Raw genomic sequence first — 71,721 nt, 5'->3', positions numbered from 1 at the left:
GGGGGAAGTGTTGACGCTCCACTCCGCTCATATACTCAGATTCAGATCCTCTGTACAGTGTGTAACCTGCATGTGTGACCACTTGGTGTCAGTATGATCCAGTTATTACTTTGACATTGTATACTACTAAAGTGCATAGTTATTTATTTATTCATTTAATTGATCATGCAAATATGACTTCTGCATTAAAAGTTACCTTTATGATTATTGTTTAATTAAATTTGCATGTCATCTCTTCACGTGGAATTTATTGGAAAAAGCAAGACAATGTTATTCCATAGTGTACATATGCATGTACCTTTACTTATAGGCCTACAAACATGCTTGTATAGGGTGTGCACTCAAAAATATAGGTGCTTCAAAAGGTTCTCCAAGCGATGCCTTAGAAGAACCATTTTTGGTTCCACAAAGAACCATTCAGTCATTTACATAATTATTGGAATTTATAACAATTATTTAAAGATCCATCTCTTTCTCAACTCTTTATAAATTGAAGAACCTTCTTTCGCCACAAAGAAGCTTTTGTGAAACAGAAAGGTTCTTTATGGAACCATTAAGACAAAAAGGTTCTTCTGTGGCATCATGAGTGTAGGGGTGAGTCTATTTTAAAACCATCATTTTCATTTATGGAAAAAATGAGATTAAAAGACCAAACTCTGTGCAAAAGAAACGTGGATGAACATCAACTCAGTATTGCCTCAAACAGCAGTCATCAGGGTCCAATCTCCAATGGCTGTAGATGAGGCGATAATTGGCATATATCTTTCTAAAAACAATGGCATACTTTCACACAGCAGTCATCGAAATGTTTGGAAATTTTAAATGTTCAGCGCTAAGAGTCGATGATGTCTGTGAATCCATGAAGCAGTGTTTGTGGTTTTTATCTGATCTTATATCAATTTTATACATGCATATACATTTGAATGGCACATTTGTATAATGAAAAGTAAGATTAGCAGTTAATAGTCTCTGACTGTCTGTTTAGCCAAGCCCCAGCAAACCAATAAAAGTGCACATATTATTAATCTCACATTTAACAGTATTACATGATTTGTTAATTACATTTAATAGATTTCACTTGGTTTTAAAGGTGTTTTTTATGTCAGTTTTCATTGCATTTACACCATTTTGATCAGCAGGCATCACTTCAAAACATTGAATCATTTTGCATAGCAATTACTTCAACTGATTCAAAATCTCAAAAAAGTTCATTTCTCCAATCACTATGGTTACATTCACAAACAATTGAGTTATTTACGGAACTGATAACCTGACAGTAGGTATTTGCTTTCTTCACTTATTGATTTCTTCTCAATGTACTTGGTTTGGTTCATTGTTCTACAAGACTCGAAGTCCTAAAAGTCCATCAGATTCAGATATATAGGCAAACAGTTCAACTGTTAATCAACCTGGTGTCCACGAACCTTCACAGTCTTTACTTTCACAGCCCATACTTTGAAATATGACGGTGGAATAGTCAAGAGTATTATAAGAGTCATGTTCATCAAATAGAGGAAGGCCCAAACTGTAGCCATGGTTATCTGTGCAAACAATCTCTTCATAATTACAGACAATATGAGTGGCCTGAAATAAGAGAAGAAAGACAATCACCAGAGTAAAAACACACTTGAGATAAGCAACAATATGGTCAGCAGTAGGGATCGACCGATATGCATTTTTCAGGGCCGATGCCGATACCGATTATTACAGATCAAGGAGACCGATAACCGATATTTTGAACCGATATGTGTCTAGTGTAAAAATGAAAATTAATGTCAAAATTAAGAATAAAAAGGCCTCTGACAAAGACTCTCTTTAAATTATTTTAACACATCTTTAATTCTGAGAACTGTTCATAATAACAACATTAATATTAATAATAACAACAAACATAAAAAGTGCTGGGAGCATCCATCAGCAGCATTCTGTAAACTAAGTAAAACTTGCATCCATCAGCAGCATCCTATAAACAAAGTAAAACTTAAAGCAAATTTAAACAGCAACAAATAATGGAAAATAAATGTAATCTCTCTCTCTCTCTCTCTCTCTCTCTCTCTCTCTATATATATATATATATATGTGTGTGTGTGTGTGTGTGTGTGTGTTATATTTAGCCTTTTATTTGCAACCCAGAATTGCATTAAAATCACACACAACCCATATTGTAATAGTGTTTTTTTTTTATTTTTGATGTGTAAAATGTTTGTTTGACTGTTTATCACGGCGATACAAACTAGGAAGTATACAGGACAGCGTCATCCAGAAATGTGCAATGTGAGATTATTGACAATTTACGTTATTAGCATAGGGTTATTTAGTCAAATGAGAGAGCGCGGCCGCGGAGATAACTAAATCAGGAATAGGGAGCTCGCGTCGCGTCAGGGCGTCAGAGCTCGCGCTTGATGCCCTTTCAGCTCTTCAAAATTGCATAATGGTAATTCTGAATCTGTATGATAAATTATTTTGCAAACATGTTAGAATAAAGCATATTTCTCCAAATATGCTCGATTTTTTTGACTAAGAGCCCTAACGGAATGGACGCTGTTCAGTGAAGCTATGTGAACAACAAAAAAAAAAAAAAAAAAAAAAACCGCAGCAGACGTGAGTGAATTCATTCGTGTTGATAATCTATTCACAATATAACGTTAAGTTGTCCGAATGGTGAGAGAAGTAGGTTTTAGTTTCACTATCTCAGCACTGATGTGATGATCCGTTAAAGCATATCACTGCAATGACGGACATTGACCGGGAATTCACAGTATAATAACTGAACGGGGCTTGTCATCATAAATCGATTATATTTAGGTGTTTTGCAACTTCAATGTAGTGATTTATTGCAACTTCAGGAACGTTTACTGCATTCTTACCTTCGAGAGATAACTTATTGATGTGTGATGATGATCACTGAAGCAAGCAGCTCCTGACTGTGCTTTCGGTGTGAGAGCGGAACATTTTCCAGCCGCATTGATTGGCCAGGCTCGTGACTCCCAACAAATCAGACGGACGATGGGCGGGGCTTAGTCTAGGCCACAGAGCGGTGCACTCTGACTGAGGTGGCTGTTTCAGTGCCAGATCGCGCATTTCAAAATAAAATGGTTTTATCGGCAAATCGGTTTTGAAAATGGCCGATGCCGATAACAATAAAAATGCTTAATATCGGCGCCGATAATCGGCCACGCCGATAATCGGTCGACCCCTAGTCAGCAGTGGTAAAGATGATAAGAATCCACAAATAATTGATTAGAGAGAGCGCTAGAGATTGAGATCTACCTCAAACGGACACATGATGAAACTCACTTCTTTAGTGGACAGATTTTCAGCCAAGACAAGAACATCTCCTTTCAGCCGCACTGCTGTTTTGTGATACCAGATTGAGATTAAATGTATTATAGGCCTTTAATTTGACAAGATGTCCAGTTATGAAAATGCCATAGTGTGGCAAATGAAAACTGATAGTCTATCCTTCAATATGTTATATGATGTGTGTGTCTGAGAGAGTGAAAGACCGTGTTACCTTCTTTCTTTCGTCTGAATCTGTAGTAAATTAACAATAGGAATCCAAACACCATCAATATGCCCATAACTGACAGTATAACGATTGAGGTGAAATCTTGAAAAATTGACAAAAACATCTAATAAATGTCTCTAAATGTCCTATTTTTAATGAAATTTGAGAAACAGATGTCTCTGCACATGTAATCAGACACTTTGAGCAACAGAACGTATCACACCTGGTTGTGGTTTTGGTGACACTGCATTAGCAGTCGATGAGAAAAACATTAACACTGCAGGTGATGGTGATGATGATGAAGATGATGATGATGATGTGATGGTTTTGTCAGATGCAGTATCTGCTGTCGCTGGTTGGCTGGTGTGATATCAAGCCATTGTTGTTGTTGGTTTAGGTGACATCCTCTCTGTTTTTGCAGATATTGTTGGAATAAAAAATACTTCAGACCTTAAAACCAATGCTTTTGTATATTTCAATAGAAATAAATATATGCAGTTTTATTTTACAGTGGCACAAGCTCATTTGATTTATATTTCTTATCTGAAATTAAATTGTTTTGTATTTTTTTATAGAGGCATAAGTGATGTCTGGGGTGTGGTGGAAATATAGTGGTCTATGTGTGACCAGCAGTGTTTGTTAAAACAAATTGTCATTTACCTGATTTAACAACGAGATTCTGCTTTAAATAAAACATAAAACTTTTACTACCTGTACTTTTCAAATGCTAAATGTCGACAGATAAAGTGACTCACTTACATGTAGCTGGATTTAACTCTGACATTTCTTTATAGGCTACATGTGGCAGGAAGTGATGTGGGTCAGTATTTTTGTTGTGTGTGGTGTGAACACTCGCTCATCACCATCTGCAGAGGATACTGTGGTTTCTGTTATCTCGCCTCTCTACATCTTTGAGCACATACAATACTGACACACATGCAAACAGAATAAACAAAAATTATATTTCTTTTGTGTATATATTAGTTGTATTATGTTTTACACCATATACTGTATTTATGCACACATACAATATATTCTGACTTACCATGTTTAATTTCCAGGTAAATCTCTCTGTTATAATCATGATTAAACAATCCCGTATTTACACCACACCAGTACTGGCCTTGATCCTCTGTTCTCAGATCAGTTGTGACGGTGAAGATGTGGGCTGTTTTATTGTCAGTCAGAGAGAATCTCTCGTCTTTTGCTGCTGATTCAGATTCAACAGGCTTGTCTTTAATCACTATTGGACATTCTCCTCTGCAGAGATACTTCTTATGTTCTTCATATTTAGGCTCATATGGACACCGTATCTCAACTTTCCCTCCTTCATGTGCAGTGAAAGTCAAGATCTCACTCGTCTCACATGCCAAGACTATGAGAACATGAAGAGAGAGAAACAGCTCAGTGCAAACATGGACCTGATTGAGAACAGACAGACTGTTAGATAGACACAGAATAACTCTCACCTGACATGAGGAGCAGCAGCTGAAATATGAGGAGTTTATTATCACAGATCTGCATCGTTCTGCTTGATCTGTGTGGAGCTGCTGGTCTCAAGCTCTCTCTCTCTCTCTCTCTCTCTCTCTCTCTCCCCTTCTCTGTGTCTCTCTCTCTCTCTCTCTCTCTCTCTCTCTCACCGTCTGTTTGTCTGTCTCTCTCTCTCACCGTCTGTCTGTCTGTCTCTCTCTCTCTCTCTCTCTCTCTCTCTCTGTCTGTCTGTCTGTCTGTCTGTCTCTCTCTCTCTCTCTCTCTCTCAATTTCAATTCACTTTCAATTTAGGTGAGCTTTATTGGTATGACAAAAACTACATTTGTATTGCCGAAGCAGCTGCAGCTGGGCTGCTTACAAATAGTGCACATGTATTAACAGAAAGAAAAAGAATAATAGTAATAATAAAAATATATAAAAAGTATTAAACATGTAGTGCAAAATGAATTAGTGTAAGTGTATAAGTTAGAAATAAGATATAGAATTAGAGTTACAGAGGCAAAATATACATCAAAGTAATATAATAGAGTAATATGGCATAACATAATCTACATGTGCTGGAAACATCAGATCAGGGCAGGTTGAGTGTTTTCTCTTATATCATGGCAGGCAGACACATATTGAGCAGCAAACACACAACAGCTCTTGTGTTCTAACAGATACGACAGTTTCTCCTGGTTTGAAAGAGTTTTAAATGTCTGATGGATCTGCTGTATTTTATCATAGAACACTGTCCGTATGTCTGTGTATTACGAGCATTCTGTTAGGAAGTGCAGTTCTGTTTCCATCTGATTCAGATCACAGTGTGAACACAATCTCTGTCCGTCTCTATCATCAGCTTGTGTCCGCTGAGTCTGTATCTGGTCAGCGTGCTTCTCAGTTTCTTATCTGACACTGTGTACAGATACTCTGCCATAGTGTACTCTCTCTTTAGAGCCAAATAGCATTGCATTTTACTCTGTTGTTGTGTTTGGGTTTGTAATTCTGTTTGATTTGTGCAGTAATCTGATTGATTCTCAGAGCATCAGTAAATGTTAGTGAAGCATCAGTACTGAAGCTCTGGATCAGCTGAGGGAGGGGACTGCTGTCTTTGCTCATCTCTTGGTGTTGCAGGGCTTTATAATGATATGATTGGGGGTCACTGAGTTTAAGATGTTTCCAGAATTTAATTGCCCTTTTTTGTATTTTTATGATTAGAGGATATTTGCCTAATTATGCCCTGCATGCGTTATTTGTTGTGTGCCGGTGCACTGGTAATATATTTTTACAGAGTTCTGCATGAAGGGACTCAATTGGATGTTTTTCCCATTTGGTGAAATCTTGATTTGGATTTGTCAGTGGACCCCACACCTCACTGCCACAGAGGGCAATGGGCTCAATTACTGATTCAAATATTTTCAACCAAATTGTAATAGGGATTTCTATAGGACATTGCCGTTTTATGGCATAGAAGGCCTTGCGTGCTTTATCTCTCAGTTCATTCACAGCATGGTTAAAGTTTCCTGTGGATGTGATTTTCAAACCCAGGTAGTTGTAGTGTGGTGTGTGTGTTATCGGGTTAGTGCCTAATGTCCATGTGTGTTGTGTTCCCTGGGATCTGGATCTTTTCTCAAAGATCATGATTTTGGTTTTCTTCAGGTTGACTGTCAGGGCCCAGGTCTGGGAGTATTGTTCTAGCAGGTCCAGGTTCTGCTGTAAACCATGTTGTGTGGTTTAAAGGGTTTCCAGATTGCCTGCATACAGCAGGCATTTAATCTGTGAGTTGTGTAGGGTGAGACCAGGGGCTGCAGATCGCTCAAGACTGCTCTCCAGTTCATTGATGTAAATGTTAAATAATATTGGGCTTAAGCAGTAGCCCTGACTCATGCCACGCTCCTGGGAAAGATACCTCGTATGTTTGGTGCAGATTTTTACGCCACATTTACTTTCAGTGTACATTGATTTGATAAGGTCATAGGTTTTACCTCCTATTGCGCATTCAATAAGTTTGTAAAATAGTCCTTGGTGCCAAATTAAGTCAACAGCTTTTTTAAAGTCAATAAACCATGTATATATTTTCTTGGTTAACCTGTTTTTCAATTAGAGTATATAATGTATAGATGTGGTCAGATGTATGGTAATTTGGTAAAAATCCAGTTTGACTTCTGCTCAGTACATTGTGTGTGGTGATGAAGTCTAATAGTCAAGCATTTATTATGCTACAGAATAACTTTCCCATGTTCCTGCTCACACAGATGCCTCTGTAGTTGTTAGGATCAAATTTATCTCCATTTTTTAAAGATTGGTGTGATCAAGCCTTGATTCCAGATTTCAGGGAAGTAACCTACACTCAGAATCACAATGAATGGTTTTAGAATGGCCAATTGAAATTTACTGTTTGTGTGTTTTATCATAATATCCCATCAGGTCCAGATGCTTTTTTGAGTTGGAGGTTTTTGATTTTTTTCAACTTCTTTATCTTTTATTGGGAAATCTAATGGGTTTTGGTTATCTTTGCTTGCTAATTCTAGTTTTCCCAAGTGGCTGATTGTTTGGTTTTGTTTATAGTTTGTGTCTGTTTGTACTTTATTAAACACTGTTTGGAAATGTCTTTCCTATATTTCTCCATTTTGGATTGCCAATTCTTCATGATCAGTTTTTTTTTCAGGTTGTTCCAATTATTCCAAAATTGGTTTGTTTACTGACTTCTCAATTATTGTGAGTTGTTTTTGGGTGTATTGTGCTTTTTTGGTTCTGAGTGCATGTTTGTATTGTTTTAGTGTTTCACAGTAAAGAAGACAGATCTCTGCATTATTTGGATCTCTGTGTTTCTGATTTGACAGTGTTCTCAGTTTTTCACGAATAGTTTGGCAGTCCTGATTAAACCAATTTTTGTCATTTTTGGGGATTTGATTTTTTCCATTTTTTTTGTTTTCAATTTGGATAGTTTTGCTGATTTTTCAAATATGTAATTTAAATCTTTGACCACAAGATTGACACCTTCATTAGTGTGAGCATAGGTCTTATTTACAAAGTTATCTATCAGTGCTTGTATTTTTTTGGCTGCTAAGTGCTTTCTGGTATTCTTCAGCGCTGTTTTCAGACCATCTCTATGGTTTTCTGATGTTGTACAGTTTACTGGGCTTTGTGTTAATGTGATTTTTGTCTTTTTGAGATACACAGTGATTTGACTGTGATCAGACAGAGGGGTTAGTTCTATAACAGTGAATGATCTGAGAGATGAAGGATCTGTGTCTGTTATCATATAGTCAACTGTGCTATTCCCCAGAGGTGAGCAAAATGTGAATCCCCATAAAGTGTCTCCTCGTAACCTACCATTGATGATATACAGACCCAGGCTTCGACAGAGCTGCAGGAGGTCTTTCCCATTCTTATTTACTATATGATCATGGTTATTTCTGTGGATATGAGAGAATGTGTTATTAATAACAGTCAGTTTGTTGTTGATGTATTTGCTCCCTTTTGTGCTGGTGAAGTCTGGCTGTAGTCATGTTCTTGCGTGAGCGGGTGGAAGGCTGGTTGCTGCTGCTGCTGGTGGGCTCTTCCTAGTGTTGCTCCTCTGTCTGGAGTGATGTTTTTGTGGTCGGGGGTTTGTTGGATGGTGATCTGGTGCAGACTGGGGTTTCTGCTGATGGACTGGAGTAGGTCTGTGGTGGTGTGGTGCTGGTGCATGGGGTGTTCTGATGTGGATCTTAGCATGGCGTGGGGGTCCCTGGTATTGTGCAGACAGTGATGGTCTTTCTCTGTGATGGGACTGTAGGTTTCTGCTGGGTGTCTGGATTTGTGTTCTGTAGGTTGGCAGCTGTGTTGTTTTCAGGTGGTTTGTCTGCCCCACTCTGTGTCTTTCAGTGTTTTTGCAAACACATTGACTTTGTCCTTCTTAATGTTTACATGGTTGTACAGGTCTCTGATTGTGATGGAGGGGTGATGAGCCAGGTGCACATCCTTTGGAGATGTCAGCGTTGACTCTCTGAATGGTGTCTGGGTAGATGTCTCTGCGGGGTAGGAGGGTAGAGATGGTGATCTTTGTGTTGGGGTAGGTCTCTGTAGCCTTCTCTGCAACTCTGCAGATCAGCTGCCCCTCTCTCCTGTTCCCTTCTCAGGTCATTGGTGCCTGTGTGTATGATGATATGTGATGGTGTGCCAAAGCTGGAGTCAGAAAGTATTCTGAGGGCATCACCTGTTTTGGGCACCAGAGTTTTGTTGTTTTACAGCCTGGAAACAGTCTTTCTCCTTGTAGGAACTTCCCATTGGAGTCCATGAGAATGTCAATGTCAGCCTCTGTTTTCACTGGCTGTTTCTCAGCTGGGGTTGTAGCTGTAGTGTTTTTCTGAGGGGTCTCTGGGTTTCTGGGGGCTGCAGGTGTTTCTGCTTCCCTTTGGCTGTTGCTGGGATGTGATGTTTGATGGGTGCCGGAGATGTGCTGCTGGACTTTGGATTTGTAGGTGTGGGGGAGGGAGGGGGACTTTGGGGGCATTTGCAGGGGTAAAGATACACCTCATCTGTGTTGTTAAGGTCTCCATCTGTTTGTCACTTTGTTGTAGCTCAACTTTGAAGCTCCCTCCCAGTGTAATCTTTCATTTCTGAAAGTTCCTTCCCCATGATCTGTTGAAGTTCTTTGAGGTCTTTTTGAGTGTTTCCCTGTCCTGGTACAGAGTGTCCATTTCCCTCTTAAGTTCTTTTGAAGTATTTTCAGCTGGTTTCTTATCTGGTCCAGCTGTTCTCTGAGTTGTTCAGTTCTTTAGTGGTCAGGGTGTGGACTTGCTCACTCAGTCCCACTATTTCCACTTCTAGCAGTGCTAAGCTGTGCTGTACCTGAACAACTGTGTTGTGTAGTCCTGTGTTTGGGGGGGAGACTGATGTTCTCTGTGGTTTCTGGAGTGGTCCTGTTCTCTGTGTTGTTATGGGTTGAGGACTCATTTTGATCAGTGTCTTCTGGTGTGTCTGTATGGATTTGCTTGCAGGGGTTTGCTTTATCTCTTTCCATCATATCTTTTAAGCAGTGGCAGGTCTGCTCGAAGTTTGTGAGGGCAGCATTGTTTCCCTGTACCATTATCCATTTTGATAGAAGTTTATTGTCAGGTGTCTGTTCTCTGGGTCTTTTTCTGAGTCTTCATAAATGCGCAGTTGTCTGCCTTTACAGATTCCATGTTTGGTGTGATACTGGAGCAGTGTGCAGGAGGCTGTGTGCCATGCAGTCGGGTGTTCTGTGTAGAAGAGTAGGTTTTTATGGTGATGGTTTGCCCCTACTGTTTAAAGTATTTTTAAACAGTGTCTCTGGGTTTTCCTTCTGTGTTTTGAGCTTGTGTTGCTGTCTGCTCTTCTCAGACTTGGTGTCTGGGGGTAAGAAAAGGTGTGAGCTCCAGTCCTCATTGCTGGTGTTTCCGTGGTGAGGCTGTTTACAGGTCTTTGGTATTGATAATGATGGCTCAGTTAAACCAATCAGAAGGTGTGAATTACAATGGCCCTCTTTTGTTATTTTAAGTTGCTATACCGTTCTACAGCTGTAGTATGCCAGGGAACTTTTGGTCAAGTTTGTTTGCAAAGTTTTTAAAAGAGTTTATAAAAATAATTAATCCTGACAAATTGCTTATAAAACTTATTTTAGTTGAATTAGAGCTCTTGTTGTCTTACCTCCATCAAATGGAAAGTTGGGGGCCTGTTGTTTTGGTTTGTCCTTTTGCAATGTTTTGGTCCTTGATGTGTGTAGATGGAAAGGTTATTTCAAAAAGGTTATTGTAATTAAATCCTTTTTACGATGGAATAATCCTTTCCTACGATGGAAAGTTTGTAAGTGGCTCTTTTTCAGTATTTTTTTTGTGTTTGTTCCCTTCTGAAGGCTTGTTGTAGGGTCCACTCCAGTGTCCTTTTGTTTAGGCTCCACAAACTTTTCTTGTTTTCAAGAGATTTTCTCCTAATTTTCTCCTGTCTGTCTGTCTGTCTGTCTCTCTCTCGCTCTCTCTCTCTCTATGAAATACATGGTGTTTGCAGCAGGAGCTCCCTTTGTTTTCTAAATCTTCATTTAATAAATGCAATCTTGATCTTAGAACAGAATATGTGCTGCTTAGCACACAGGATAAACATGATTGAACGGCTCTCTAATGAGAAGGACTACAATGTAGTCATAGCCGAGAGACAGCAGGCATCATTCATATTGGACTGTGTGTAACCTGCATGTGACCACTTGGTGTCTGTATGATCTAATAATGACATTACAGCCCATAATGAGAGGATGAGCCTTTTTCAGTTACTTTAACATAAAACCAAAATGCATATTCATTCATTCATTCAGCTGTTCTGGTAAATATGCGTCAAAAAAGGAAACAAAAACGCAGGTATTTTTTTCCCCTAAACAGTCTTTTTTTTTTTATCAATCCAAGCTAAGATCTTCAATGAATGAAATGAAGTTTCAAAACTAATTTATTTAAAATAATTTTAATTCTGTACTCTTTAAAGAGCCATTAAACTGACATTTGGACAATTTGATCTTACTGTGTAGATTTTCATACACATGTGACAGTGGAGCACTATTGATTACTTTATTGAACCAAACAGAGCATACGAAATTACAAAAAAAAGGCAAAATAGTTACAAATAGTTTTCATATAAAGTCATATTTTGGGCTGTTCAGCCAATGTGTAGAAATCACTGTCAGAGGGGTTTGTGGGTAAATGTGCCGTGTCATAAACTGTGTTTAATGTGATAGGTTTCTGAGCAGATGGGTGTAATGATGTGTTTCCAGAGTCTGGAATCGTTGCATAATAAGCAGATGAAACAACCTGAAAGGGACAGATTTATTATTTTAATCAAATAACATCTGTGTTAAGTTATATTATATATTTTTTTTTTTATCTTTGTGAATTACTTCTGTAATTGAACACCAATATTGTTTTACACAGTTTAGGAAATACTGTAATCATGCTCTTTTACCTCATCATAATCTCCTGTGCTCCTCTGATCTGATGAGCCTGAGCCTGTGGATGGTCAAAATGATGAAAGTGAACACAGAAATACAGAAGTTAAAAACATTTTAGCATCCCGTTTGGATTCAGAGCATTTGTTGTTGTACCTTGTGTTTTTTTACACCTCCGCTTGAGCAACAACACACTCAGTCCTCCGGCTAACAACAGAACCAAACACACACACACTGTAATGATGACGTGGAGATCTGGAAAACACACACCACATTAAAAATGACATTCAAGCAGTCTGATATACAGCGTTATCATGGCCAGCGGGACATATCTGACCACTGAATGCCATGACTGACAAATCAGAATCAAGTATTACACAGAGCCATGTAATAAGATGCATTATACAATACTTTCCCAAGCAGAATGTAAATTTTCATTTGTTATTTTTTATTTTTTTTTTCAGCACAAAGCTTTTTTGAAATCTGCTTATTTTTTTTTATTTTTTTTCAGCAAAACAACTTTTTTGAAATCTGCTTGCCTGTACGAATAATGTTTGTATACTAAATTTGGTTGTCTAATTTCACTATCTTTTGTGTTTTAATTTTGGTATACTGTTTTTATTTTCATTTTGGATTTCTATTTTTATCATTTTTGGTTATATTTATCTTTATTTATTCATATTCCGGGCTCACTTGTATATGGTTTGCATCATCAATGAAGTGTATACTGAATTTGGTGTTTTAATATCAGTCTTACTACATTAGTGCTATTATATATTTGTGTGTATGTATGTATGTATGTTTGTGAGTGAGTGCTATTAAAGAACTCACCAGACAGGGTTGAAGCATCTGTTTTCTCTTGATTTTCCATTGTTGTCCGTAGATGATATAGACATTTAAATTCCGTTGTTTATCTGACATTATGTGTGCATGCTATATTTAATTTGTTGTTAACTGTTTCTCACCTGTAACATGAAGCTGAATCTCTGTGAAAAGTGGACTGTAGCTGCTCTTTGTAAGATGGTTGTTTGTGACGTGTGCTCCACAGAAATACACCCCAGCATCATGTCTGCTAACGTTCACGATAGTCACAGTAAAGACTTGCTCCTGTTTGTTCTCATACAGAGAAAATCTAGGATCGATTGCACCTCCAAGTGTAAAAAAAGGTTGTAGTGATCCATTCTGGAGTTTAAACAGCTGCATTATACTACTGTTATATTTCTCTGGATATTTACAGCGGATGACAGCAGTTCCTCTTAAATAAGCAGTCTGTTCTTCTGATGTCCCACAACACGACCCTGAATCGTGTAACATTGTGTTGGTGTAATATTAAGTCTCAGGATAAAGATGTAAAACGTAAAGGTGTGACAGAGAAAATAATGTGAATATTCATTCTTACCTTCTTCTACGTCTAATTTCTTCTCCTGAATCAATTTACTGTCAGCTTTACATCTGTACGTCCCGCTGTCGTTCATGGTCAGGTTTCTAATGAGCACACTAATAAAACCCAGAGTTTTATCATCAGTCAGAGAGAATCTCTCTTCTGGGATCCATAAATCATTCTTTACTTCTGTCATGGTTGTACATTCACTGCCTGATACTTTGCAAAAGCTTTTTACACTTTCTTTAGTTGTTTCAGGTTTATATACACAGTGGATGATGACACTTCCTCCTGTGATGCCAGTCACAGCGTCAGGAGCATCTCCCATGTGACCTGTCAATCAAAATCCACTTCCTCTTTTAATAAGGGCCTTATGATCAGATACTGACAGCAAACTTAAACATGCACAGATAAAGACAAAAGACCTACACATAAATACATCGCTCTTACACACACACAGACTTGATTTGATCTCAGCTGAGTAAATAGTATAAAACGGCTGTCACACACAGGCTAATAGTGTAAAGACAACAGCATCTTACCTTTAATCAGGCAGATCGTGAAGAAGAGAAGGGTCTTCATCATCACTGATGATAAAACTCTCGCTCCTGTGAATCTATAACTTCTTCAGCAGTCAGAGACGCAGTGAGATCTTCTGTCGTGTCTGATTTTGTGTCTCTATCTTGTGCTCTTAAAGAGTTTTTTATAAGACAAACAGCTCCACCTCTTCCTTTTCCTCTTTGCTAAACTCTTGTGACTCACAGTGATGAAATACAGTCCTGCTGTCACTGACTCACATTGGAGTTAAACCAAAGAGAGTGACCATGAGCAACTTCCTGTCTGTTAGCACAAATTAGCACACACATTTACAGAGAGAAGGGAAAAAAAACATAGTCTGTAGTCTGTACATCTGATGCTTGCATCTATTTGTGGCCTGAAATCAGTTACTGAAATCATGATGCCACAATCACTGACTGTTACCTAATAAATAATCAAGTCAAACCACTGATGCTTTAAACTGCACATATAAAGCTTGAACAGCAGAGGGTGGCAAACTCAAACAGAACATATGAAGTATATATAGAAAATAATCAGTCAAACATTGACAAGTTAAAGGTTACGCTGTAGATTAGTGTTTCCTGTAAGATCACTGAATATAAACCTAAAACCTAGTTGTGCTGTTGATATCTGCGCAGGTAGTAGAGGGGGGAGTTGAATCAAGCATTACTGGTAGAAATGTATTGAGCCCTTACAGTGATAAGGTGGTGAAAAAAATCGGGGTAAGTGGAAAAAATTTGGAGTGGGAGAAAGAAAAAAATGTTTTCTTAATTTTCTTTCTTTCTTTCTTTCTTTCTTTCTTTCTTTCTTTCTTTCTTTCTTTCTTTCTTTCTTTCTTTCTTTCTTTCTTTCTTTCTTTCTTTCTTTTTTATGCCTTCTCTTGCAAAACTTGCGTGTTCCCTCAAGAAACTCTAAATTCCCTTGCAAAGACATATGCATTCCCTCATAAAACTTTTGCTTCTCTTTCGAAAATTTGCGTTCTCTCATAAAGATATTTGCATTCCCTCGCAAAACCAGATGAGTTCACACAAACACTTCCTGTTTACTTTACAGCTTGCAGTGGTTCATAAAGCTCTGTACTCTAAGACTGTTTCATAGAATTTTAATTTGAACTGTGGAACATTCTAAAATGCTTAATAAAGAGAATATGAGTTGAACTGCATGATAAACGTATTCTTCCCCACAGAAAACCGCTTTTAACATAGATCACTGTAAGAATAATAACTCTGTTCAAGGTAAGTGTTCATAGAAATCTTTAACATTACAAATGATATTCCATAGTTCTTCATATGGGACTTCATGAGTTTATGAAAAGCTAATAATAAAATCATAAAAATGTAAAGTGGAATAAAAACACTTACTAAAATATATTAAATATGTTATTCGTTTACCTGCATGTCATGTGACCATTAAAGGGTTAGTTCACCCACAAATGAAAATCAGCCCATGTTTTATTCACCCTCAAAGCATCCTAGGTGTATCAGACGAATCCATTCTGAGTTAAATTAAAAATGATCCTGGCTCTTCCAAGTGTTAGAATGGCAGTAGGCAGGTGTTTTTGTTCAATTGTCCAAAAGCAGTTAAATAAAGCACATCCATCCATAATAAAACGTGCCTTTTTAAAACACTGTTTTATATATGGATTTATTTTTTTACAAGAACGCATGGATTTGCTACAGGAGTTCTTTATTCACCTCAAACCCCAAAACAACCCCCCCCCCCCCACACACACACACACAAGCCCAAGGAACCATGTGAGGCACACTTTATTATGAATGTGCTTTATTTGACTGCTTTTGTACTGTTGAACAAAAACACCCATCTACTCCCAACACTTGCAAGAGCCAGGATCATTTTTATGTAACTCAGAATGGATTCGTCTGATACACCTAGGATGCTTTGAGGGTGAGTAAAACATGGACTGATTTTCATTTTTGGAATGACCTGGACCTGCTAGAACAATATGTGAAACCTTTTAAATAATTTTATTTCCTCATGAAACGATGCTGCATATTTTAACTAAAAGTGCAAAACATAACATGTCCACCCTGTTGTGTTCATTTACACTGGACATGAAAATGTTAAATATCTATAAAAAAAAAAAAAAAAAAAAAAAAAAAAAAAAAAACTCTTAACTGTTACCTCCCATTTCTGAACATAGACATGAAAGTGCACTATCCAAACTTAAATTGTTATAATTCATGAATGCTTCGGTCGGGCTTGCTTTTTACGAAGACAATCTGCAGATTAATGCAGAAGTGGAATCATTTCAAAATATTCAAGTATCAAAGCGTTATAGAAATTTACATTTACTGTAAAGAAATTGCACTGTACCATTTTTTATTATGTAAAATAAATATTTTACAAAATATTTTTAAATCCAAAATTGCTATAATGTCTAAATAAGTTGTGTTCCCAAAAAAAATAAAATAAAATAAATAAATAAATAAAAAACACAAACAGCCACCAGGTGCTATTAAAACTCCATTGAATTTTTGAATGCATTTTTCTGTCATAAATGTCTAAATCTTTCTTTCATTATTACTTCTATCAAAATAAGAAAAAAAAAAGAAAGTAAGAAAAAGAAAAGAAAAGCAAGACCACCAAATATGGAATCTTGAGACTCAGACCTTTCCAACAATATGTATTTCATCAAGATTATAAAACAATTTATATTATATTATAAAAGACCGTAATACATTTTGTAATATGACACTTGACTCCACACACTTAGGGCAGGAGACCACTATTAGTTTTTAAGCTTTCAATTGATATATAATTTTTGACAACTAAAATATGTGTTAGAGAAAAAAAGACAATGAAAAAATTATATGTGTTAGAGTTGAGAAGACTGGTGGGATGGGGGCAATATAAGGGGTTTTAATGTTCATCGACTGCTTCCATATTCTTCTTTCCCAGCTTCAGTAGCTTGTCACACATTGCACTGTAAAAAGGTTAATGTAACAGGGTGGACAAATTTCTTATACCACGTGTGAAATATTTGGTTAGGTTTAGGTTATATTTGACCTTGACCAGTTTGTTTTCTGATAGACAGACAGTTTCTCCTTCTGATAAGAATTAAAAAAAAAAAAAATACTTTTCAACATATCTGCTCAACCCAATGCCTTTATAATAGAATAAATAAATTAAAAAAACTGAGTACGTTTAAAAGTGTTTAAAGGTTCAGGTGACAAACGTAATTTGAGAATCTCTGACTTAACATAAAGGTTGACTTTATTTTTTTTATTGTTTTAAGTCATACATGAAGTAAAGGTTGAAACACCAGTCACATTCTAATATACACAGACACTTTTTTTTTTATTTGTAAATGCTGTAGAGGTCATTTGAAGGACAGAATTTGAATAACATTTGTTAAACTACAAAAGCAACATTTTATATTCACATTCTATATTATTTTACAATATATTTCACAATAGAAGGATGTCATTTCATAGGGATTTCTGAACATTTTGGTAGAAATGAAGTGGATATGTGTGAACCCAGCGTGCTAATGGCATGTGAGTATACCCACATCACCTCAGCAGGTAACGGAGGAGGAAGAGTGCAGTAAGACGGGGTGAGTTCCTCCTTCACATGAAGGAACTAGTGGAGTCTAGTGTGGTAAATGACCGTGGTGTAAATCTCATTCTTACTGAATCTGATTGTAGCTTCACTGAGAGACTCTTCTGGATGCATCTGGAAACTGACAGCAGTGTACAGGAGCTCATCAGAGGGGATTGTGGGTAACTGTGAGTGAGCGTCACCTCGTCTCTCGTGTCTTAATGTGCACACAGTCAGAGTGAATCCAGCGATCAGCAGCAGAATCACACACACACTAATAATGATGATCATGGAGAAATCTGAGAATAAAACACACAGACACAGTGTTTAGAGAAACCCCTGAGACATGCATTTATCAAACTTATAACAATCAGGCCCAATTTACATTTTAAAGTTATGTCTAATCTGTAGCATAAAGGCTGAGGTTTGTGGTTTCATGGTTGTTTATTTACTCTTTAATAATAATAATAATAATAATAATAATAATAATAATAATAATATAATAATAATAATAATAATAATAAACTTGTGTTTTTATATCCAACACAAATATCTGTTGTGACACTCAGGTTATAAATAAAGAGCAGTTGTGAGACTAAACAATTCTTATAGGCCTATATATATATATATATATATATATATATATATAAGTTGTTGGTAATGTTTGATTGTTTGTTGCTGATCAACATCACTGAGAATCTAAATTATTTAAGGCATTCATTATTTTTTAAAGATGAATAACTCTCGTTCATCTCTCTGTGATTCTCATGTGGGTTTCCTGAATAAAGACCGTTAGTTCTTTACAGCTGAACTTAACTTCAGACTCTGAACCTTCAGCTCATCTCTGTGGTTGTTGATCAAGAATTAAAACAACCTGTTCATCAAACACAATACACAGTATTTGTAAGCAGGTGTGTCCAGGCTGTGACCTCAACCTGCTCTAACACACTTGTCTAGAAATCCTAAAGACCTTGATTAGCTGGTTCAGGTGTGTTTAATTAGGATTGGAGCTAAACTCTGTAAGATAGTGGCCTTCTGAGGGCACATCTACACTCTTTTTCTCTGCACTTTGCCTTCCGTCTACACCGAGACAGAGATTTTATCCTGTGAGCTTTTCCTTAGTAGATACATTTGAAAATGGCGTTCTCACATTGTACTGTGAAAATGGAAGTATCTGAAAACGATGTTGTACCAAGAGATATCTGTGCCTGGTATGTGCTATTCACGCTGTTGCTGAAGATGATATAGTGACTCGCTACATCTTTACCAGCAATCCAAAAAGCTGCTAGATTTGTCGATAATGGCTTTTTTGAAATATAGTCACTGAAGGAGTTTGAAAAGTCACTAATCTGGCGACAAAGACGCTAAGTTGGCAACATTTCTTCTGTTGAGGTGGGTTCTTCAGTGTCCACAGTGAGATATAAGATAAAGTAGCACTGTGTAATAAGACACATATGTAGTACTTTTCCATTCAGGATGATGTGTCCGGTCAACCAGCATTATTATGTTCCTGTCAAATCACTTTGGTTTTGATGCACTAAATTGTCATTCATCTAATTTCTGAATTGTTCTGTGTTATTCTGTGGCATATATGTGTTAAAGAACTCACCAGACTGGACTGAAGCATATGTTTCCTCTTGAGTTTCCAAAGTCATCCACAAATGAAAGGTCAGGAATCAAAATGACATTGATTAAGTTATATCGCATGTACATTTAATGTAATTTGTTGTTAACTGTTTCTCACCTGTAACATGAAGCTGAATCTCTGTGAAAAGTGGACTGTAGCTAATCTTTGTAGGATCATTTGTGACGTGTGCTCCACAGAAATACACCCCAGCATCATGTCTGCTAATGTTCACGATAGTCACAGTAAAGACTTGCTCCTGTTTGTTCTCATACAGAGAAAATCTAGGATCGATTGCACCTCCAATTGTTAAACAAGATTGTAATGATGCATTCTGGAGTTTAAACAGCTGCATTATACCACTGTTATATTTCTCTGGACATTTACAGCGGATGACAGCAGTTCCTCTTACATAAGCAGTCTGTTCTTCTGATGTCCCACAACACGACCCTGAATCGTGTAACATTGTGTTGGTGTAATATTAAGTCTCAGGATAAAGATGTAAAACGTAAAGGTGTGACAGAGAAAATGATGTGAATATTCATTCTTACCTTCTTCTACGTCTAATTTCTTCTCCTGAATCAATTTACTGTCAGCTTTGCATCTGTACGTCCCGCTGTCGTTCATGGTCAGGTTTCTAATGAGCACACTAATAAAACCCAGAGTTTTATCATCAGTCAGAGAGAATCTCTCTTCTGGGATCCATAAATCATTCTTTACTTCTGTCATGGTTGTACATTCACTGCCTGACCCTTTGCAAAAGCTTTTTACACTTGCTTTAGTTGATTCAGGTTTATATACACAGTGGATGATGACACTTCCTCCTGTGATGCCAGTCACAGCGTTAGCAGCATCACCCATGTGACCTGTCAATCAAAATCCACTTCCTCTTTTAATAAGGGCCTTATGATCAGATACTGACAGCAAACTTAAACATGCACAAATAAAGACAAAAGACCTACACATAAATACATCTCTCTTACACACACACACACACACAATTTGATCTCAGCTGAGTAAATAATAAAACACAACTATCTCACACAGGCTGATACTGTAAAGACAACAGCTTCTTACCTTTAATCAGGCAGATCGTGAAGAAGAGAAGGGTCTTCATCATCATCACTGAAGAGAAAACTCTTGCTCCTGTGAATCTATAACTTCTTCAGCAATCAGAGACGCAGTGAGATCTTCTGTCGTGTCTGATTCTGTGTCTGTATCTTGAGCTCTTAAAGAGTTATTTTTATATATATATAAATATAAAACAAACAGCTCCACCTTCCTTTTCCTCTTTGCTAAACTCTTGTGACTCACAGTGATGAAATACAGTCCTGCTGTCACTGACTCACAGTGGAGTTAAACCAAAGAGAGTGACCACGAGCAACTTCCTGTCTGTTAGCACCTGTGCAGGTCTGAAAGCTTCTGCCACACAAATTAGCACACACACATTTACAAAACAAACAAACAAAAAGAACAATATCTGAAGAGTAGAAAAACACATGGGTGCTTGCATGCAAATGTGGCTTAAGAACCGTCTTTGTATTGTTTTCATCAGTCATGATGCTGTTCACTGACCGGTACCCAATAAATAATCGAGTCAAACCAAGGAAAGGTTTAAACTGCATTTTTAATACTTGAACAGCAGAGGGCAGCATACTGAAACGTGTGGTACACAAAGTGAATAATTAGCAGTCAAGTCAAACAACTGACCAGCTGAAGGTGATTATGGGGGTTAGCGTCCCTGTAGAATTATCACTTGGATAAATGAAAAACAGAAACCTGTATATAACAAACACACACTCATGTGATGATCTGTACAATATACATGATATAAACAAGGCACATATTTAATTTAGCATGTATTAATATCTCAGTCTCATAACTGGTACGGCTCTTAAACACACTGCTTTATGTCATATGGTCCTTCTGTTTATAAGGCATCTCTGAACAAACACAGTGCAGTTAGAAAGAATAAATAAACAGTGGCAGTAAGTAAAATTCATAATGAATGTACATATGTTAACGGCTCCTTTTTCTTCCTGCATTTTGACGCATCAGTCATTTCCAGATGCTTTTGGGTGCAAGGGTGTGTTGTGTGTGTAAAAAAAAAAAATTGTCCAGTCGAGTTGTTCTTTTACATTTTCAGCAGGTGCTCTGCTCCTGTGTCTACTTTGTTTATCTTTGTTTCTGTTATCTGTAATTTCATGGTAGTGTGATAAAATGACTAACTATAGTAAACCGAGCAGAGCAGATCAAGTTCCACGTGTAAACAAATACTATTAGTTTTTCCTCAATTATAAATTTCTTTCACATTTATGAGTGTACAGAAGGGCAGTTCACTGTGAATATGTTACACTAATCACAAACAAACACAAAGTCATGCAATACTTATTATTTTGAGAGAAAAAAAGTACTTTTGCTACCTTTCTTTACAATAAATGGTATTTGATTTTTTTTTTATATAATTTTGTATCTAATGAAATGCTTTTTTAAGTGTCACTGAAGTGTAAATAATTTTAGGAGTCACTGTAAACGTTACAATTTCACTGCACTCATGACCAGATTCCAAATAAAGCTTCTTTATCGGCCTTGACGGTTCCATGAAGAGCCTTTAACATCAATGGAATCTTCACAATGCACAAGCATTAGCTGAAAACATTCTTTAGAATGTTAGAATATTGTCTACACTAAGGCCCCATTTACACTGCATGGTTCAAGTGACCCAATTCCGATTTTTTCCTCTAATGTGGCACAGATCGGATATGACCGGTGAAGGTGTAAGCAGGAAAAAAAAAAAACGCATGGATTCCGATTTTCTCAGATCGGATTCAGGCCTCAATCATATGTGGTAATAAATCGGATATGAATCGGATACGTGCATTTGCGTGTGCCATGTAAGCAGACAAATCGGATATTCCCCAGTAAATGCGAGTCGTACGTCATTAAAAAAGTGACGTCAACTCAGGTGGACACCACCAACTGAGATCACATGACTTATTATAGGCGCGATGGAGGACGAAGGATACACACAGTGGAGCAATGCTGAAGTTTCATGTCTTTTAAGTCTTTGGGGCGAAGAGACAGTGCAGGCAAAAATGCAGGGTTGTTACAGAAATAAATCCGTGTTTGAAGACATGTCACGAGATATGGGGAGGCACGGTTTAAGCGCTTTTTTTCTCCGACGTACGAGACCAATGTTTTGCTGATTTTTTTTTTGTTGACTTTTTCAAAATATTGTGGAAAGCAAAACACTGTATAATTTTATTTGCATCTGCATCCATTGTATTTCGTGCTGTTTTACTTCATTTTCCAGGTCAGAACGTCTACGTTTGGTAGTTTCAGCAGTGTATAGTGTAAATGCAAAAATCGGATACGGGTCACTTTTAAAAGATGATGTAAGCAGGTCGTCAAAAAAATCGGATACAGTCAGAAAATCGGATTTGGGCATCAAGACCTGCAGTGTAAATGCAGCCTAAGAAAAACACAGCTCATTTAAGAACAGTTTACATAAAGGTTCTTTGGGGAACCAAAAAGGGTTCTTCTTTGGCATCACTACAAAAAAAAAAAAAAAAAAAAAAAAAAGAAAGAAAGAAAGAAACACCACCCTTCTGAAACCTTTATTTTTAAGAGTGGAATTAGTTGAGTGACATGCGGGGTCTTACCGTGGTGTAATAACAGTAAACCTCCTCGTTATTGGAGGTTTCTTTAGCATCACTGAGAGACTCTTCATGCTTCTGGAAATGGACCGAAGCGTACAGGAGCCCATCAGAGGGGTTTGTGGGTAACTGTAATTTAGAATACAGTGTGTTGTGTGGATCAGACGAGTCTGTGGGACGCGTGGCAGTGGAATTTAACACAGTTTCCTCAGTTCCCACGACTAAGCAGTGTCTGACGTCTCTGATATTCTCATAATCACATGCACCATGAAAGGCCTGAAAATAGATGAGAGAAATAAACTAGATTGAATACGAGGGTTGTGTGATTAATTTAGATATATATGCTGCATGTTTCTGAGTGAAGCATGGCACTGTGTTCATTTACACATGAGCATTTACAATAATATTTAAAAAAAAAATATTTAGTAACTTTTATATTTGTATTTAATAATAGTAATGATAACAGTTTATTATTATTATTATTATTATTATTATTATTATTATTATTATTATACATGTGTATTTATAATCACAAAATTTGACCAAATTGTGCAGCCCTACAAACAAGCATGGCAAACATTGTACTCAGGAGTGAAAGTATTAAGTTTTTGTTTTGCATTGCAAATGATCACACATTTACTGCAAATGACAGTCAACAAAATGTTCAATAAACAAGAAACTAAACACCCCTCACCTCTCCACTGCTCATCTCTGTTCTGTCTGGGGAAGGATGCTGATCTGTGGATTATAACCAGAGTACAAATGCTCACAACAAAACTTACTTAATAGTTTAAATATGCAAAAGTATACTAAAGTTGCCTTAAGAGAACATAATATGACCCGTTTAGTCAATTTGGGCCTGAGTGTGGAGTATTACAGTGTCTTCAGGTATAAGGTTGGAAAAAAAGTAAAATAATTAGTTACAGATAACTATACAGGCCCATTTTCCAATGAATCAGATGAGAACTGGCTAAACTGCTCATGTTATTTAAATTCAAAACGACAGGGGAAAAGTAAAACAGTAGCATATCACACATGGCTAATAGACCGTTAAATCATGTGTGTGATTTTGATCATCACCTCGTGTCTTGATGTATCCTAATTTGTATAATAACAGGACAGACGCTCCCATCAGAAGCAGAGTCACAAAGATGCAAGAAGTGATGATTCTGTCAGAAGCCCCTGGAGAACAGGTGGCAGTAATACAAGTTAAAAAAACCACAGTATCTGCATTAAACCACATTTTACATAAAACACACAGCACCCATATCTTAGTGTTTAGTGTGTTTTTTTTAATATATATTATGTGATATAATTTGCATCTGCGAATTTCCTAAAATCTATTTGTGGCTGCTCAGTTCTTTCACTTCTGCTTTCATAACCTGAGGAAATCACAAAGCTATTCAATCTCTAAATCTAACAGGTCAAGACAATCACTGATGCTAATCACCTTTAAATAGAAACCATCTAGTTCAGGTAAATGCAAAACTTACTTTTGTTGACTTCTAGAATGACTTTAGTGGTGACGTGAGCTCCACACCAGTATATCCCAGAATCCTCTTCTCTCAGATCAGTGATGTTCACAGTAAAGACTCCAGCAGATGCTTCATCACTGAAAGAGAATCGATCATCTATGATCGTCTCCAATGAAACTCCATCCTTCACACACATGGAGGCTTCATGTGCTTTGCAGAAGCTTTTCTGATCTTCATCCTGATGTTTGCACTGGATTGACACGTAGTCTCCTTCATACTTAGTCAAGTTCAGCTCTGGAAGTGATTACAAACACAAGAAGATCAATTCTCAGCCGGAGTTTGACAAATTCAGATGAAGAAACCTTCCTCACCCTCGTTCATGATGACCATCAGATGAGTGTGAAGATAATTGAGCTCTGTTTCTAATGTCACTGCACACCAGTATTTCCCAGCATCCTCTGCTGTCAGAGCAGTGATGCTCCCAGTGAAGACACTTGCAGTGACGTCATCTTTCAGAGTCAATCTGTCAGTCTTGGTCTCTTTCTCTTCTCCTCTCACAGTCTCACTGAGAGGATTTCTGTCTCTAGTGGAGCACTTCCCCTTACAGAGAGACTTTGGCTTTGATTTATAGATTGAATCATAAGGGCAGATGATCTCTGCAGATTCTTCTTCATGTCTCACTATTAGAGCCACTAAAAACAAACAAACACAGGCATTTAACACAAATGATTTTGAATAGACTGTTAACCAGTGGCATACAAGGTGCCTGCACTCTATTGCTAGCTGTCATGGAACAGTGGCTGTAGTAAGAGCACAACAAAGCAGTAGAAAACAAAACAGTATTATTATAACTCACAATGAAAACACAGGGAATTGCTGGAGAGAGAGAAAAAAAAAACTACATATAACAATTGACAAGATCAAACAATGAACAGACGGAACACCAGGAGCAATCAAGGGAAACCTATGTGGGGACAAATTAACAACTATAGAAAACAGGGAAATTGAACAACACAGGGAAATTGAAACCAAAAGTGAAAGTGATATGTGGTCAAGTATGGTGAACTGTGCTCTGCATTTAACCCATCCAAGTGCGTGCACACAGCAGTGAACGCACACACATATTGCTGTGGTGCCTGGGGAGCAGTTGGGGGTTCAGTCCTTGCTCAATGGTCTCACCCCATAGTCATAGTATTTAGGGTGGAAGAGAGCGCTGGTCATTCCCTCCCCCAACCAACAATCCCCACCAGACCTGAGACTCAAACCCTACAACCTTCGGTTAGTAGTATTTTGTAACGTATTTTATTAGATTACTTAATTTTTGTAACTTAATCTAAATACTTTGGAATACTCAAGGTAAAGGGCATATATTAAGTTTGATGTTTTGTTTTTATAATAACAACCTCTAAATAAAAATGGGTGGCTTGAATGCATTTAAAACAAGTATAAATACATCAATAATGCTGTGAGATTAAAGTTTTAAATATAATGTTTTGAACATAGAAATATAAGATGATTTAAGGAAAGATTAGTGTCACCCGAAGGAGGGGTTTGGAAAAATTAATCGTTGAGCATATCGTTTGTGAGTCGTTGAGTAAATAATTAAAAATAAATGCATATTATAAGACAATTAAAGAGTTTTTTGACCTTGCATGCATGTTAACCTGTTGTTGGGGACTCTCAAAACCAAAATATGAACCTTTCCTAACCCATAATAAGGGCACTTTAATGAAAGAGTCATGGAATCATTAAATTCTTTTAAAAGGACTCATTCAGGAATGACACATGATTTTATGAATGTAAATGAATCATTCTCTCAGCTGATATGTTCAAAATTCGGCTTCATTCAGGAGCCAAACATTGTTCGCAGATGGGCAACTCATGATGTGGATTTATTTTGAAGGCAGTAGTTATTTCCATTATGTGCAAATAGCAAGATGCTATTTACAGTAAGTGCAAACAGCCATAGATACTATTACAACTTTTAAGATGCCTTTTCAAGGATGTTCCTTTGAAGCCAAGAGTAATTTTGTTGCAGGTAAACAAAAATTGCATTGCAGTGTGATTTGTCCTTTTTCACATATATAAGCAAAATTTGTATTTTCAAGATGCACTTGGCTTTCTGGGTCGTCATTATCTGCACTTTGCAGGCCAGGTTGCTATTTGAACAGGCTTCACACGAGTCAGAGTCAGAGAATCATAAGTTTCCTCATTGATTCAATTTTCCACTCATTTTACATTAATATTAAATAATAATAATAATAAAAATAAATAAAAAAAACATTAAAATTCAAAGTAATCACTTTGGTAATCTAAAGTAATTTTCAAATGTAACTGTAATTTGATTACCACCCATTTAATATGTAACTATAATGAAATACAGGTATTCATATTTTGCATTTTAAGGAAGGGAGGGGGCTCTGAAGGCGGGCGTGGAGCAGGAACCGAGAGAAAGTGATGGTGGGAGAAACCAGGGTGGAGATGACAGAAGGAGGAGCCAGGGAAGAGCCTGATTTGAAGATTTGGTGGAGCCCCGGTGGAGCCAAGGGAGCATAGAAGGAGGAGCTGAAGGCACTGGCTTGTGTATTGCGGCATGCTCAGGTTCTCCATCTAGTAAATGCTCCATGCAGCGGTTGATGGTTGGCTGGGATCTGGATCAAGAGTGGGGCTGTTGATATCATCCATGGGACAGATGGTGAAAGCTTCCTCGAGGACCTTCCCTGGACAGGCGTTAAGTCTGATGAAATAAAACATGCACTGACAGCTGTCCAGGTAGTGAGTCTGATATGCTATATCTAAAAAATCCATTATGTGGGTCCTTGAGGGAGCGATCCCCTGCTCAAGCAGGAGGAGACAGACAGCAGGAAGGCCAATAGCAAAAAGGTGGCAAAAAACACTGCAACGTAAAAATCTTGTCTAGGTTCAGTCTTCTGTCACAAAACAGTGGCTCTAGTAAGTGCATGATGAAGGAGTAGAAAACAGTATAATCAACAAAGAAAACAGGGAATCGCTGGAGAAAAACAAAACCACATATAATACTGACGAGACCGAACAAGGAACAGCTAGGAAATACCTAAATAAATATTTTTATGTTTTCTAAAAGACAAAAAAAAAGTTAAAATGTTAAATGTTTCTAATGTAATGTAAGAATAATTAACAAATTAATTTGGGCATTAAAACCTGGCATATTTTTAAATCTACACCTGCTATGGTGTTTGTTTGTTTCTATGATTTTGAGTTTGTCCTAAGCTAATGAGCTACTACTCTATACCATCTACCTTTATGCCATTTATGACTCATTATTATCACATCACAACTCATTATTATCACTAACTACAGTGAAATCATCTGAATGGACTCACTCATGAGGTTGAGCTGAATTTTAGTGGTCAGGGAGATGAAAGTCAGATATGTGTCTCTGGTTTCTGCTCCACACCAGTAAACTCCAGCATCTCTCACACTCACATTACTGATGCTCACTGTAACAACTCTCTCTTCATTTCTCTCTGATGAACCACTCATTTCTGTCACTTTAGATGAGCTGATGTTCTGGCAGATGTGATTATCATCCTCTTTACAGAAATGAACTTTATGTTCCTCTGGGAACTGACAGGAGATGTTGACTTCTTCACCAAGATACACAGATTCAGTCATGCTGTTTGGATATTTTGCATCTATAAACCAAGTTTACATGTTTACATAAAAAGTCAGAATAAATACATCATACATGCAGTTAAAGTGTTATTTGTCAAATAATTTGTTTGTAGATTATGTGTAGTTCAGTGAATCTCTCAGTATAGTCAGATTCTTTCACTCCACACCTGTATGTTCCTGCATCTGCAGCTTTCAGCTCTCTAAAAAACACCATCAAGACTCCTGCTCTGGTGTCGTCATATAAAGAAACATCTCCATTCTCCATCCATTCATTCTGAACTCCTGGATTCTTCCTCTCTGAACATCCGTCTGATTCTTTACAGATGTATTTTGGTTTGGTTTTGTATTGAGGATGTTCACACTTGATCATCAGACCACCTCCTCCATAACCAGTCACTCTAGACACGCCCACTTTAGCTGTCAATCAGATGTTTTATTAATTTAAAATACACCTTATTAACTCAACCTTCATCTCACTGTGACTCTGCAAAGCCTCTATTGAAAGGGTTGATGACTATAAAAGCCAAGTTTCCATTGTCAGTCCAAAAACAGATGTGCTAGTGCGTGCCAGGGCCAGTCGCGTTTCCACTGTCACTTCCAGGGCTTGTTTGTGCCTCGTTGGTGCTTCCTCTGGGGCAACGGCCAGGGATTTTCCACCCGCCGAATACCCTGGGCCAAAGTGGGCCAAGTGGGGCTAGAGGTGTGATCATGATTTCATGAACAAAGGCTGAGTTTATCCAAGTTAGAGGTGGTCAGCACCGCTGCTCATTTCCTGTTTTCATATCGAACTAGCATCAACATTTAAGACACTTAAAACTATTTTAATGGCAAAACTCACTTTCAGACACCAGCGAGTGTCTGAATTATCTTACGATTGCGTCCCAGTGGGAATTCTGACCACCATATAAGGCAGAAATGTATTATACATGATGCTAAAGGCTGCATATGCTAACATATAGCATATGATAATAAAAACACGTTAAGCTTATGAAAATACCAGAGACCGCTTGAAGAACTTAGATAAATCATATATGATTATAATCGTGTATTTATTTGGTTTCATATTTCTTTTGTCTCCTCCATGTGTCTTTGTCTATGCCAGACTTCTGCATCAGCATATGTCATACATTTCATATACTCATTACTCATTTTCTGTCTGAGATCCCTCTGTTGCTTTGGCTGAAAAGAAAATGTGAGACGGGAGACAGAGCTCAAACATCCTCAGATTACATACATCGTGGAAAATTAATATAAATGCTAATTTTAAGACATTTGACAAAAACATAAGATGGATTATCTGTATTTTTTTCTGTTGTGTTATACTGTATGTGTATGCATTTGGACTTAAAAGTCATATTGGAGTTGTTTTGTGCATTCCTGTCATCACAAATAAACAAAGCATCTGCAACTGAACAAGAATGTGTTTTCTTTTTTTATGTGAAATAATGACAACAATCATTTTAATTTATCATGCTTACACAAATTAATAAATTACTATTTTTATCGTAAATCATTGGCATATAAAATATTGCTGCTGAAATCTTAAGTCTTTATATGAGGACCAAACGTCCATTTAGTTTTACTAAAGTTCATTTTACTATATCGTTTTTTATTAATTTTCCACTCGCTTGTAAAATGCTGGGGTTGTGTGACATTTGCTTTAGAGAGGCATGTTAAGGGTGGGTCTTACAGTCCAACAGTGGAAACCCAGCTTTAGGTGTGAAGCCATTGTTAGCCCTGGCAGGCACTGGCCTAGACAGTGGAAAATCAGCTGTTGTGATTCATGTGAATGAACTCACTGATGAGGTTGAGCTGAATTTTAGTGGTCAGGGAGATGAAAGTCAGATATGTGTCTCTGGTTTCTGCTCCACACCAGTAAACTCCAGCATCTCTCACACTCACATTAATGATGCTCACTGTAACAACTCTCTCTTCATTTCGCTCTGATGAACCACTCATTTCTGTCACTTTAGATGAGCTGATGTTCTGGCAGATGTGATTATTATCCTCTTTACAGAAATGAACTTCATGTTTCTCTGGAAGCTGACAGGAGATATTGGCTTTTTCACCAAAAGGAGCATATTCTGTCACTCTCTTTGGATATTTTGCATCTATAAACCAAGAGAAATTGCAGAAAGATCAGAACAAATACTTTAGCTATACACACAATATACAGTATTTTCTGTTCCTCACCGTGTTTGACGCTCAGTTGTAGTTCAGTGAAGCTCTCAGTATAGTCAGATTGTTTCACTCCACACCTGTATGTTCCTGCATCTGCAGCTTTCAGCTCTCTAAAAAACACCATCAAGACTCCTGCTCTGGTGTCATTATATAAAGAAACATCTCCATTCTCCATCCATTCATCCTGAACTCCTGGACTCTTCCTCTCTGAACATCCGTCTGATTCTTTACAGATGTATTTTAGTTTGGTTTTGTATTGAGGATGTTCACACTTGATCATCAGACGACCTCCTGAGTAGCTGTTCACTTTATACACATTCAATTTATCTGTCAAACACAAATATCACATCTAATGATAATCAAATCTGCCACAAACAGAATGAAAAACCTTTGATTCGATTTAGAGTTCTACTTACTACTAATATGTAGATGAACTGTGCTAATAATGGAGTAACTGTACGAATGTCTGTAGATCCAAACTCCACATAAATAAACTCCTCCATCATCTGGTGTCACAGCAGTGATTATCACAGTGAAGAGATTCTGTCTGGTATCATAAATGCTCAGTCTTTCTTTCTGATCCTGTTGGTTACTAGTGGAGATAACCTCATAAATTATGTTATTTCCTGTTTTAAATATGATCTTCCTTGCCAACCTTCGATTCCATGAATATTTACAGTTGAAAGAAGCAGTTTCTGCACTATTCACGTTCACTGTCTCTGACACTCCACAACATGAATCTGTCAATGTACAAGGTTTTAATTTGTGAACCGGAAGAACTACATAAAAATTTGAAACAATTAGAAGTTTCTCCAGTATTCACCATCACTCTCACTGACACATAAAAATTCTGTTTTATGAATATGAAGGATTTGAAATGATTAGTAGTTTTACTGAAAGACTTTGATCATAAAATGACTGACCTTCATTCACATTCAGAGTCATAGTGATGGACAACTGGCCATTAACCCAAATCCGGTATTTTCCAGCATCATGTTTTTTTAGTTCTCTGATGTAGATCATGAGGTTTCCCTTGTTTTGTGTAAACAGTGTAAATCTTCCTTCAGTTATCCATTTATCATGTTTCTTATCATTTATTATTGTTCTCCCCTCAGGTAATTTGGCCATATATTTAACAGAGTTACTGTACCAAAATTGCCCCGAATCAACAAGAACACTTCCTCCAGAATATCCAATCACATCAATATATTTTACTGCAGCTGTCAATCAGATTAATACTGTGATCAGAAAGATGAACAGAAAAAAACAGCATCATTACTGCAGTGATGAAAGAGAAAAGCTCTGACCTGAGATCAGGTAGAAAGTGAAGAAGATGAGGAGGATCTTCATTGTGACTTGAGTTCAGTCTTCTTTCTGCTGAATGATCTCTGTGTGAATCTCTCTGTCTCTACATCTGTCTGCTTTAGTTACTTCCTCTTTATTCAGATCTTTATCAGTAATGAACAGCTTTACTGGCTCCTCCCTCCATCACCACTGACTGAATATCACTTTAATCACACTGAAAGAGCGCCACCTAGTGGAGGATACAGTGTCTGAAAGTTCATACAGGTTTCATGTTCTCTTTATGAGGACAAATGACACTCAAGCAGTTCAGATTAGCATTTTTTTATATATATATATATTTTTTAATCTCCTGCTAGAGAACAACTGTGCATAGTTCACCATGCTCCATACAGTCCACAACAACAACAACAACAACAACAAAATAATAATAAAAAATCTGATTTGGATTTTTGACTATTTTATTAGCTGTAAGAAACATCAACATCTATTTATAAGGAAACAGACCATATCTGATTGTTTTTTATTATTATTTTTTGGATACTGTATGCATAAAACCACTAATAATATGGTAGATTTGTGGATTCAGCACCATGGACAGCAGCTTTCAGACAAACTTCAGCACCACTGATGACAGTTAAACATAAGTTTATCTGCTTCCTTCCCTTCCCTTTGACTTTGAGCATATCAACATCTGCATTAAAATAATGCCTCTATGTAATTATCAAATATAAGGACAAAGTTTCATTCCTCCAGATTCATTCTTTGTTTTTGAACATACTGGAGGCGAGTAAATCAGTGTCATGTATAACACAGAACACAAGCAAATAAATGTTTGTTCTATATCAATTACCACACAATACACGTGCATAAATGTAATGTAAATGTAATGTTTAGGCTAGTCATAGAAATGTAATATTACCTCATAATAATCACTAGGGAGCCAGAGGTTTCAATTAGACAGCTGGTTGTGTTTTTACTGTACACAGCAAAAAATCCAGAGTGAAATTAACTCTGCTGGGAGTACATGTGAGACCACACTCAAGAGTGTGAAAGTGTTAAAATATGAGTGTTAAATTAACACTGAATCAGAGTTAAAGTTAATTAGATAATTAAGTGATTAATTGAGTGATGATTGACCATTATTGACGAGACCTGATGTTAACAAGCAGAATCAACAAAGACAAAAATCACTATTTTAATGTCACCATTATAGTGGCCAATGTTTGCTTTAGTTGGGCTCTTGACCCTTAATATTTTAAAGTCAGATTTTGTTTGGCTGTTGTAATGGAGTTATAAAACAGACGGGCAAACAAAAAATATTTGTTTTCCTGAATCACTGAGTTAAACTTTCATTGTTGATTGTTGCGGCAGAATGATTCTTCAGCATAGGATTACCAGCATTTTAAATACAATCTGTGGAATTTCTTAAAAGTTGTTTGTTCAAAAATCTTTTAAAAGAGTCTTTCATTTAGACATGCAAACATCAAGAATCAACCTGTGAACCTCAACGATGGTGACAATCAAAAAAGCATGTTGCAGGAGACTTGTGTTGCAGTGCATTCTGGGTGCCACCTATCAAAATTCATCCATGGCTCCCATGATGCACTGTGGCATGAATAAATTATTACCTGAATTGTCTTAGTAATTTCCTTTATGTTTTAGGCTTTAAATAAGTTTGATGATTCAGGTCAAATAATTATTATGTAAAAACATAACTAATATCACATAATCACGTTTTTATTTTTGCTCGTCTCTCTATTACAACAGAGTTATAACAGCCAAACCAGATCTAATTTTAAAAACGTAAGGGTCAAGAGGCCAACTAAAGCAAACACTGACCACTATAATGGTGACCTAAAATTTTTAGATTTTTGTCTTTGTTGATTCTGCTTGTTAACATCAGGTCTCGTCAATAATGGTCAATCATCACTCAGTTAATCACTTAATTATCTCATTAACTTTAACTCTGCTTCAGTGTTAATTTAACACTCCTATTTTAACACTTTCACACTCTTGAGTGTGGTCTCACATGTACTCCCAGCAGAGTTGATTTCACTCTGGATTTTTTTGCTGTGTATGCTACAAAACTATAATAAATGCAATGGAGAACAGGTACATCACAAACACTAACAACTAGAGAAATTCAACAGAGGTCGCCTGCACAGCTTACAAGAACAAAAATACAAATATGAATAGATGATACTGTAAATTTGCGTTTACAGTCAGACCCAGTTTTCTCACATTATTCTTTCACAGACTATTAGATCTTTATTGTCTATCCTTAAAATACACTATCCTTAAATTTCACAGAATAATAGTGTTCATCCAGTTTCATATATTCTGAATATGTAAAAAATCTAGTCTGATATATTGTTTAAAATTTGTCATTTTGATATCTTAGCACATGTTTAATATAATGAGGTATATAATGTATAATTAGTAAAGTCCATAATTTATTTTAGTCGTATGTTGTTTGAGTTTGTTAAGATATTGTGAGACTCTCAAGCCTCAGCGCGACTGTTGATAAGCTCCAGAAAGATCGTCCATAAATTTCGTGATGTGTCATTGCAAGTCTTTTGAAGACATAATATAGGTTTTAGTGAGGAACAGATTCAAGATTCAAGATTCAAGATTTTTATTGGTCACATACAGGATTATATAGAGCATATATAACAAGCAGTGAAATGTGAGTCAGGTCCGCTCCATGGACAGTGCAATTATTAAAGAATACAACACAGATGAAAACAATAAAATAAAAGTAATGTTACTGATTACTCACTGAAATCTTGTTCTCGCTGATCTGTCTGTTCATTCATAGGACGATTTACCCGTGAACTTTGTTCACATTCAAACAGACAAGCTTCGCTCAGCGCCATATAAGGACAAAAAGGAGGAGTCCAAACTGCGCTTATTGGCCCTCGCGTGTGTGCGTCTTTCCATATTTGAATATTATAATCTAAATAATAACTGAAAGCGTTATGTGCCATAATGGATCACAGTAGGACACAAAAACGACTGTTTTATACCCGTTTCAAAACACTGATGTATTATTTTGTGTCTTCTGAGTACAAGGTTAATGAACAACAACATGAGAAATTCCAGTGAGACTGAGGTTGGTTGTACTTGTTAGCAAAAACAATTTTGAGCTTCCATCTAATAAATATTTCAGATAACTACAGTAAAACCATTTGGAGAAAGAACTGAGGCAGATATGTTTTTTTTTTCTTCTTTTTCTTTTTCATATGTTACACACATCATATACTGTACATACAGCATCTTTATTATGGAGTTGAAAATTTGTTAAGGGTGTGTACTGAAAAACTATTTCCTATTTTTATCACACATGCAGGGGGCTGAAGGTCTTTGGTTTAAAGGCAAAAAGAAAACCACAAGCTGAAGAGCTGCACGTTAATGATGTTTATCACACTGACCACATTAATAAAGAACCCTGCAAAGACAAAGCACTGAAACTTTTACAAGCAAGTCACTTTACCTGGAGAAAAAAAAAAAGAAAAAGAAAAAAAAAAATGGGTTAAAGAAAAATTTTCTGAAATTACACACCTTGATCAAAAGGATCAAACTTATGTTTTCTTTTTCACTTGTTCTTGTAAACATTCAGACTTGAGTGTACAGACTCATCATTTCACTGTTTCTCATGTTTGCTGTCTGATGATGACACTGTAAAAAATTATTCACTTTATTTACTCAATAAAATTGTTTAAAATTTAATATCCAATATTATTAATTCAATTTAACACATTAGAATTAATTAGAAATAATCAAATTAGATGCTTACAAGCAACCATTCAAAATGAGTAGAAGAACATGAAAAAATTAAGTAAAATTTACACAAAAATATTGTTTTCATTGAAAACACAAACAAACAAACAAAAACACTATGCTAAAGAATACTATGTTATACATGCCAGGCCAGTAGTTGGCGATCACGAAACACCCAGTGAAAACATTATATGCATGCACATGATGTCAACTTTTTTACAAATTCACATTTTTTTTGCTTACATAGATATGATACAGGCATCATGTTCAGAAGTTTGTGTCTTCAGGCCCCCAAAACAGAGTTATTGAAGACACCTAAAGTTCACAAACAGAATCACTGAAGGAGAAAAGGGTACATTTATAGGGTTACCATTATAGTGGTCAGGGTTTGTTTTAGTTGGGCTCTTGACCCTTGACTCTTTAATATAACATTTTGCATAGCTGTTATAACTGAATTATAACAGCTAGACATCCTAAGCGTAAAGATGTTCAGGTGGTGTTGGTTATGGTTTTACATAATCATTGTTTGGCTTGAGTGTTATAAATAGAGCCAGTTCTCTGAGTTAAGTTAACATTCAATATAGCAGCCCCTGTAATTCAACAACAGAAGATCCAAAATTTTCTGTAAAACCCAGAGTTTAAGAATTCTGATTAAGAAAAAATTTGTAGTGGGAGAGGGAAACCTTATTTTAGGCACACAGTGACATCAAGAACCAGCGTATGAATCTCAAGAATGGTGACAAACAGCATATTCAGATTAACAGATGAACTGTAAGCATCACAAAACAAGCTACTAAAAATTGCATAAAAAAGTAAAAATAAGATGAAAATATTAAGAATAAATCTAAGGCAATTCATCTCATAATTTATTAATGCCACAAAGCATGATGGGAGCCATAAATGAGTTTTGATTGGTGGCACCCAGAATGCAGTGCAACATGATTTTTGATAGTCACCATTGTTGAGGTTCTCAGCCTGATTCTTGATGTCTGTGTGCCTAAATGAAATAAATTTTCTTTTTTTTAAATGTTTTGATCAGAAATGCTTCTTAGAATTTGTCTGATTATGCTGAAAATACCAGACCTTATACTGTACAACCAAAGGACACCTGTTGTTGATAAGACACAACCAACTCAGAAATCCAGATCAAATGATGTCAAAACAAACAACACCACCTGATCTTATTCTTTATTGGTTTGTCTAACTGCTGTAACACAATTACAGCAACCATAAAATTTGTTTATAAGTTTAAGGGTCAAGAGCCCAACTAAAGCAAACACTGACCACCGTAATGGTAACCAAACTGTAGATTATTCTCCATCAGTGATTCTGTTTGTTAACATCAGGTGTCTTCAATGACTCTGTTTTGGGGGCTTGAAAACATAAGCTTTTGAACACGATGCCTGTATCATCTCCATGAAAGCAACAAAAACATGAATGTGTGAATTACATTTTTTGTGCTGTGTTTCTTAATCGCCAACTACTGGCCTGGTATGCATAACATAGTATTCATTAGGATAGTGTTTTTGTTTTTGTCTTTGTGAAAAGAGTTCTGAACTATTTATTAAAATATCTGATGAGCTTCTAGGAGTCAGTTGTTCATAAAGTAGTTAACACAGGGTGCACTGCATGTGTGTGTTCTGTGAGGAAAACTTAATACAAACTTAATCATTTTCTTACCCCTATTTCATTTGTCTATTTATCTCATCATATTGATGCACAGTTGCTGAAATACAGTAGCATTCATATTTTATACATCAGAATAAACACATTCCACATGCTGCCACAATGTGTGAGTGATTGTCCATGAGTTGATATCTGTATATTTCTGACACAAAGGCAATGGAGAAATGCTAATCTTATCTTTTCTGACATTTAAATTAACTTAAGTGATGACGTGATCTCCACACCATCCCAGAATCCTCTTCTCTCAGATCAGTGATGTTCACAGTAAAGACTCCAGCAGATGCTTCATCACTGAAAGAGAATCGATCATCTATGATCGTCTCCAATGAAACTCCATCCTCCACACACATGGAGGCTTCATGTGCTTTGCAGAAGCTTTTCTGATCTTCATCCTGATGTTTGCACTGGATTGACACGTCGTCTCCTTCATACTTAATAAAGTTCAGCTCTGGAAGTGATTACAAACACAAGAAGATCAATTCACAGCTGGAGTTTGACATATTCAGATGAAGAAACCTTCCTCACCCTCGTTCATGATGACCATCAGATGAGTGTGAAGATAATTGAGCTCTGTTTCTAATGTCACTGCACACCAGTATTTCCCAGCATCCTCTGCTGTCAGAGCAGTGATGCTCCTAGTGAAGACACTTGCAGTGACGTCATCTTTCAGAGTCAATCTGTCAGTCTTGGTCTCTTTCTCTCTTCTCTCACAGTCTCACTGAGAGGATTTCTGTCTCTAGTGGAGCACTTCCCCTTACAGAGAGACTTTGGCTTTGATTTATAGATTGAATCATAAGGACAGAAGATCTCAGCAGATTCTCCTTCACGTCTCACTACTGGAGCCACTGAAAACAAACAAAACACTATAATTGAACACAAATGATTCTGAACAGACAGTATTTATTACAGTGATTTAATATGAATGGTTTTGATTATGATTTTTTGATGAGTTTTAGTGGTCAGGGAGATGAAAGTCAGATCTGTGTCTCTGGTTTCTGCTCCACACCAGTAAACTCCAGCATCTCTCACACTCACATTACTGATGCTCACTGTAACAACATTCATTTCTTCATTTCTCTCTGATGAACCACTCATTTCTGTCACTTTAGATGAGCTGATGTTCTGGCAGATGTGATTATTATCCTCTTTACAGAAATGAACTTTATGTTTCTCTGGAAGCTGACAGGGGATGTGAACTTCTTCACCAAGATACACAGATTCAGTCACCATCTGTAGATATTTTGCATCTATAAATGACAAAAAGTACATAAAAATCAGAACAAATGATTTACTCATACAAGATTCAGTATTTCCTGTTCCTCACCGTGTTTGACGCTCAGCTGTAGTTCAGTGAAGCTCTCAGTATAGTCAGATTCTTTCACTCCACACCTGTATGTTCCTGCATCTGCAGCTTTCAGCTCTCTAAAAAACACCATCAAGACTCCTGCTCTGGTGTCGTCATATAAAGAAACATCTCCATTCTCCATCCATTCATCCTGAACTCCTGGACTCTTCCTCTCTGAACATCCGTCTGATTCTTTACAGATGTATTTTGGTTTGGTTTTGTATTGAGGATGTTCACACTTGATCATCAGACCACCTCCTGAGTAACTGCTCACTTTATACACATTCAGTTTATCTGTCACCACAAAAATATAATTAAATCTGTTTCAAACTCAGATTTATTTATTTATTTATTTGCCAGATTTGATTAAGTGTGTTCTACTTACTACTAATATGTAGATGAACAGTAGTAATAATGTAGTAACTGAACGAGTGTCTGTTGATCCAAACTCCACATAAATAAACTCCTCCATCATCTGGTCTCACAGCAGAAATCCTCACAGTGATGTTTCTATGTTTGTCATCAGAGATACTGAATCTTCCTTCCTTATTCCATCTGCGGTAAATAATCTCAATGGAGTCTTTTTCTTCTTTGAATATGATTTTGGGATTATTAATATAATTTTGTGAATATTCACAGCTGAAAGTCTCAGTTGTTCCAATGTTCACCATCACTCTCTTTGACACTTTACAACATGAATCTGTGATATTTTACAAAGACAAAAAAAAAAAAAAAACTTAGAAATTGCTAGATTTATTAAACAAAGACTTTGATCGTAAAGTGACTAACCTTTTTATACATTCAGAGTCATATATATACGCTGATTGTGAAGAACATCAATTGCGTATCTTCCAGCATCATGTTGATTTAAATCCCTGATAAAGATCATGAGGTTTCCCTCATTGTTTCGAAACAGCGTGAATCTACCTTCATTAATCCATTTATCATGTTTCTTATAATTTATTATTGTTCTCCACTCCGGTAATTTAGCCATAAATTTAACAAAGTCGCTGTACCAAAGTTTTCCAGAATCAACAAGAACACTTCCTCCAGAATATCCAGTCACATCAATGTCTTTTTCTGCAGCTGTCAATCAGATTAATACTGTGATCAGAAATATATAATGAAAAAGTTATTCATTTATTTTTTTAATTTAATAAAAAAAGCAAACTTTCTTATATTCTAGATTAATTGCACACAAACTGAAATATTTCAAGAGTTTTTTGTTTTAATTCTGATGTTTACGACTTACAGCTTAGGAAAATTTAAAATTCAGTATCTCAGAAAATTAGAATATTTTCTCAAAGATCAATCAAAAAAGATTTACAAAACAGAAATGTTTAAGATCTCCAAAGCAGGTTTAATTATGCACTCAATACTTGGTTGGGGCTCCTTTTGCAGGAATTACTGCTTCAGTGCAGCGTGGCGTGAAGGTGATCAGTCTGTGGCACTGCTGAGGCGTTATTGAAGCCCAGGTTGCTTTGATAGCGGCCTTCAGCATCTCTGTATTGTTTGTCAGATGTTACTTATCTTCCTCTTCACAATACCCCATAGATTCTCTGTGAGGTTCAGATCAGGTGAGTTGGCTGGCCAGTCAAGCACAGTAATATCATGGTCAGCAAACCACTTGGAAGTGGTTTTGGCACTGTGGGTAGGTGTTAAATTCCTGCTGTGAAATTAAATCAGCATCTCTATAAAGCTTGTCAGCAGATGGAAGCATAAAGTGCTCCAAAATCTTCTGGTAGACGGCTGCATTGACTTTGGACTTGATAAAACACAATGGAGCAACACCATCAGACGTCACGCACCCTAATCATCTCTGACTTCACAAACTTCACACTGGACTTTGGATTCTGTGCCTCTCCAGTCTTCCTCCAGACTCCAGACCTTGATTTCCAAATGAAATGCTAAATTTACTTTCATCTGAAAAAAGGACTGTGGACCACTGAGCAACAGTCCTGGTGTCTCATTTATAAATGTTGCATACGCACAAAATGGGCATAGAAAATGTGTACGCAATTTTCCATTCATGTATCGGGATTTATAAAAAATAAACTTGGTGTAAATATGTACGCAACGTACAGACATTATAGACCCTGCGTACAAACTCTTTTTCCTGGAGTGAGAAAAGTAATGAAGTAAACAACGATTTTAAACTCTGTTTTCATGTCGTTATACACATGTACATTGAATACTCCACTCGCATTAATAGAGATGAACACTAAAATTACATAATTTTACAAAAAACATAATTACATCATTTTTATGAACAATATAGGCTACATCATTTTCCTGTGGTATGCTATGTTTTAATGACAGCAAGGAGTACTATAGGTGCACAATAGTATTATGGTGGACACTGCTGGATTCAGTGGTCGAACGGTCCATTGTCCGGTATAGGACCAATGATAATAGCTTACTGTACAACCGCGGCTGCACAGAGGTGTTGATGTCATGTGAAGGCATCTCCACAACATAATAAAAAATACCACTATGTTTGAAGGATATAACTAGGAGAAAATGGTAAGATTTGCATGTTTCCTTTTTAAAAAAACTTTCTCAGTGATGAGCCGAATCAGACAATTGTGTTTACACTGCAATAAATATGGGCCTATCTGTTTCCACTAAAAATAGCTAAAAGCTGCATATATTTAATTGTTTAAAACAATTGAAATACTATTTGGCCAGTGTAAAAGAATGAGATCATCTCTATTCTAAAATATATCTGAGAACAACTTTAAACCATTTTGTTTTTATGGATATTTTCATATATTTATTATAAAATAAAACAAGGATACTGGATAATTTTTAGCAATAACAATTAATGTGTATGGCATAAATGGCATTATAGTCCCCATCTCATATTTCCTAAAGGTCTTGGTGTTAAACATGGTGTCAGGTGCATGGGAATATGCATGGAAATTATATGCAAATGAGGTTCTGCATAGTAAAACTAGGCGTTGTAAGCTCCATATATGGTTATTTCAGAGAGGAGTTGGGGTGGAGATGCACGTACGCACAATCTTCCCCTGACTGGGATTTATAAAGGGATTTTTGCGCAGGTTCTGGCGTACGCAGGGTTTTATAAATCTCAAAACGTTTGTGCATATGCAAAATCTAGCTTTTGTGCCTACGTACACTTTTAGTATGAAATCTACAGAGAGTTTTATGAATGAGACCCCAGTTCTTTTTCTCCTTACCCAAGGTGAGATGCTTTTTAAGTTTTTTTTCTGGTTCAGGAGTGGCTTGATTCTAGGAATGTGACAGTGGTAACCCATTTCCTGAAAATGTCTGAATGAGGTGATTCTGGCTTCAGTTCTCTCCTTGTGAAGCTCTCCCAAGTTCTTGAATCTGCTTTTCCTGACAATCTTGTTGCTTGTGCACCTTTTCTTACCACACTTTTTCCTTCCAGTCAACTTTCTATGAATATATTTTGATACAGCACTCTGTGAACAGCCAGCCCTTTCAGTGATGCTCTTCTGTGACATATCCTTCTTGTGGAGGGTGTCGATGATCGTCTTCTTGTGGAATGTTGTGTAGGTAGTCTTTCCCATAATTGTGGTTGCCTGTTCTAAACTACCCAAGGAGGTACCCAGTATTTATACTCAAAATTAATCAAACTAATCGAGCTCAAAATGGAATATTTTAATTTTTTGAGATACTGAATTTTTAATTTTCCTAAGCTATAAGTCATAACCATCAGAATTAAAATAAAAAACTCTTGAAATATTTCAGTTTGTGTGCAATTAATCTAGAATTTTTTAATCAAATTACAAAAAATAAAGAACTTTTCCATGATATTCAAATTTTTTTAGATGTACCTGTATATTTGATCAGTATAATTTAAATCTTTAAATCTTTAAATCTTTCACCAGAGGGCGATAGTAAACTGAACATGTAAGTTCACTGAAGTCATCTAGAGCCGATACAAGAAACTCCTGGAATTGAAAATGCATCTAATACTTTGAGTGTTTGACATTTTCATCAGTTGTAAGAAACATTAGCAGCCTTTTAGAAGCAAACAAACCAGATCTGACTAACATATGACTGGATTTGTTTCCACAGTTTATTCATAAAAATAAAATAAAAAATAAAAATAAAAAGATTGCAATTTGAGGTTGATTCAGCACCACGGACAGCGACTGTCAGACAAACTTCAGCATCATTGATTACAGATGAACTTGAGTTTATCTGCTTCCTTCCCTTCACTTTGACTGTGGTCATAAAAATATCTGCACGATGACTCCATGTAATTATCAAATATTTGGCCCAAGATTAATTATTTCATATTGACTCATTTTAAACATACAGGACGTGTGTTAACAACTCCTCCAACCAGAACACTACAAAATAAATGTATGTTCTGTATCAACTAAAATACAATACAACTACATAAAGCTTATTTTAATTAAACAATATTATGTATAATATATATTATATAACAATAAAAAATATTAGTTATAACAATATAATATAATGTCTAGTATGTAATGTTTAGCACATTTTGTTTAGTCACAGAATTGTAACATTACGTCACATTTGCCACAAGATGGAGCCAGATGTTATGTGTTTACGGTCTCGACCAAGTAACCGTTCTCACGTTATCCTCATATTATGTGTCTGCAAGTTTTCCAAGAGCACACAGCAAAATCCCCAGTTTAACACTCTGAGTGTGGACTCATATAAACACTGAAGCAGTATTAAAGTTGATGTGAAAATTCTGTGATTAATTGAGTGATGGTTGGCCATTCTTGAAGACACCTGATGTTAACAAGTAGAATCACCAAAGGAGAAAATCACAATTTGTATGTCACCATTATAGTGGTCAGTGTTTGCTTTAGTTGTGCTCTTGTCCCTTGACTTTTTAATAGTAAATTTTGTTTGTTTGCTATAATGGAATTATAACAGACAGACAAACCAAGTACAAAAATCATTGGGTGGTGATGATTAAGTTTTAATATAATCGTTATTTGACCTGAACCACTGAACTCATGGAAGCCATGGATGAGTTTTGATTTGCTACAATATACTCAGGACTTTTTTGATGGTCACCATTGTTGTGATTCTCACTTGATGTTAAAAAAAGACATGTGCACAAACTGTTTTAGAAAGTCCTTCATGTTAACTGATTGTCATAGAACCACTGCCTATCAAAATCACTTTTACTAACCAATCCAATTTACTACACAGCATCTATTTCATCAGAGATTAGACTCTGAACAGGTCAACAACTGATTATTGTCATTACCAATATACAGTATAACAACCGATACCTGATGACATTTTCTCTGGGTTTTGGAGTTATAACAAATATGCTTCAAGAACACATGGTTACAACAGCCGAGGAGGAGGACGAGAAAGAAGAAGAAACAAAAAACTGAACACATAAGTTAAGGGTCAAGAGCACAACTAAAGCAAACACTGATCTCTAACATGGTTACTTCAAATGAAACAATAAATTAGCATCTAAACCTTAGTTAATTCTCAATAAGATCTTCTGTAGACGTCTGACAGAAATAAAGCCAGTCTGGTTATTAATAAGTGGAGCTGGTGATGCTGTTTGTGGGGTTGTTTAATCAGATCTTGAGAGATTTAATGTATTTTATTTCAGTTTATTTTATCTAAGGCTGTGTCTGAAGTCAGTCGTAGTTCTTGTGTTTCTCTTTTCTTCAGCGATTCTGTTTGTTAACAGCGGGTGTTCATCACTAAAGCTCAATCAGTACTTAATTAATCACTTAATTACTTAATTGGAAAGTTTTAAAACTTACATGGTTTAAGCCAAGGCAATCTGTTTACTCAAACGGTTTGTTACGTGACTTGTAGGGTTTTACAGTGTGTGTTTTATTTTTTCGTAAATTTATGCTAGGGTGACAATACGTCCTCTTTTTGGACCTAAAAAATGTGTCCGGACGGGATTTCTAAGTCGGCCAAAATGTCCTTGATTCTGCTTTTGCTTTCTACAGTCGCCATTCATTTTGTGCATTTTTGTCTCAGTGCTCCCAAGATCTTTGTGTCCAGTCCCACCTGCACCCACAAATGTACTTATTTTAGATATAAAATTTTTTGCACATCAGGCATTCGCTATCAATATGTGGGGCATTGAAATCGCTTTTGAATGATTGCTCGCTGTTTACTTTCGCGATCACGCGTACTCTATGTAAAGGATGCACATCTTACGAGATCAGATGTTTGTCAATGAGCTCAGGATCTGTTGAGCAGCAGATCCTCTACCATGATCTTGTCAGTCATCTCTCCTTACACTCAACCCATGAACAGGCAAATCTGACTCCTGCAGCTCGTGTTGGATGCAGGGTTACCAAGTTTGCATTTTTTTATGGAATTGAGCTACTTTTTAAACTGTTGCCATGGGTTGATTTTCCACCGTGGGGTTAAAAAAGTTTGAAATACCTGCATAAATTCCATTTGACTGAAATGCTTGTATTGAAACATTTTGAAACCTATGATAAAACTGTGCAAGATGTTAAGTTTTGTGAAGGCCGCTGGTAGCCTTTTAGCTGTGTTTATGATCAATGTGCATAACAGTGACTGTAAAATATGTATTTTAGGTATAGAAATTATATTTTGAGTTTTGTTATTGGTTAGTTTTGTCACGCAGACCTGGGAACCCTAGCTGTCTGGAGCAGAGCAGACCCTTTCAATTCAGAATTGTAGTGTATGCTTACAACTGAACTAAATTTTTATTTAGATAAAAAGCAAACGAGAGTGGGGGTAGCTTCACGGTGTGCAAGTAATGTAATCGGTGTACGACCTTATCATTCTTGTTATGCGCCAAATCGTGAAACCACGGGACCAACGCTAGATTTTTTGAGGTGTAAAAATATAATGTTGCAGTCACATTGTTACAAACCCTTGTGGTGTAATAATGTAACTACACTGAATGACCGCCTGTCTAGATCATGCAGGTGAAGTATCAGCAGAAAGTCTCTTGTCCAGTGAGATTCGAGGATCAGCACTAACTGTTATACATATAGGCTAACAATAGCCCAAAGATCTTATTGTCAGGTTTATGTTCTGTTATGTGGATCGCTATTTTGACATTCTCTTCTGTTTTTTTAATTTCCTATTTTAACGCTAAAGTTACTTTGTTTCGGTTTCATGGTTTAAGCATTTGACCTTGTTACATCATAACACACACACACACACACACACACACACACACACACACACACACACACACACACACACACACATTATATATATGGCGATAATACCGCATATCGTACTGTTGAGCTACTAAAAATTCAAGATAAATTCCTTGAACGTGACAGCCCTAGCTTATTGAAAAGAAACAACACAAAATCAAAGTAAACTGCAATGCTATTTGGCCCTAAAGAGAGATTACACAACAGCAGTATTTCTAAGCACAGTCAGAGATCACAAACTGAGAAAAAACATGACACGGTACAGACTCAGCAAGCACAGCCTGGCTACAGAGAGAGGCAGATACAGACAGAGGGAGCAGGTTATGCCTGTACTGTAGCCAAGGAGAAGTAGAAACAGGGCTACACTTCATAACCACCTGCTCTAACTATAATGATATTCGAAAACAGTCATTTCCCGAATTTGAAATGATTTGTACCAACGTATAAAAGCTGGAGAAGTTACAAACTCTTGTACACTCATATGCAAACACACACCACTCATTGTACATATTGCTGTACTACTGTTTTTCTACATTTGTTCATCATACAATCCATTCTTTTTTATTTATTTTTATTTCCCTATTCTTTGTTTTTCATTCTCATATAAACACTTTGGCAATACAATGTACAATTTGTCATCACAATAAAGATATTTTGAATTGAATTTCATTGAAAATTTGGAGTCAAAACTGCACTTTAACCTCATTGGTTCTTGCGTGTGTAGTTTCCGTGTGATATTTGAATATTTAGATACGCAGATACAAATATAACTCATTACTTTAGTTACCACATCTGCTACTGAAGAAGTATTTAAATACTACTTAATTGGAAAGTTTTAAAACTTACATGGTTTAAGCCAAGGCAATCTGTTTACTCAAACGGTTTGTTACGTGACTTTTATGTTTTTTTTTTGTGTGTTTTTTTTTTTTTTTAATTTATTTTTGCTAGGGTGACCATACGTCCTCTTTTTGGACCTAAAAAATGTGTGGGGGGGATTTCTAAGTCGGCCAAAATGTCCTTGATTCTGCTTTTGCTTTCTACAGTCGCCATTCATTTTGTGCATTTTTGTCTCAGTGCTCCCAAGATCTTTGTGTCCAGTCCCACCTGCACCCACAAATGTACTTATTTTAGATATAATTTTTTGCACATCAGGCATTCGCTATCAATATGTGGGGCATTGAAATCGCTTTTGAATGATTGCTCGCTGTTTACTTTCGCGATCACGCGTACTCTATGTAAAGGATGCACATCTTACGAGATCAGATGTTTGTCAATGAGCTCAGGATCTGTTGAGCAGCAGATCCTCTACCATGATCTTGTCAGTCATCTCTCCTTACACTTAACCCATGAACAGGCAAATCTGACTCCTGCAGCTCGTGTTGGATGCAGGGTTACCAAGTTTGCATTTTTTTTTATGGAATTGAGCTACTTTTAAACTGTTGCCATGGGTTGATTTTCCACCGTGGGTTAAAAAAGTTTGAAATACTGCATAAATTCCATTTGACTGAAATGCTTGTATTGAAACATTTTGAAACCTATGATAAAACTGTGCAAGATGTTAAGTTTTGTGAAGGCCGCTGGTAGCCTTTTAGCTGTGTTTATGATCAATGTGCATAACAGTGACTGTAAAATATGTATTTTAGGTATAGAAATTATATTTTGAGTTTTGTTATTGGTTAGTTTTGTCACGCAGACCTGGGAACCCTAGCTGTCTGGAGCAGAGCAGACCCTTTCAATTCAGAATTGTAGTGTATGCTTACAACTGAACTAAATTTTTATTTAGATAAAAAGCAAACGAGAGTGGGGGGTAGCTTCACGGTGTGCAAGTAATGTAATCGGTGTACGACCTTATCATTCTTGTTATGCGCCCAAATCGTGCAAAAACCACGGGACCAACGCTAGATTTTTTGAGGTGTAAAAAATATAATGTTGCAGTCACATTGTTACAAACCCTTGTGGTGTAATAATGTAACTACACTGACTGACCGCCTGTCTAGATCATGCAGGTGAAGTATCAGCAGAAAGTCTCTTGTCCAGTGAGATTCGAGGATCAGCACTAACTGTTATACATATAGGCTAACAATAGCCCAAATATCTTATTGTCAGGTTTATGTTCTGTTATGTGGATCGCTATTTTGACATTCTCTTCTGTTTATTTAATTTCCTATTTTAACGCTAAAGTTACTTTGTTTCGGTTTCATGGTTTAAGCATTTGACCTTGTTACATCATAACACACACACACACACACACACACACACACACACACATTATATATATGGCGATAATACCGCATATCGTACTGTTGAGCTACTAAAAATTCAAGATAAATTCCTTGAACGTGGAGAGCCCTAGCTTATTGAAAAGAAACAACACAAAATCAAAGTAAACTGCAACGCTATTTGGCCCTAAAGAGAGATTACACAACAGCAGTATTTCTGAGCACAGTCAGAGATCACAAACTGAGAAAAAACATGACACGGTACAGACTCAGCAAGCACAGCCTGGCTACAGAGAGAGGCAGATACAGACAGAAGGAGCAGGTTATGCCTGTACTGTAGCCAAGGAGAAGTAGAAACAGGGCTACACTTCATAACGACCTGCTCTAACTATAATGATATTCGAAAACAGTCATTTCCCGAATTTGAAATGATTTGTACCAACGTATAAAAGCTGGAGAAGTTACAAACTCTTGTACACTCATATGCAAACACACACCACTGATTGTACATATTGCTGTACTACTGTTTTTCTACATTTGTTCATCATACAATCCATTCTTTTTTATTTATTTTTATTTCCCTATTCTTTGTTTTTCATTCTCATATAAACACTTTGGCAATACAATGTACAATTTGTCATCACAATAAAGATATTTTGAATTTAATTTAATTGAAAATTTGGAGTCAAAAATGCTGTTTTTTATCATTGTTTGTTGTTTGTTTTGTTTTTTTGTTGTGTTTTTTTATTTAGATACACAGATACAAATATAACTCATTACTTTAGTTACCACATCTGCTACTGAAGAAGTATTTAAATAACACAAAATTGAAATGAATGCTTTTATAAAACAACTGACGAGGTGCTATACACAGTAAAGGGGGCTTTTAGCATCTGATAAGTACAAATTTTCTAACACACCATTATTCATGACTGCATTTGTTGTTTTGATCATGTGACCTGAATAAAACCTTTTGGAGAAAAAGCTGAATATATATAATATAAATACACACTCATAAGTTCTTTGTATGGAGTAGATCATTTGTGTCCATGCATGTTATAGAAGTGCATCTTGGTTTGACTGAAATAATTTAAATGCAAGAGCAAAAGCAAACCAAAGACAGCATGTTGGTTAATCTTTATCACACTGATCCCAGTGTTTAACCATCCTGCAAATACAAAACACAGAGACATTTGCAAGCAAGTTTATTTAATAACCAAGTAAAAATACCGTATTACAGTAAACCTGGAGATGCTTACTTACACGACATTAACATAAAATTACTAAATTTAACAATACACATCTATAACATCTACTGTAAAGCATTTTATAGTCATTCTGTGATTTATAGACTCACTTTTTCTTACTATAAAAGTAAAACTGTCAAATTACACATAGACAATTTGTTGATCATAAACATTTTTTCAGTCTTTTTTCTCAATTTATTACTTTCAGTAAATGCTGAAGCTGAATTACTGAATGAGCAGCTCTTAGACTTTATTGTCTTTTGCTCACAATGATGTTCATCTTCTGTCTGTCTGTGTTCAGTCTCTTGTGTCTCACTGTGGGTTTCCTGAATAATCTTCACAGACTGTTCACTGTCTGTTTGATCTTCACAGTCAAACTAAACTTAGACCCTGAACTGCCAAACTGTTTTCTGTGGCTTTGAGTTGGACAGAAAAACAGCCTGTTCATCATGCAAACACACACACAAAAACACCTCCAATGTTCATGAGAAACTTTGAGACAAGTCTTCGAATATGAAAATAATGACAAATAATTTCAAAAAATAAAAAAAGCTAATTAATACTGTCAATGAATTTAATTACCTGATTGTTTGGTAGTTTATATGTCAATATTTATATCTGTCTTGAACATCAGGATCATATTTCAGATTTTTCCTTTGCACAAACTATTACTCTTATTATGTTCTTGTACTGTATTTCTGTATTTTATCTGGGATCTGGTATTTCATCAGTATTAAACCTAGATTCACTCCCTATGCACTGCTATTAATGCTGTCAATGTCTTCCTTATAATCTCTGTGTTACTATTTTGTTGGTACATGTATTGTGCAGGTTGTTTATATTTTGTTGGTTCAAAGAGATGAAAACAAGCCATTTTAACAGTTCTAAACAGAGTACAAATGATGATTCTCAAACTTCATGTGTCTCGTCATAAAGGTCTGATAGAGCTGCTGCTAAGAGCTTTAACTGTACGTGTCAAAAGCTGCTGTGTCTCTATATGTGGTGTGGAAACATTACAGTATCTTCTAGAAGTGTCACTCAGGGCTTTTATTTCCTGCTCTCACCACACCCTCAGATAAACTGAGATGACAAACTATTTTAAACATGTGAAAGAAGCAACATGATCAGCAGCGGAAACTTTAAAGTGTCTCATGATTCGCTGAACTGAACAACTCTACTCTGATCAATAAAAACATATGTTTCAACATTTTTAAAAATTAAATGTAAATGTAACAAATATAAAAGAAAAGAAAAAAAAAAACAGTGTCTGTTTTTAAAATATCCTTGGTAATGTGATGATCTGTGATCTGTTATAGTTAGTTGAGTCTCACGCAATGACTGATCGTGGTGTAATCAGAGTGAATCTCATTCTTACTGAATCTGACTGTAGCGTCACTGAGAGACTCTTCTGGATGCTTCTGGAAACTGACAGCAGTGTACAGGAGTCCATCAGAGGGGATTGTGGGTGACTGTGAGTGAGCGTCGCCTCGTCTCTTGTGTCTTAATGTGCACACAGTCAGAGTGAATCCAGCGATCAGCAGCAGAATCACACACACACTAATAATGATGATCATGGAGAAACCTGAGAATAAAACACACAGACACAATCCAGAGATGAATTAAATAAAATCTACACATTATTTAAAATATATGATGGTCCTACTCCTTTTCTATTCCAAAATAAATGCCTGTTTTTTAACATATATGGGTAATAAGCACATTTTATAGAATAATTGCAAGTGAAAAAAAAGGAATTTTATATAATATATATATATATATATATATATATATATATATATATATATATATAACTCTGTTTGTAATGTTTGATGACCTGTGATCTCTGTCATAAAGGGACCAGTTGTAGATTCTCCTTCACGTCTCACTACTGGAGGCACTAAAAACAAACAAACACATTCATTGAACACAAATGATTCTGAACAGACAGTGTTTATTACAGTGAAATCATCTGAATGGACTCACTGATGAGGTTGAGCTGTATTTTAGTGGTCAGGGAGATGAAAGTCAGATATGTGTCTCTGGTTTCTGCTCCACACCAGTAAACTCCAGCATCGCTCACACTCACATTACTGATGCTCACTGTAACAACTCTCTCTTCATTTCTCTCTGATGAACCACTCATTTCTGTCACTTTAGATGAGCTGATGTTCTGGCAGATGTGATTATTATCCTCTTTACAGAAATGAACTTTATGTTTCTCTGGGATCTTACAGGAGATGTTGACTTCTCCACCAGGATGAGCAGACTCAGTCATGCTGTTTGGATTTTTTGCGTCTTTAAACCAAGACAACCTTACATAAAAATCAGAACAAATAATTTACACATACAATATACAGTATATTTTGTTATTAGAAGTGTTTTTTGATATGCTGTAGTTAAGTTATTTTATTAGTATAGTCAGATTCTTTCACTCCACACCTGTATGTTCCTGCATCTGCAGCTTTCAGTTCTCTAAAAAACACCATCAAGACTCCTGCTCTGGTGTCGTCATATAAAGAAACATCTCCATTCTCCATCCATTTATCCTGAACTCCTGGATTCTTCCTCTCTGAACATCCGTCTGATTCTTTACAGATGTATTTTGGTTTGGTTTGTATTGAGGATGTTCACACTTGATCATCAGACCACCTCCTGAGTAGCTGCTCACACTAGACGTGCCCACTTTATACTTACTAATAATATGTAGATGAATAGTATTAATAATGTAGTAACTGTACGAGTGTCTGTCGATCCAAACTCCACATAAATAAACTCCTCCATCATCTGGTGTCACAGCAGTGATCCTCACACTGAAGAGGTTTTGTCTGTTATCATAGATGCTCAATCTTTCTTTCTGATACAGTTTGTCAGTAGTGGAGATCACCTCATCAATGATGTCATTTTCAGTTTTGAATATTATCTTTCTAAAATACCTTTGGTCCTTTGAATATTCACAACTGAAAGCAGCAGTTTCTCCACTATTTACTCTCACTGTCTTTGATGCTCCACAACATGAATCTGCCAACATTCAAAGTTTTATTTGTGATCTGAGAAAACTACATAAAAATATTAATCAAAGCATTGAAAAACTGATCTAATTGATAGTTTGTATTACTCACCAATAATATTTAGATGAACAGTAGTAATAATGGAGTAAGTGTACGAGTGTCTGTCGATCCAAACTCCACATAAATAAACTCCTCCATCATCTGGTGTCACAGCAGTGATTCTCACACTGAAGATGTTTTTATGTTTGTCATCAGAAATACTGAATCTTTCTTTCTTCTTCCATCTGCTGTAAATTTTCTCAATGGAGTCTTTTCCTTCTTTGAATATGATCTTGGGATCATGTATATGATTCTGTGAATATTCACAGCTGAAATTGGCAGTTTCTCCAATTTTCACAATCACTGTCTTTGACACTTTACAACATGAATCTGTCATTTACATAAAGAAATATTTTCATTTATATATAAAACCTTTGAAATGATTAGTAGTTTTACTACACATAGATGTTAGAACTACACATAGATCTTAAAACTGACCGTCTGTCACATTCAAAGTCATATCAATGGACCACTGGCCATGATACTTAATCCAGTAATCTCCAGCATCTTGTTGATTTAAATCTCTGATGTAGATCATGAGGTTTCCCACATCGTTTCGAAACAGCTTGAATCTACCTTCATTAATCCACGAATCATGTTTCTTGTCATTTATTATTGTTCTCCACTCTGGTAACTTATACATGTATTTAGGCGAGTTGCCATACCAAAGTTTCCCAGAATCAACTAGAACACTTCCTCCAGAATATCCTGTGACACTGAAGCATCTCACTGCAGCTATCAATCAGATCAATACTGTGATCAGAAAGATGATGAACAGAAAACAGCATCATTACTGCAGTGATGAAAGAGAAAAGCTCTGACCTGAGATCAGGTAGAAGGTGTGAAGAAGATGAGGAGGATCTTCATTGTGACTTGAGTTCAGTCTTCTTTTCTGCTGAATGATCTCTGTGTGAATCTCTCTGTCTCTGCATCTGTCTGCTTTAGTTACTTCCTCTTTATTCAGATCTTTATCAGTAATGAACAGCTTTACTGGCTCCTCCCACCATCACCACTGACTGAGGGTGCTTCTCAATACTCAAATGTATGCTTCCTCGTTTCCTCACTCCTCCGTCCTCTAGGCTGTGACCCGGAAACCAATCAAAGTTAGCCATCTTGAAGAATAACTCAATAATCTAACTGCACTGTGAGGAGACGAGGAACGAGGAGTGAAGAGGATTCCAAAGGAGCTATGAGCAAGGATAAACAGGTGTATCCTATGCGGAAATCTTTACAGTCGAAAAATCTGACGTGTATATAAATTCTCCTTCCCTTTCACATTTATCATAATTTTAATTTATGCTTTACCTTTGCAGTTAAAATAAACCATACATTACATATATTTCAACAGGGCATCTTGCGTTATTAATATTTATTATTAAAGTTTTATATAACTAAACAATATAAGGGCAGATCCCTTGAGCACAGATGATGGAGCTTTGAAGTGATGCTTGAGTGATCAAGAATATTCCAATGTACAATTAGTTTTCCTCAAATTCCTCCGTCCTCACTTTCTTTCCCTGCATACTTACCTCACATCCTAAGGGGGCTGGAGCTAAGACGGGAGGAAAGGAAACAAGGAAAGGAAACAAGGCTGCAAAAAAAAAAAAAAAAAAAAAAAAAAAAAAAAAAAAGAATCACCCTGAATATCACATTAATCACACTGAAAGAGCGCCACCTAGTGGAGGTTCCAGTGTCTGATACTGAGAGCTCAGACAGGTTTCATGTTCTCTATGTAAGGACAAATGACACTGAAGAAATGTCTTCCACTAGAGGGCGTTAGTAAAGTGTACATGTAAGTTCACTGAGGTCCCCTAGAGCCCTTACAAAGCACTCAATTCATATTTTGAGATTTTTTGAATTTGTAGGAAATAGAACATATTTTACCGGCATTTGACTGGATTTGTTTGAGTACTTTATGCATAGGGAAAAATAGTCATTGAAAACAGTAATGGATTCAACACCATGGACAGTGACTGTCAACCAAACTTAAGCTTCAGTGAGGACAGTTTAACAACACAAACTGAAACTTGAATTTATTTAGATTTACAATAAAAACAGAACAAAATATCAAATCTACCTACACTATCAATTACTATCCAATACAGCTACACAAACCAAGGACTTTACCAGGCATTCGTTCATTTTTGCCACTAGATGGAGCCGGAGGCTTCAGTAACACATCTGGTTGTTTGTTTACTGTAGGTGCTTCAAAACTACAGGTTCAATGTATTTGGTATCTCTTTTAAAATGATACAATTCCTAAATGAATTTCACAAAATTGAAGTGTTTAACCTGTTTATTTATTCTGAAAGGTTGCAGTTTGCCTTATAAAGCTACATTTGGGATAAAAATAATTATACATTTACCCATTTGTACCATTAAAGACCTGGCAACCACCCTATTGCTTTGTGGACACATAGTATCAACATTTCCTTCAGAACTACGAATATAGTTTGATATGTTGCTTGAAATAAGACACTTTTATATTTCACTAGGTTTTAAAGCTTGGTGTTTAATGTATTAATGTGTAAATCTTCTCCTCTCTGTCCTGTCAGTTCAAACTTCGATTCACCCGCAAACTTTGTTTTCATTCAAACGTACGCGCAGCGCTCAGCGCCATATAAGGAGAAAGGGGAGGAGTCGAAACCACGCCTAAAACTCATTGACTCTATGGTCGCCATAATTGAATACTCAGAATCTAAAGAAGACTGTGGATGAAATACACTATCACAGTCAATGCAAACAGGGCTCATTATTAATTATATGATTAATTCATTATTAATTCTCATTATTAATTCCTAATTAATGTTGTTCAGTTGCTTTGACGCAATCTTTTTTGTTTAAAGCGCTATATAAATAAAGGTGACTTGACTTGACTAATTCACTCTGTGTCTTATTGGGGATGTTTTCATCACAGAGTAAAGTTGAACGCCATTGTGAAACAATGTAAAATGTACCAGTGCAAGAGAAAGCAAAGGGGGCTGAACAGTTGGATTTTTAACATTTGAAAAGTGAGCATGGTATTTTATATTGCACACTTACAGTATTTATGATTGCAGTTGGTTCGATTTATTATCAATGGGTTTTATATTGTATTTCCCTCTAGCAAATATCTCAGATGACCTGTCTAAAAACTTTTGGAGTAGAATAGCTGAATAGAATTCCGAATAGCTGGGATATAATATAAATATTATTATTTTTTGTATATTAAACAAATTGGCAGCATCTTGTGGGGTTTTGAATGGAGTGTCCATCATTAGTAGTGTAAATATTTACTTTTTTTAATCACACCTGCAGGTGGCTGAAGGGTTTTGGTTTGAACCAAGGAATATAAATAGAGCAAAAGAAAACCACAAGCTGGAGAGCATCTCATGTTGATGATCTTCAAGAGGGTCTGGCTGCAGACATATGGGCGAGTGGAGCTCCACTCAAGAGCGGAAGTACGTCTCCTCCACCAAACTTTCGTTTTGTATTATTAATTGTTAAATACATGTATAAAGGGTGCTTTGCAAGTTATGTCACCTCTTTGTACGTAATGCTAATATTTTCTGTACTTTTATCTTTGTTACTTGTACCTAGTAGAAATAATAAGAAAAATAATAATATATACTAATCTTTTACGGTTTATGACACGACAGCGTTTTTTTATTTCCCCCCAGCAATTTGCACTACAGACATCCACAATCCATATTTTGAGGGCTTCTGCCTTTTGTTCATGTTTGTTTTAACAATGTACAACTGCCAATGTAACAGTCCATACATTTTAGAAAGTTAACCTTGTGTTTGTGATATTTAGCAGTGAAAAATAAATGAAATATTAAATAAATTATTAAAATAATACCTCAACCAGAATTTTGTGTGTTGAATTTTGTATCTTAAGCAAAATAACAACATATACAAATAAACCACAGTAAAATAATGAAGAATAATTCCCACAATTTAACAGTTTTAATTGTTTTTGAGTAATAGTAATAAACACACTGAAAACACATGAACTGCAAGTGACCATAATTGTTAGAGTAAAAACACAATGTGTGCGCACACACACTTTACTCTTCAAGACCTCCATCATCTGTGAAGCAATCCCAGCTACAGCAGTCAGGGGTCATCTGAGGAGTAAAACCCCAAAAGCACTCCCTGTTGTCCATTTCCCTGGTGACCAGACCCACAGTCTTTGTGAAGCTGGCTGCACTGTAAGCAGCTGCACCTAGAGATGATTTACAGCTTTCTGTACTTTAGACAGTGATAGTGTCTCTTTAAATATCTTCACTGCACCTGTTCAGTATCAAAAAAACAAAAAAAAAAAAAATTAGAAAAAAAAAAAAAAATAAATATATATATATATATATATATATATATATATATATATATAATAATAATAATAATAATAATAATAATATGACAGCACATTAAGTAACAATTCAGACAATAAATTTTCATGTTTCAGTCAAAAGTTTCATGTTAGGGAAATGGAAGAGAGTGAGATTACTCAGCCTAATTGTTATACCCACAAAAAACAAGAGGGTCAACCACACTTACTGAAGTCACGATCAAGCCAGCTGAAGTGGGCCTCCTGTTAAATATGCTCCTGACTGACAATGTTGTTAAATCTCTGGCATGAACAATTACGTCACATGGGTCAAGTTTAATTACAATACTGACACTGCATTATCATTTATGTTAAAGCAGTTTACTTGTTCTGATGCATCTGATTGCTGGGCTGGGGACACAAAGAAGGCATGAGCACAGCAAAACTGGAACAAAACTATGTCTGTGTACTGACGTTATGTAAATTCAACACAGAAAAGTACTGCATCATTCACCTATGACAGTCCCAAAGCAGACAAGGTGATGGTGCTCTGAAGTTCCAGTCTCTATCTGTGGAGGTGTTATGAGGATGGATAACACTTGATATACATTTGATCTGAAACAAAAAAGTCAAACAATAGAATAATAGAACAACAAAATAGAAAAATAAATATTTACATGTTAATATCACATGTAAAAAGACTTTGACTTCTAGGGTGGAAACATACATTTAAAATGATATGACCTTTTTAACATTATACAACAAATGCTGAGGCATACACATACAAAACGATCGTGTGCTTTCATTATTCACTACGTCATTTTAACACAAGCCACCAAAACCTAAGTTACACCTATGCTATCTGTCATGTACTGAAGGTAAAAATTTAAAGAGCAAACAATTAACAAATATGTTTATCAGAAATGTATTATCGAAACAGTACTTCCCCAGTCAACTGAAAAGAAAGTATGTTCTTCATGAATTTAGTGAAGAAGAGAAAATAAGGAAGCGTTATTTTACTTATCCAGTTCTTCCTAAAGCCAAAGAAGTGACATTTAAAAATCTAAATGACATTTATCCATCTAATAACTTCCTACTTGAAAGATTTAATTGGGAGAACCATTCATGCTGGTTCTGTGAGAAAGATATTGAAACTGTAGAACATATGTTTTTACAATGTGAACTTGAACAGACTTTTTGGCTGGAATTTTAAAACTGGCTTCATTCCAAACATATATCAATACAGCCTTTGACTGTGGTCTCAATTAAGGTTGGAGTATTGTTGAAGGAAAAGATCCTAGACTTTTTGATAAATAACTTAATTACTTTGTGCAAATATTATATTCATAGATGTAAGTTTTTAAAGGTTAAACCTCACTTCAGCGGATGGAAGAATGAACTAAAGATATTTACAAAGTCTCTTCATTACATGATGGACAGGAATGCCCAGAAACTCTTATATGCTTTGAACTTGTTTTTGCTGTTAGAATAAGACCCTCATCCTTCTTTTTCTTTCCCTTTTTTATTCTGTTTTATCTTATGGTGTGATTATTGTTATTTGTTTTGTTTTTTCATCTTTTTTTTCTTTCTATTTGGCTGTATCAACACTAATAATATGTGTTCAGTTGTTGAAATATGCCGTAAAGGTTTGTAATTGAACTTGATACCTTCATTTAAAAAAATTAAAAAACATTGGCCAGACACATTGATCTATATATGACTATATATGGTGTATATATGATTTATAGATCAGTGGCTAGACATCAACATTGCTCGCGATATTAAAGAAATTTATAAATCCATCGTGTTTATTAATCCTTTTGTGAGTAATTTCACGCAAGCCCTGTACGTTTATCTTACACTGCACGTTACAACAGCGTCAGTTCACCATTTTAGCAATGCTGAGATAAAATGACCTGAGTTTAAGATGGAAGAACTCACGGTGACGCCATCTTGATGTTTTCAAGTGGAGGTGACGTATTTCCGGCTCGAGAGTGGAGCTCCACTCGCCCATGGTCTGCAGCCAGACCCTTCTCATGATCTTTAGCACACTCAATGTAAAGAACAACTCTGCAAACATGAAGCACTGAGACATTTACAAGCAGGTCACTTTATCCTAGTTAAGAAATTGTGTTAAAAAGCATGACTGAATTTGACTGAATTTAGAAAAGCAAGTGTACAGCTCTTACTATTACTGCCATACAAAGATATGACCTGATATTTTGAATTTGACCAGAGAGATAATGATGGAAAATCTTAAATAAAACAAGCAGTGAAATTTAAAGTAAATGTTGGAGATATTGCTTGTTTAAAGTGCATAGAACTAAATGCACTAACAATACTAATGTGTGAAATTTAAAGTATTATAACAGACTTTCTATTTTATTCATTTGTGGTCTCATTATTTTGATTGAGTTTGATCTGTTTGTGAAAGAAAAAAAGTTTTTTGATAAGAAAAGTTTAACACTTTCTGTAAATGTTGAAGGTGAATTACTGAATGAGCAGCTCTTCTTTATTGTCTTCTGCTCACAGTGATGTTCATCTTCTGTCTGTCTCACTTCAGTCTCTTGTGCCTCACTGTGGGTTTCCTGAATAAAGCTGTTTAATCGTCACAGTCAAAGACCCTGAGCCTTCACCAGTTTGCTGTGGCTTTGAGATGGAAGCAAAAATGGTGCGTTTATCATGCAAACATCAAACATGCCATTTTCAGAATTTTCTGAATATCACAATAAAAACAAAACATTTAAAAAATACAAATGATTACTGTTCAGACTTTTAATGACCTGATTATTGGCAGTTAGTTCATATGTGAATATTTTGATCTGTTTTGAGCGTGATACAAAATAAAATGCATAAATTATTCAGATTTCAAACTCAGATGTTCTCCTTTGCAGAAAGTGCAAACATTTCTCACTGTCTTTCAGGAAGATAATTAGACCATTATGGTTTTATACTGTATTTCTTGCTGTTTCTCTGAATGAATGAAAAATCTAAATATTCAGAAAGATTAGAAAGAGGAAACAGTCATTTTAACAGCTTTAAGAACTGCTATTAATGAGTCTTTATTAACTGTCAAAAGCTGCTGTGTCTCTATATGTGGAGTGGAAACTTTACAGGTTCTTCTAGAAGTGTCACTCAGGGCTTTTATTTCCTGCCCTCACCACACCCTCAGATAAACTGAGATGACAAACTATTTTAAACATGCGAAAGAAACAACATGAACAGCAGCGGAAACTTTAAAGTGTCTCATTATTCACACACTGACCTGAACGAACCTCATCACAACAAACAACTGTTCAACACTAAGCTACAGATTAAGTACACTTTCATTAATAAACTGTGAGCATAAGTGTAACTACAAAATATAAAAATCTATTTTTTTAAATACTGTTAATAATGTGATGATCTGTGATCTGTTATAGTTAGTTGAGTCTCATGCGGTGAAGTGATGGCGGGATAGATGGGCGGAGTCACACTGAATGAATGACAGACACAGAAGCGATGTCTCGGCCACGCGCCCGCGATCCCAGTTCTGCAATCAGTTCTTCCCGTGCCTTAATTGTTAAATACAAACACAGCTGTCAAAATGTTAATCGTGTGGAGTATCTCACGTAAATACAGATGGTTATGGCTTAAGTCAGTGATTCCCAATCCTGGTCCTGGAGAACCCTCAACACTGCACATTTTAGATGTCTCCCTCTTCAAACAAGATTCAGTATTTTCTGTTCCTCACCGTGTTTGACGCTTAGCTGTAGTTCAGTGAAGCTCTCAGTATAGTCAGATTCTTTCACTCCACACCTGTATGTTCCTGCATCTGCAGCTTTCAGCTCTCTAAAAAACACCATCAAGACTCCTGCTCTGGTGTCGTCATATAAAGAAACATCTCCATTCTCCATCCATGTATCCTGAACTCCTGGATTCTTCCTCTCTGAACATCCGTCTGATTCTTTACAGATGTATTTTGGTTTGGTTTTGTATTGAGGATGTTCACACTTGATCATCAGACCACCTCCTGAGTAGCTGCTCACTTTATACACATTCAATGTACAGGTATCTGTCAAACACAAATATCATTAAATCAAATACAGATTTTAGAATTTTTACAACCAAATTTGAGAGTTTGTTCTACTTAATACTAATATGTAGATGAACAGTAGTAATAATGTAGTAAGTGTACGAGTGTCTGTTGATCCAAACTCCACATAAATAAACTCCTCCATCATCTGGTGACACAGCAGTGATTCTCACACTGAAGAGATTTTTATGTTTGTCAGAAATACCGAATCTTCCTTCCTTGTTCCATGTGCTGTAGATCATCTCAATGGAGTCTTTTTCTTTGAATATAATCTTGATATCATTAATATGATTCTGTGAATATTCACAGCTGAAATTGGCAATTTCTCCAATATTCACCATCACTCTCTTTGACACTTTAAAATATAAATCTGTAATTCACACAGATAAATGTGTTTTACTTTGGTAAAGGGTTTAAAATGATCAGTTGTTAATATTTTAGTAACAGGCTATTAGTCCATACTATTCAGAATTTTTCATTGTAAAATGACTGACCTTCTTCCACATTTATAGTCATATCTAAACTCCAGTCCTGTATCTTCCAGCATCTTGTTGGTTCAGTTCTCTGATGTAGATCATGACATTTCCATCATTGTTTCAATAAAGTGTGAATCGTCCTTCATTAATCCATTTATCATGTTTCTTATCATTTATTATTGTTCTCCGTGTTAATGTTGCTTTATTAATGTTTTTTTGATTTTTCTTGTTATCTTCCTCCAGAATATCCCGTGACACTGAAGCATCTCACTGCAGCTGTCAATCAGATCAATACTGTGATCAGAAAGATGATGAACAGAAAACAGCATCATTACTGCAGTGATGAAAGAGAAAAGCTCTGACCTGAGATCAGGTAGAAGGTGAAGAAGATGAGGAGGATCTTCATTGTGACTTGAGTTCAGTGTTCTTTCTGCTGAATGATCTCTGTGTGAATCTCTCTCTCTCTACATCTGTCTGCTTTAGTTACTTCCTCTTTATTCAGCTCTTTATCAGTAATGAACAGCTTTACTGGCTCCTCCCACCATCACCACTGACTGAAGATCACATTAATCACACTGAAAGAGCGCCACCTAGTGGAGGATACACTGTCTGATACTGAGAGATCGTACAGGTTTCATGTTCTCTACATGAGGACAAATGACACTTAAATACAGATACATCTCAAAAAAATGTAATATAATGGAAAAGTTTTTTTTTTTTTTTAATTTAATAAAAAAAAGCAAACTTTCTTATATTCTAGATTAATTGCACACAAACTGAAATATTTCAAGAGTTTTTTGTTTTAATTCTGATGTTTACGACTTTAAAATTTAAAATTTAAAATTCAGTATCTCAGAAAATTTGAATATTTTCTCAAAGATCAATCAAAAAAAGATTTACAAAACAGAAATATTTAAGATCTCCAAAGCAGGTTTAATTATGCACTCAATACTTGGTTGGGGCTCCTTTTGCAGGAATTACTGCTTCAGTGCAGCGTGGCATGAAGGTGATCAGTCTGTGGCACTGCTGAGGCGTTACTGAAGCCCAGGTTGCTTTGATAGCAGCCTTCAGCATCTCTGTATTGTTTGTCAGATGTTACTTATCTTCCTCTTCACAATACCCCATAGATTCTCTGTGACGTTCAGATCAGGTGAGCTGGCTGGCCAGTCAAGCACAGTAATATCATGGTCAGCAAACCACTTGGAAAAACTTTCTCAGTGATGAGCCGAATCAGACAATTGTGTTTACACTGCAATAAATATGGACTTATCTGTTTCCACTAAAAATACACTGTAAAAAATAAGTGTCATTTTAACTGTACAATTTTGTAAAAACGCTACAAAAAAAAAGTGTTAATAGGTTAACAGTAAGTTCCTTTTGTATATACTGTTTTGGGGAATTTTGACTAAAATTATGTACATTTCATGTAATTTTACAGTAAAATGCTGTTAATTTTACAGTTTTAGAAATAAAAAAAGAACAAATCAATGTATAATTTACAGTCAAAAACTGTAAACTGATATTCCCAGAATTCCCTGTGTGACGCTCCACATTTGAAAGTATTTTGTTTAAATAATCATGTTTTTTAATAGTTTTTTGTTATCAGTTGTACATTTGGGCTTTATGTTACATCTTCTGCTGTTTAATGAAAGTTTATTGAATTGTTTAAGTATCGTGTGTCACCATGATGGTGTTTTTGTGTTTGCATGAATGACTTTGTGCACCTTCTATATATTAATATAAACTTCTGCTTGTGGCGAAGCTACTTGTGATGAACTTCGATTCTTCATGTGGCTTTCTCTTTTACCACCTGCATTATTATGGTGGTTGTCAGTATGTTAAAGGTACAAAACAGATTTTAATAGCAGTGTGCGTTGTTGAATTTACTGGTTTACATTCAAATTTTCTTGTTTGTAAATAACAGTTTTATACTGTAAAATTTACAGTTTTTGGCCGTAATTGTGTTTACAGTTTTTCTGTATTTTTTACAAAAGTATTCTGGCAACCACAGCTGCCAAAATTATTTTGTAAAAACTACAGACTTTTTTTTACCGTGTACTGTAAAAATTTACAGTTTTTGGCCGTAATTGTGTTTACAGTTTTTCTGTATTTTTTACAAAAGTATTCTGGCAACCACAGCTGCCAAAATTATTTTGTAAAAACTACAGACTTTTTTTTACAGTGTAGCTAAAAGCTGCATATATTTAATTGTTTAAAACAATTGAAATACTATTTGGCCAGTGTAAAAGAATGAGATCATCTCTATTCTAAAATATATCTGAGAACAACTTTAAACCATTTTGTTTTTATGAATATTTTCATATATATTATTAAACATAACAAGGATACTGGATAATTTTTAGCAATAAAAATTAATGTGTATGGCACAAATGACATTATAGTCCCCATCTCATATTTCCTTAATGTCTTGGTGTTAAACATGGTGTCAGGTGCATGGGAATATGCATGGAAATGATATGCAGATGAGGTTCTGCATAGTAAAACTAGGCGTTGTAAGCTCCATATATGGTTATTTCAGAGAGGAGTCGGGGTGGAGATGCACGTATGCACAATCTTCCCCTGACTGGGATTTATAAAGGGATTTTTGTGCAGGTTCTGGCGTACGCAGGGTTTTATAAATCTGAAATCGTTTGTGAATATGCAAAATCAAGCTTTTGTGCCTACGTACACTTTTAGGATGAAATCTACGGAGAGTTTTATGAATGAGACCCCAGTTCTTTTTCTCCTTACCCAAGGTGAGATGCTTCTTAAGTTTTTTTCTGGTTCAGGAGTGGCTTGATTCTAGGAATGTGACAGTGGTAACCCATTTCCTGAAAATGTCTGAATGAGGTGATTCTGGCTTCAGTTCTCTCCTTGTGAAGCTCTCCCAAGTTCTTGAATCTGCTTTTCCTGACAATCTTCCCGAGGCTGTTGTCATACCTGTTTCTTGTGCACCTTTTCTTACCACACTTTTTCCTTCCAGTCAACTTTCTATGAATATATTTTGATACAGCACTCTGTGAACAGCCAGCCCTTTCAGCAATGCTCTTCTGTGACATATCCTTATTGTGGAGGGTGTGGATGTTAGTGTTATGGAAAGTTGTGTGTTAAGTAGTCTTTATGCTCTTTGTGGTTGCCTGTTCTAAACTACCCAAGGAGGTACCCAGTATTTATACTCAAAATTAATCAAGCTCAAAATGGAATATTTTAATTTTTTGAGATACTGAATTTTTAATTTTCCTAAGCTATAAGTCATAACCATCAGAATTAAAATAAAAAACTCTTGAAATATTTCAGTTTGTGTGCAATTAATCTAGAATTTTTTAATCAAATTACAAAAAATAAAGAGCTTTTCCATGATATTCAATTTTTTTTTAGATGTACCTGTATATTTGATCAGTATAATTTAAATCTTTCACCAGAGGGCATTAGTAAACTGAACATGTAAGTTCACTGAAGTCATCTTGAGCCGATACAAGAAACTCCTGGAACTGAAAATGCATCTAATACTTTGAGTGTTTGACATTTTCATCAGTTGTAAGAAACATTAGCAGCCTTTTAGAAGCAAACAAACCAGATCTGACTAACATATGACTGGATTTGTTTCCACAGTTTATGCATAAAAATAAAATTTAAATTAAATTAAAAAGATTGCAATTTGAGGTTGATTCAGCACCACGGACAGCGACTGTCAGACAAACTTCAGCATCATTGATGACAGATGAACTTGAGTTTATCTGCTTCCTTCCCTTCACTTTGACTGTGGTCATAAAAACATCTGCACGATGACCCCATGCAATTATCAAATATTTGGCCCAAGATTCATTATTTTATATTGACTCATTTCATACATACAACTCCTCCAACCAGAACACTACAAAATAAATGTATGTTCTGTATCAACTAAAATACAATACAACTACATAAAGCTTATTTTAATTAAACAATATTATGTATAATATATTATATAACAATAAAAATATTAGGTATAACAATATAATATAATGTCTAGTATATAATGTTTAGCACATTTTGTTTAGTCACAGAATTGTAACATTAAGTCAAATTTGCCACAAGATGGAGCCAGATGTTTTGTGTTTACGGTCTCGACCAAGTAAGTGTTCTCAAGTTATCCTCACATTATGTGTCTGCAAGTTTTCTAAGAGCACACAGCAAAATCCCCAGTTTAACACTCTGAGTGTGGACTCATACAAACACTGAAGCAGTGTTAAAGTTAATCTGAAAATTCTGTGATTAATTGACTGATGATTGGCCATTCTGGAAGACACCTGATGTTAACAAGTAGAATCACCAAAGGAGAAAATCACAATTTGTATGTCACCATTATAGTGGTCAGTGTTTGCTTTAGTTGTGCTCTTGACCATTGACTTTTTAATATTCGTTTTTGTTTGTCTGTTGTAGTGGAATTATAGCAAACAAACAAGCCAAGTGCACAAGTCATTGGGTGGTGATGATTATGTTTTAATGCCCCGCCTCGATGTGTGTGTAGTTGGTGTAGGATGGAGTATGTGTAACGGTAACAAATGGGTGAGGAAGCAAATGCAAGAGTTAAATGTAAAGTTTATTGAGAACAGGAATGTATAACTGAGTCCAAGGGAAACAACAGGTGGTAACAGCGATGGAAGACGATGATCCAGGAAGTGGCGGTGAGTAGATGCAGCAGGAGAGCGTGACACAGGCCTGAGATGAGCAGTCCGTGGTGGTAGTAGGTGCAGTCCGGTGGTGAAGAGTGGACGGGGTTCCGGGGAAGACAACAGCGAATCAAACAGCACAGAGAAACAAGGACGAGAACCAGGCAACCAGACGGGAAACTGCATAAAACGCTCTGACAAACACAAGACGAAAGACAGGGCATATATATAGGGATCAGATGATGAGTAACAGCTGGTGCAAATGAACAATCAACGGCGACGCCCACATGAAACAATCAGTGCAGACGAGCGACACACAAAACTCCACCCACATAGTGAAAACCTGAGACCACGGTTTACCAACCGTGACAGTATGTAGTTTAAAAAGCTAAAAACGCTGTGCAGTTTTAGAAAGCCTTCATTATAATGCACAGAAGAAGAAAAAGAAACCTTAGCCTGTAACTCACCATGTCCCTGAAATGATTGTTTTGCTAAATTAGGCTGATCTTTAGACTAACAGACGAACAACCCACTACATTTAGTAAATTAATTTGGGTTGATTATCCACAGTGTGAGGATCAATTATTGTTACATATAATTATCTGCAGCAGGCTAATGTGTCTGCTGTGTGCCATTTCAGTTTTTATGAAACTTGAATTTTCTTTACTATATTGCAAAGCATAGACTTTTCCCTCCCTTTATTTCAGGAAGATATGCTGCTCCTCATTATTTTAAAGTGAATAAATGGAGAAACAGTGGCATAATGCATTAAAACGTGTTTTAAAAAGACCACAGTAAACATTTTTAATAAAGCATTCAAGTTATATGAGAAAAATGTTTAACACATAATTAAACATGTTGCATTCGTATTCTGGGTTAATTTCTGCTTGTCTGTGAATAGAATGCTTTATAAAATTTGTTTACTGAGTTTGGTCTTTTTAAAACACAAATTTTAATGCATTAAGCCACGTACTTTCATGTTAAGTGTTTTAAAATGTCCCAGTGATTCATTTGTGAATTCGACTGGTCCAGAAGATTAAACTTGCAGCAGCTAACATCTCGTGATTCAATAAATCAGACATAGTGAGTCAAGTTAACAACAAACAACTGTGCTTTATAATGAAGGCTTTGTAAAACTGCACAGCATTTTTAGCTTTTTAAACAACATACTCCGTCCTACACTGACTACACACACATTTCCTATCATGTATGTCTATGTAAGACGATCGAACCAATCAGAGTAAGCCTCCCCAGATGCAGCCCTGCCTCGATCTGCAGGCTGCAGCCGGGTGTACTTGGAACATGAAGCCTGTATGAGCTCTCAGTATCAGACACTGGAACCTCCCCTGGGTGGCGCTCTTTCAGTGTGATTAAAGTGATATTCAGTGTGATTCTTCTTCTTCTTCTTTTTTTTTTTTGCGGCCTTGTTTCCTTTCTTTGTTTACTTTCCTCCCGTCTTAGCTCCAGCCCCCTTAGGATGTGAGGTAAGTATGCAGGGAAAGAAAATGAGGACGGAGTAATCTGATGAAAACTATTTTACACTGGAATATTCTTGATCACTCAAGCATCACTTCAAAGCTCCATCATCTGTGCTCAAGGGATATGCCCTTATGTTGTTTAGTTATTTAAAACATTATGACAATAATAAATATTAATAAAGCAAGATGCCCTGTTGAAATATATGTAATGTATGGTTTATTTTAACTGCAAAGGTAAAGCATAAATTAAAATTATGATAAATGTGAAAGGGGAGGATCATTTATATACACGTCAGATTTTTCGACTGTAAAGATTTCTGCATAGGATACATCTGTTTATCCTCGCTCATAGCTCCTCTGGAAGCATCCTCACTCCTCGTTCCTCGTCTCCTCACAGTGCAGTTAGATTATTGAGTTATTCTTCAAGATGGCTAACTTTGATTGGTTTCCGGGTCACAGCCTAGAGGACGGAGGAGCGAGGAAACGAGGAAGCATACATTTGAGTATTGAGAAGCACCCTCAGTCAGTGGTGATGGTGGGAGGAGCCAGTAAAGCTGTTCATTACTGATAAAGATCTGAATAAAGAGGAAGTAACTAAAGCAGACAGATGTAGAGACAGAGAGATTCACACAGAGATCATTCAGCAGAAAGAAGACTGAACTCAAGTCACAATGGAGACCCTCCTCATCTTCTTCATTTTTTACCTGATCTCAGGTCAGAGCTTTTCTCTTTCATCACTGCAGTAATGATGCTGTTTTCTGTTCATCATCTTTCTGATCACAGTATTAATCTGATTGACAGCTGCAGTGAGATGCTTCAGTGTCACGGGATATTCTGGAGGAAGTGTTCTAGTTGATTCTAGGAAACTTTGGTACAACGACTCGGCTAAATACATCACTGTAAAACCTGACAAGTCACAGTAACTCAAACCGTTTGAGTAAACAGATTGCCTTTACTTAAACCATGCAAGTTTTAAAACTTTGCAATTATGTAATCAAGTGATTAATTAAGTGCTGATTGAGCTTTAGTGATGAACAGCTGCTGTTAACAAAACAGCATCACCAGCTCCACTTATTAATAAACCAGACTGACTTTATTTCTGTCAAACGTCTACAGAAGATCTTATTGAGAATTAACTAAGGTTTAGATGTTGATTTATTGTTTCATTTAAAGTAACCATGTTAGAGATCAGTGTTTGCTTTAGTTGGGCTCTTGACCCTTGATTTCTGTCTTAGATTATTTTTTTTGGACTTTGTAACCATGTGTTTTTGAAACACCTTTATTATAACTCAACAAACCCAGAAAAAATATGATCAGGTATTGGTTGTTATACAGCATATTGTTGATGATAATCATCAATTATGGAGTTTTTCAGAGTCCAAAATCTTACTAAATAGGTGTTCTATAGTTAGTTCAGTTGATGTCAGTGAAAAAGTCAGTGGTTCTTTCATAATCAGTTAACATAAAGGATTTTCCAAACAGTTTGGTCTTCTATGGTGTCAATTAGTCACACACAGACATCAATATCAGAATATGAACCTCAACAATGGTTACGGAAAAAAAAAAAAACATGCTGCAATGCATGCTGGGTACTATTGTAATACAAAACTCATCCATGGCTCCCAGCATGCTCTGCTGCATTGTTTCTTTTTTTTTTATGGTCACCATTGTTGAGGTTCATATGCTGATTATTGATGTCTGTTTGTGACTAAGTGACACCATAGAAAACCAAACTGTTTGGAAAGTTCTTTATATTAACTGATTATCACAGAACCACTGGTTCTTAGAATCACTCTTACTGTAATCAATCCAACTAATTACACAACACCTATTTCATCAGAGATTAGACTCCAAACAGTTCAATAATCAATGATTGTCATCACCAATACACAGTATAACAACCAACATCTAGGTACAGGTTAGATAAAAACCTAAATGCTAACCTGAATGCCCTGTAAGTTGCTTTGGATAAAAGCAGCTTCTAAGAGTGTGTGAGTGTGTATAACACCTGATGATATTTTCTCTGGGCTTTTGAGTTACAACAAATGGTTACAACAGCCAAAGAAAAAACTAAGACAGAAATCAAGGGTCAAGAGCCCAACTAAAGCAAACACTGATCTCGAACATGGTTACTTTAAATGAAAACATAAATCAACATCTAAACCTTAGTTAATTCTCAATCAGATCTTCTGTAGACGTCTGACAGAAAAAAAGTCAGTCTGGTTATTAATAAGTGGAGCTGGTGATGCTGTGTTGTGGGGTTGTTTAATCAGATCTTGAGAGATTTAATGTATTTTATTTCAGTTTTATTTTATCTAAGGCTGTGTCTGAAGTCAGTTGGAGTTCTTGTGTTTCTCTTTTCTTCAGTAATTCTGTTTGTTAACAGCAGCTGTTCATCACTAATTCACAATTATCACTCAATTAATCACTTAATTATTTAATTGCAATGTATATCTTCTTTCAGTGAACTCAACTGAATTAAGTTCAGAGTACTCACAACTATTAGTTTTAAAACTTAAATGGTTTAAGGCAATCGGTTTCCTCAAACGGTTTGAGTTAACATAACTTGTAAGGTTTTAGTGAGGGCTGTGTCTGAAGTCAGTTGTAGTTCCTTTCTCTCTTTTCTTCAGTAATTCTGTTTGTTAACAGCAGGTGTTCATCACTAATGCTCAGTTATCACTCAATTAATCACTTAATTACTTAATTGCAATGTATATCTTCTTTCAGTGAACTCAACTGAATTAAGTTCAGAGTACTCATAACTGTTAAGTTTTAAAAACTTAAATGGTTTAAGGCAATCGGTTTCCTCAAACGGTTTGAGTAAACCCAACTTGTCATGTTTTTAAGGATATTTGTTTACACAAAAGGTTTGAGTTACGTTACTTGTCGGGTTTTACAGTGTGTTAGTTTTAAAACTTAAAAGGTTTAAGGGCAATCGGTTTCCTCAAACGGTTTGAGTAAACCTAACTTGTCAGGTTTTTAAGGATATCTGTTTACTCAAACGGTTTGAGTTAAGTTACTTGTCGGGTTTTACAGTGATGTATAAGTTACCGGAGTGGAGAACAATAATAAATGATAAGAAACATGATATGTGGATTAATGAAGGACGATTCACATTGTTTCGAAACGATGTGGGAAACCTCATGATCTACATCAGAGATTTAAATCAACAAGATGCTGGAGATTACTGGATTAAGTATCATGGCCAGTGGTTCATTGATATGACTTTGAATGTGACAGACGGTCAGTTTTAAGATCAATGTCTATGTGTAGTAAAACTACTAATCATTTCAAATGTTTTATATATAAATTAAAATATTTCTTTATGTAAATGACAGATTCATGTTGTAAAGTGTCAAAGACAGTGATTGTGAAAATTGGAGAAACTGCCAATTTCAGCTGTGAATATTCACAGAATCATATTAATGATGTAAAGATCATATTCAAAGAAGGAAAAGACTCCATTGAGACGATTTACAGCAGATGGAAGAAAAAAGATAGATTCAGTATTTCTGATGACAAAAATAAAAACCTCTTCAGTGTGAGAATCACTGCTGTGACACCAGATGATGGAGGAGTTTATTTATGTGGAGTTGGGATCTACAGACACTCATACAGTTACTACATTATTAATACTGTTCCTCTGCATAATATTGGTGAGTAATACAAACTATCAATTAGATCAGTTTTTCAATGCTTTGATTAATATTTTTATGTAGTTTTCTCAGATCACAAATAAAACTTTGGATGTTGACAGATTCATGTTGTGGAGCATCAAAGACAGTGAGAGTAAATAGTGGAGAAACTGCAGCTTTCCATTGTGAATATTCAAAGGATCAAAGGTATTTTAGAAAGATTATATTCAAAACTGAAAATGACATCATTGATGAGGTGATCTCCACTACTGACAAATTGTATCAGAAAGAAAGATTGAGCATCTATGATAACAGACAAAACCTCTTCAGTGTGAAAATCACTGCTGTGACACCAGATGATGGAGGAGTTTATTTATGTGGAGTTTGGATCAACAGACACTCGTACAGTTACTCCATTATTAATACTGTTCATCTACATATTATTAGTAAGTATAAAGTGGGCACGTCTAGTGTGAGCAGCTACTCAGGAGGTGGTCTGGTGATCAAGTGTGAACATCCTCAATACAAAACCAAACCAAAATACATCTGTAAAGAATCAGACGGATGTTCAGAGAGGAAGAATCCAGGAGTTCAGGATGAATGGATGGAGAATGGAGATGTTTCTTTATATGACGACACCAGAGCAGGAGTCTTGATGGTGTTTTTTAGAGAGCTGAAAGCTGCAGATGCAGGAACATACAGGTGTGGAGTGAAAGAATCTGACTATACTGAGAGCTTCACTGAACTACAGCTGAGCGTCAAACACGGTGAGGAACAGAAAATACTGTATATTTTATGTGTAAATTATTTGTTCTGATTTTTATGTAAGGTTGTCTTGGTTTATAGATGCAAAATATCCAAACAGCATGACTGAATCTGTGTATCTTGGTGGAGAAGTCAACATCTCCTGTCAGATCCCAGAGAAACATAAAGTTCATTTCTGTAAAGAGGATAATAATCACATCTGCCAGAACATCAGCTCATCTAAAGTGACAGAAATGAGTGGTTCATCAGAGAGAAATGAAGAGAGAGTTGTTACAGTGAGCATCAGTAATGTGAGTGTGAGAGATGCTGGAGTTTACTGGTGTGGAGCAGAAACCAGAGACACATATCTGACTTTCATCTCCCTGACCACTAAAATACAGCTCAACCTCATCAGTGAGTCCATTCAGATGATTTCACTGTAATAAATACAGTCTGTTCAGAATCATTTGTGTTCAATTAATGTGTTTGTTTGTTTTT

General features: G+C 36.0%; 6 protein-coding genes and 1 long non-coding RNA gene across 12 annotated transcripts in view; 2 read left to right on the top strand and 5 right to left on the bottom strand.

Moving 5' to 3' along the window:
* LOC109075271 (polymeric immunoglobulin receptor-like) overlaps positions 1-5,064 on the bottom strand; it is a 12,360-nt gene extending 7,296 nt beyond the window's left edge. The window contains exons 1-2 of the mRNA XM_042717224.1: positions 4,978-5,064; positions 4,554-4,883 (exon numbers count right to left, since the gene is read on the bottom strand). Coding sequence (XP_042573158.1) covers positions 4,554-4,883; positions 4,978-5,032 — 385 coding nt within the window. The 5' untranslated portion in view covers positions 5,033-5,064. The remainder of the gene's footprint in view (positions 1-4,553; positions 4,884-4,977) is intronic.
* A 6,460-nt stretch (positions 5,065-11,524) lies between these two features.
* LOC109100630 (polymeric immunoglobulin receptor) lies at positions 11,525-21,779 on the bottom strand. Of its 5 annotated transcripts, XM_042717227.1 has the most exons (8): positions 20,114-21,779; positions 19,788-19,902; positions 19,588-19,685; positions 19,157-19,486; positions 12,744-12,770; positions 12,069-12,167; positions 11,930-11,973; positions 11,525-11,778 (listed from the first exon to the last, which is right to left on the bottom strand). In XM_042717227.1, exons 1-8 carry the CDS (start codon positions 20,157-20,159, stop codon positions 11,611-11,613), a joined length of 927 nt encoding a protein of 308 aa, XP_042573161.1. In that variant the 5' UTR covers positions 20,160-21,779; the 3' UTR covers positions 11,525-11,610. The 5 variants fall into 5 exon arrangements, with proteins under 5 accessions (XP_042573161.1, XP_042573159.1, XP_018969613.2 ...); XM_042717225.1 differs by having other exon boundaries at positions 19,588-19,902; XM_019114068.2 differs by lacking the exons at positions 19,157-19,486; positions 19,588-19,685; positions 19,788-19,902; positions 20,114-21,779 and adding exons at positions 12,878-13,210; positions 13,312-13,626; positions 13,836-14,003.
* On the top strand, positions 18,100-19,374 carry LOC122135955. Of its 2 annotated transcripts, XR_006153811.1 has the most exons (4): positions 18,100-18,623; positions 18,733-18,804; positions 19,015-19,080; positions 19,237-19,374. It is a non-coding gene; the product is annotated as an uncharacterized LOC122135955 (long non-coding RNA). The 2 variants fall into 2 exon arrangements; XR_006153810.1 differs by having other exon boundaries at positions 18,100-18,804.
* Positions 21,780-22,426: 647 nt separating the features above from the next.
* Positions 22,427-38,616, bottom strand: LOC109074663 (polymeric immunoglobulin receptor-like). Its single transcript, XM_042716063.1, has 8 exons — positions 38,504-38,616; positions 38,098-38,412; positions 27,530-27,841; positions 24,539-24,859; positions 24,186-24,461; positions 23,773-23,874; positions 23,387-23,430; positions 22,427-22,968 (listed from the first exon to the last, which is right to left on the bottom strand). The coding sequence occupies exons 2-8, from the start codon at positions 38,363-38,365 to the stop codon at positions 22,672-22,674; spliced, it is 1,620 nt and encodes a 539-aa protein (XP_042571997.1). The 5' UTR covers positions 38,366-38,412; positions 38,504-38,616; the 3' UTR covers positions 22,427-22,671.
* Positions 29,445-31,664, bottom strand: LOC109109641 (polymeric immunoglobulin receptor-like). The gene is made up of 5 exons (XM_042717222.1): positions 31,310-31,664; positions 30,926-31,222; positions 30,419-30,742; positions 30,015-30,329; positions 29,445-29,932 (listed from the first exon to the last, which is right to left on the bottom strand). The coding sequence occupies exons 1-5, from the start codon at positions 31,350-31,352 to the stop codon at positions 29,589-29,591; spliced, it is 1,323 nt and encodes a 440-aa protein (XP_042573156.1). The 5' UTR covers positions 31,353-31,664; the 3' UTR covers positions 29,445-29,588.
* An 11,194-nt stretch (positions 38,617-49,810) lies between the features above and the next one.
* On the bottom strand, positions 49,811-61,120 carry LOC122135802. Its single transcript, XM_042716062.1, has 5 exons — positions 61,078-61,120; positions 59,897-60,217; positions 50,731-51,042; positions 50,582-50,644; positions 49,811-50,329 (listed from the first exon to the last, which is right to left on the bottom strand). The coding sequence occupies exons 1-5, from the start codon at positions 61,118-61,120 to the stop codon at positions 50,064-50,066; spliced, it is 1,005 nt and encodes a 334-aa protein (XP_042571996.1). The 3' UTR covers positions 49,811-50,063.
* A 4,233-nt stretch (positions 61,121-65,353) lies between these two features.
* LOC122135801 (polymeric immunoglobulin receptor-like) lies at positions 65,354-71,666 on the top strand. The gene is made up of 3 exons (XM_042716061.1): positions 65,354-65,381; positions 70,602-71,246; positions 71,326-71,666. The coding sequence occupies exons 1-3, from the start codon at positions 65,354-65,356 to the stop codon at positions 71,664-71,666; spliced, it is 1,014 nt and encodes a 337-aa protein (XP_042571995.1).
* The last annotated feature ends 55 nt before the right edge of the window (positions 71,667-71,721 follow it).

Source organism: Cyprinus carpio, chromosome B1 (assembly GCF_018340385.1).
Source record: "Cyprinus carpio isolate SPL01 chromosome B1, ASM1834038v1, whole genome shotgun sequence".
In the NCBI taxonomy this organism is placed as follows: domain Eukaryota; kingdom Metazoa; phylum Chordata; class Actinopteri; order Cypriniformes; family Cyprinidae; genus Cyprinus; species Cyprinus carpio.
This window is presented reverse-complemented; position numbering and strand designations above follow the sequence as displayed.

Coding starts and splice junctions, on each gene's coding strand:
- LOC109100630 (XM_042717225.1), bottom strand. CDS start 20,159: ATGATGATGAAGACCCTTCTCTTCTTCACGATCTGCCTGATTAAAG. Junction 19,903..20,113: donor CACGATCTGCCTGATTAAAG/GTAAGAAGCTGT, acceptor TTTGATTGACAG/GTCACATGGGTGATGCTGCT. Junction 11,974..12,068: donor GAGGTGTAAAAAAACACAAG/GTACAACAACAA, acceptor GACCATCCACAG/GCTCAGGCTCATCAGATCAG.
- LOC109074663 (XM_042716063.1), bottom strand. CDS start 38,365: ATGATCAAGTGTGAACATCCTCAATACAAAACCAAACCAAAATACATC. Junction 23,875..24,185: donor CATTCTAGAAGTCAACAAAA/GTAAGTTTTGCA, acceptor CCTGTTCTCCAG/GGGCTTCTGACAGAATCATC. Junction 22,969..23,386: donor CAGAGATGAGCAGTGGAGAG/GTGAGGGGTGTT, acceptor ATCTATTTTCAG/GCCTTTCATGGTGCATGTGA.
- LOC109109641 (XM_042717222.1), bottom strand. CDS start 31,352: ATGAAGATCCTCCTCATCTTCTTCACTTTCTACCTGATCTCAG. Junction 30,330..30,418: donor AGTTCATCTACATATTAGTA/GTAAGTAGAACT, acceptor TGTGTTTGACAG/ATAAATTGAATGTGTATAAA. Junction 29,933..30,014: donor ACAACTGAGCGTCAAACACG/GTGAGGAACAGA, acceptor CTTGGTTTATAG/ATGCAAAATATCCAAAGAGA.
- LOC122135801 (XM_042716061.1), top strand. CDS start 65,354: ATGGAAGACGATGATCCAGGAAGTGGCG. Junction 65,382..70,601: donor CGATGATCCAGGAAGTGGCG/GTGAGTAGATGC, acceptor GGATGTTGACAG/ATTCATGTTGTGGAGCATCA. Junction 71,247..71,325: donor ACAGCTGAGCGTCAAACACG/GTGAGGAACAGA, acceptor CTTGGTTTATAG/ATGCAAAATATCCAAACAGC.
- LOC122135802 (XM_042716062.1), bottom strand. CDS start 61,120: ATGAAGATCCTCCTCATCTTCTTCACCTTCTACCTGATCTCAG. Junction 60,218..61,077: donor CACCTTCTACCTGATCTCAG/GTCAGAGCTTTT, acceptor TGTGTTTGACAG/ATACCTGTACATTGAATGTG. Junction 50,645..50,730: donor AATACAGCTCAACCTCATCA/GTGAGTCCATTC, acceptor GTTTGTTTTTAG/TGCCTCCAGTAGTGAGACGT.